At 42.9% G+C, this 72,089-nt stretch overlaps 1 protein-coding gene and 1 pseudogene across 1 annotated transcript; one reads left to right on the forward strand and one right to left on the reverse strand.

The window, feature by feature from the left end:
• Positions 1-15,573: 15,573 nt before the first annotated feature.
• On the reverse strand, positions 15,574-32,511 carry LOC118842700 (annotated as a pseudogene).
• Positions 32,512-57,098: 24,587 nt separating this feature from the next.
• LOC118842701 (interleukin-36 alpha-like) lies at positions 57,099-63,620 on the forward strand. The gene is made up of 4 exons (XM_036750091.1): positions 57,099-57,198; positions 59,216-59,302; positions 61,243-61,379; positions 63,411-63,620. The coding sequence occupies exons 1-4, from the start codon at positions 57,099-57,101 to the stop codon at positions 63,618-63,620; spliced, it is 534 nt and encodes a 177-aa protein (XP_036605986.1).
• The last annotated feature ends 8,469 nt before the right edge of the window (positions 63,621-72,089 follow it).

Raw genomic sequence — 72,089 nt, forward strand, 5'->3', positions numbered from 1 at the left:
TTTTCGCATGAAGTCCTTCCTAATCTCCCCAAACCTCTTGCACCCTCCTTCCCAAACCTCTTTGGATTTAACTACATTCTACTTTGTATCTTTGTGTGTGTGTATATATCTATGCATATCTATATCAACTTTCTATTTGTGTTTTACATATATCTATTTGTTGTCATCTTCATTGAAATGTAAGCTCATTTCCTGTTGGGCCTGCTTCATTCTTTGTATTTGTATCCCCAGTACCTAGTTTAATACATGGCCCATAAGAGTGCTTAATAAATGCTTATTGGTTGATTGAAGGTGTCAGGAGTTAGGTCAGGAGTCAAGTGTCAAGGAAATCCAGACCTGGAGGAAGAACACTGTAATGGACATTAGGGGACCAAATCAGGGTTTCAGGTCAAGAGCATCCAGAGAACGGAAAAGCAAATCAAAGAAGCATTTCTTAGGCACTTACTATGTGCCAGGTGGGCAGCTAGGTGGTGCAGTGGATAGAGTGCTGGGCCTGGGACTCCTCATTGTGAGTTCCAATCCAGCCTCAGACATTTACTATCTTTTAGACCCTGGGCAAGTCACTTAACCCTGTTTGCCTCAGTTTCCTCATCTGTAAAATGAGCTGGAAAAGGAAATGGCCAACCGCTCTGGTATTTTTGCCAAGAAAGCTTCAAATGAGGTCACAAAGTGTTGGACCTGACTGAAAAATGACTCATGTACCAGTCACTATTCTAAGCTGAATAGAAAACTGAAACAAGGCATTTTTTTGAGGGGGGAAGGCAGGGCAGTTGGGGTTAAGTGACTTGCCCAAGGTTACATAGCTAGTAAATGTGTCATCTGAGGCTGGATTTGAACTCAAGTCCTCCTGACTCCAGGGCTTGTGCTCTACTCACTGTGCCACCTAGCTGCCCCAAAACATGGCATTTTTGATGGGAGAACCCTTCCAGCAGGGTTCTAAATAACTAGGGGTCTGGAGTTGCTGGTGATCAGTCTGCACGCCAAGCTTTTCTTGGTCAATCTGTTCTTATAGTCCACTCCCCCTTCTTCCACCATTGCTTGGGGATTGCCAGCTGTGGAGAAGACATACCAAGAGCCCTGTTGAAATGACAGTGTTATCTGAATGAGAATAACACAATCCATCAGCAAACTTTTAACACCTAAATTCTGATTATGTGGAGCCAGAGGACAAGAAAGCTTGGTGAACAGTAGGGGGAGGGCCGGCCTGGGGGATCCTAGGCATCATGAAGGGATTGGGCAATGAGGGGAAGGAGAGGAGGGTGATGATGAAAAGAGGATGTAGGACTACCCCTTCGAGCCTCTCCCTCCTCCTATCATAAGAGCCTGACTCACAGCCTTCCCTGTGTCCTGGTTGGGAAGTCACCTTTCTGCCACAATTGCTGGAATTTCTCCCTCCCCACCCTTGCTGGCTGTACCAGAACTCTCCCTGCTACTTCCGTACTTCCATTCCCATTACTGTGAGTGAATACAGTTCTTATGGGAGTTTCTACTTTCTAGGTCACCTTGGAGATACCCTCCCTCTATCACCAAGAAATATGTCCTTGGAATAGTGAATTGAAACTTGGAAGGCATTTTCTCATGGAAACAGTTGGACCCATGTGGTTAATTCCTCAGCTACTTTCCTATGCTTTGGCTACTCTATGGGCTAAACAGACTTTTGAGGGATGGGATAGGCGCCTAACCAATGCTTAAAGCATTGTTTCTATGGAAAAATAATTTCAGGTTCCAAACCACTGATTTAACAAATGAACTGTTGGAACATAACCTTTTGGGAGGTTGAGGATTTACCTGCACATTTGGATATTCCCCAGGACCAACCCTACTGGTTAGTCAATGCTCTGCACGCGTAGGCAAGCAAAAATGGCAGATATGATCAGGGATAATACATTTTTGCTTAGGGCAAGTAACAATGCTTTACATTTCTAAGATACTTCTATTATTCCACACTCCTTTTCTTCCCCTTGCTAACAAAATTTAAAGCAATCCAGAGAGGTAAGTCAGGAAAACAATATTACTCCTATGATCCTAACTCCAGCTAACCCTGAGAGTCTTCCCCTCCCACTTTGATTTTTTTTCTTTTTTTCTGATTAAAGGGGCCATCCCTTGTTCGATTCACTTTTTAAAGAGGCCTATTCACTGAATGGGCATTACCTCACTCAAAGTGAGAACCTGAAAAAGCCTTAGCCTAAAAGGGCCAAGGTCTCTCATTGCATCCTGAGCCCTCTCCAGCTGCTCTGTTGAATATCAGGCCACTGGACCCAGATGACTCTAGAGAAGAAAGTGAGGCTGGTGAGCTTACACAGCCCTCCCTCACTCAAATCAAAGTCAACTGCAAGTCATGCCATCATTTTCCTGATGTCATGGTCCTCTTTTAAAATGAAGGACAAACACAACAACCATTGGAGCACCTATCTCTATCCTGACATCTTGCCAGTACTTCAAACTCAACATGTCAAAAACAGAACTCATTGACTAAATCTGCCCCTCCTCCAAACAGCCCTGTTTCTGTGGAGGGTCCAACCATTCTCCGAATGTCCCAGATTTGGAACTTAGGAGTTCTTTTTGACTTTTCCCTTTCCCTCTCTCCCTTCCCCATATTTAATCATCTGTCACGTCTCCCTTGTCTCCACTCATACAGCCACCTGCCTGATTCATATCCTCTTCACCATTGTAATAACATCCGGCTGATCTCTTTGCCTCCATTCTCCTCCCTGTCCAAATCCAACCTTCATAACAGCTGTCAACATAATTTTCCTAAGGCACAGATTTGATCACGTTACTCCCCTGGTCCAAGCCCATCCCTAGTTCCCTACTTATTTTATTATAAAATACAAACTCCTTAGCCTGGCATTCAATTCTTTCCAAACTGTGGCTCCAACTTGCCTTTGTAGGCTTATTTTATATTATTTCCCTCCATATATGTTATGCTTTATGACTCTACTACATTCAGACCCTTAGCTATTCCTTCAACTCAGCAGAATACTCTTGAGGCTTGTTATTTATTTATTTATGTTTATTTGTTCATTCACTTATTCATTCATTCATTGTTCCTTCATCACTTATTTATTTATTTAGGAAATGTGGGCTATGGATCACACCTGGAATGCCTTTTCTGCACATCTCTGCCTTTCAGATCCTATCTATTTCCTTCTAGTCTCACCTTTGTTGCCCTTCCTCTGTGATCCCCACCCCCAGCTGTCAATTCTCTTTCTCATTCCTCACTTTTTTTTTTAAAAAAACATGTGTTTGATTTTTTGGGGGGGAGGTTTCCCCAATTTGCATTAAAATAACACTTAGGATAGTGCCTGGCCCATAGTAGGTGCTTAATAAATTGAATATAAATATAAATAAAATAAAAATAAATTGAATATAAATAAATATAAATAAATAAAAATAAATTGAATATAAATAAATAGAAATAAATTGAACAAATGACTGACTGAATAAAAACAGGTATTAAGTGCTTTCTATGTATTGGGCAGAGGGCATACAAACATAAACAAGCTAGACTATACTTGTTCATACACATGCCATATTCCTCCAGTAGAAAATATTCCTTGAAGGTGGAACCTATTTCATTTTGACCTTCAGATTTCCAAGCACCTACCCCTGACTCACTCAGTAGACTTACTACAAATGCTTGTTGTCAGATTGAATTTCATGGATGAGGAAACTGAGGCACAGATAAGTAGCTCAAGTCAGGAACTGGACCAAGACCAGAATCTAGGGCTTAGCAGTGTCCTACAACTAACAGGTGCTTAATAAATAGCTTTTGAAGAATGAATGAATACAGTAATCAGTGAAAGCACTCTTGACTCCAACCATAACTGTTTCCACTGGATCAAGTAAGAAACACTTTCAGGATTTCTGAGAATTAACTACAGAGGGATCCTGACAGTTTGAGCTTGTATCTGTGACCCTACTTTGCATTCCAGACTTGTTTTCCCTATGCTGTTGTGCCCTCTACTGCTCAGAGGAGGCACTACATTGGTTTCCTAGTATGGTTTCCAGGAGATGGATGACATGATGCCACACCATAGAGAAGAAAGAGGGCCAGAAGGATTAGACTCTTAAGGGAGTTTTTGTTTTTCTTAATGCTAACAGCCTAGCCAGAGCTTCTGAGGTGATGCCATCAATCAAGACAAAAGAGGACAGTGAGATGTTGGAGGAGAGCAAAGGTATTTTTAAAATTGAATTTTACTGTCTAGTTGTTTCAGTCTTGTCTGACTCTCCGTGACCCCATTTGGGGTTTTCTTGACAGAGATACTTGAGTGGTTTGCCATTTCCTTCTCTAGCTCATTCAGATGAGGAAACTGATGCAGACAGGATTGAGTGACTTGTCCAGAGTCACATAGCTAGTAAGTGCCTGAGGCCAGATTTGAACTCAGGAAGATGAGTCTTCCTGACTTCAAGCCCAGTGCACTATCCACTCACTACCTAGCTGCCAAAAAAAAAGTTGAACAGGAGAGCTAAAAAAATTTAATCAGGCCAGAACCAGTCAACCTACCTGTCCAATCTCCTTTTTTTGGTAATGTTTCAATAGTGAGACTATACCTTCTTTTGTTATGAAACAATTCTAGGAACAAATGGTGGATTCAGTGAAACTGAGTTAGAAGCCGGTGGTACTTGGAGAGCAAAGCAAGATCATAGGGTTATAGAGGTCACAGGGCTCTAGAGCTGGCAGGGGGATCACAAGCCATCTAGTCTAACCCCTTCATCTTACAGATGAGGAACCAGAGTCCCAGTGACTAGCCCAAGATCCCAGAGGTAATGATAGTCAATCAATCAATCAATCAGCATTTCTTAAGCACCCACTCTGTTCCAGGCACTATAAAGACCAAGACAAGTGACTGACTGTCAGTGAGACTCCTCAGAGGCAACACTAGAATTTGGGCCCGCTGACTTAAGAGCTCTTGCTCTTTGTCCTGGACCAAGTAGAGCAGGGACCTGGAGAAGAGTGATGATCACTTGTACCAGACTGCCCTCATCCTTGTGAAAGACCAGCCAGCCTAGAGCTCTGAGATACTGTATTATAGGAAAAAGCCAAACTTTGAACTACCATGAGTGGAAATAGCCCCTGAAGGACAGGTCTGGAACAGCTGGTGGTGCAATTGAACTTAAATTTTCTTTAATTTTTTTTTCTAGTATTCTGCCCTATACAGAAGAATTGCTGCCTGGTCTGATGTTCTAATTTTATGGGCTGGGGGGAGAATGTCTCTATGGGTTGCATTGATGCTATTGCATTATTCAGTCAATCATTAAATATTTACAAAGTGCCTATTATGTGTCAGGCACTGTGCTAAGCTCTGGGGATACAAAGAAAGGCAAAAGACAGTCCTTGTCCTCAAGGAGCTCACAGTCTACTGGGGGGAGACAACATGCAAATACTAAGTAAAAACAAGATATATGCAGGATGCATGGAAAATAACCAGCAGAGGTAAGGCTTTAGCATTAAGTTGCTTCTAATCTCCTAGTTAAAGTTGTACGTACTGTATTTTGTGGGTGATTCAGTGGAGCACCCAGCCTGTGGTGGAAGAGTGATATGTATTTAGTTATGTATTAGCTACCATACTCAAGAGCTAACTGGAAAAGGCTAGTCTTGAGTTCCAACTGGATAAATCCACATATTCTAGATGAAAGAGAGGAAAGCTAAGGGGATAACAGGATCCAGTTGTCTGAGCCAGGGAGTTTGACAGTTACCTCCACCTCCACGTCTGAGGGCTCTCTGGTGTGTTGTTTAGTGTATGTGATGGTGGGGGGAATGAGAATTTGTTTGATGGATGGCACCTGGTCCTGGAAAATCTGAGACTAGTCTCCTAACTCCTAGTCTCTCATCTTGATGTCTCCTCACTGCCCTCCTTCATAAACTTATAGGCTCACAGGACTGGAAGGAAACTTGGAGATCACCTGGTTCAACTCTCTTATCCTATAGATGAGGAAACTGAATGCCAGAGAAGTCAAAAGGCTTTACCCATGTTCATATGGTCAGTGAATTTAGTGGCCAAGTCAGGAGACAATCTATGGTGAACAATTTACTGACTATTTAAAACAGAAAAACAAAAGTTCCAGAAAACCAGGACTGATGTTAATTTCTTCAAAAGGTATCCATCCTCCCAGGATGAGCTTTGATCCATTGGTTATGGCATGAAAGGGATTCTGACACAAGTGAAAGAGGCATCCCTTCTGTGAGGAAGACATCACTTCTGTGAGTCAGATCTCACTCACGTGAGACAATTCTTGGTAACAAGAAGAGATGAGAAGGTGGGCCAAGTAAACTGTATTTTTTTTTGGTTTGCTGGTGTATGGCCAGTAGAATGAGGGCTTAAATAGCTTAATAGGTGCTTATCAAATTTGTCAGAGGGCTTCTCTAATTTTGTTATCAGTAGTCTGTCCAACTTTATTCCTCTCTGCTTTGAGGAAGACAGAGTGATATAGCATTGGGCCTGGGGTCATAAAGATCTGAGTTTGAATTCTGCCTCAGGTACTTAATAGCTGTATGACCACTAGGACACTGCCCTAACCAGCTGGGTGACATGGGGAAAAGTCACAGTGTGGTAAGCACTTAATATATGTTTATTGACTTGTCTCCCAGCTCTAGGTTCCTCAACTATAAAATGGGGATAGTAGTAGTAACCCCTGCCTCACAGGGTTGTGGGGAAGATCTAATGAGATGGCATATGTAAAGTGCTTTGCCAACCTTGAAACACCATGTAAGTGGTAGCTGTCATTAATTGGCTCCTTACAGTCCCCTCTGCTGAAGTAAGAGAGATCCACATGGATGAACCACTGGGATAGCTGGGTAATTTTTAGTGGGACACTTTCACCATCCAGCCAGAAGTGACTGAGGAGGCAGGCACTGGCCAGAAGGTTAAAATGGAAAAGCAGAAAAAGAATGAGCAAGGTGAGGCTAACGGCTGCTCACTACCAGGCATGGCATGCCATGCCTTTTGTGAACATGGTGGGGGACTAGACTTCTCACACTTCTGGATTCTGGAAACCGTCTTCTACATTTTCCTCTCTTGCGATACAGGGAGGCTCGATGTGTAAGGCTCCATCTTTCTTTGAACTAGGGGAGTGGGCCACCTCAAGGGAGAATGGAGTTGTCAGGATCCTAGAGCAGGAGAGGACTGGTCAATCAACCAATCAATTAATAAACAAAAATTTATTAAGTACTGTTAAACCTGAAAGTTTGTTAAAGGAGGCAAACAAGCTAGGTGATAGAAAAATACATATTTTTTATTATTTTCCCTCAAAGCATAGTGGAGCTAGCTTACTTATACATACAAGGAGTCAGAGCATAAGTTCTGACTGTCTCAACAAAGAAATGAGACTTATATACATTATAACTTATATACGTTATAACTTATATACGTTATTATCAGAAGGCTCAGCAAGCCTGTTACCTCACTTTTATCATTCCCATGTATGTTTCACCATGATACAAGAAGAGGATTTTCCTTAATGGAATGGACAATATTCAGGATAGTTGACAAAGTGTCAATTGGAATTACAACCCAGGATCTCTGTGTTTAATTTGCCATTAACATTCCATAATATAGTATATGTCCATAAAATATTAAGATAAGAAAAAGTCACATATTTCAAGATAGTTCCTTGGGGCTAAAGGTCTCATCCTTAATGGCCATAGGCAGAAGAAGGAATGAATGCTCTTAAATCCCCCCCATCTGGGCTTGTTGACATAAGATAGAGATATTCTGAGTTTACTCAGAGAACAGAGAGACTGTTAGGATCAGGCTTTTCTTCTGGTTAATCAGTTCAGACTCTGAGTCTTATTGAAATTACAAAAATGATATGAAATGGTGTAAAATGTTCCACAGTACCCACCAAGGGTCAGGCACTGTAGAACAAAACAAAAAGAAAACACTCCATTCCTGCCCTCAGGGAACTCACAGTCCAATGGAGGGGAAGTGGGGGAGGGGGACACAACATATATAAATAGGGACATACAAGACATGTACAGAGTAGATGGCAGGTAACTTTGAAGGGAAGGCATCTGGTCTTCATGTCATGCTTGCCCAGAAGCTACAGCTTGGAGAATTATTTACCCTTCTTCCAGGTCCCCCAGACCTGCCCCCATCAAGGTATGTGCAGATCAGGCCTTTATATTAATCTACTGACTTCCTCTCCAACACAGATCAGGTTTCACCCTGGGCTTTCAGGACAGGGTGGGGATTTAGATCTGTTGTAGTTACTGTGAATGCTGTTACTATTTTGCTTTTATTAATTAAATAGTTTTGCTTTTGATTATAGCATGAAGCCTAGGTGATTTGTTAACTGGTTCCAAACACCAGTGGTTTGGGAGCTGAGGCATGAGTCACGAGTAACTCAGGAACTTGAGGGTAAAAGAAAGAGGCAGCGCTGAGAACAGGACACTGCCCTAACCAGCTAGGCAGGGTGGGAGCCTGTCCACACTTCGGGGCAGGCCCCTGTGATTTCTGTTAATATGCCTCCTTCTCTCCCAGTCCAGATCCTACCCACCCTTCAATGCCCCGCACGGAGCCTGGACTGACTCTCCTATAACCTCCCACAGCCCCTATTTTACGTGGGACCAAAGGATCACAGATTAGGAGGCCATCTGATCCTTTTATAGGTTGAGTAAATGGAGGCCTAGAGAGGTGCTTTTGTATGCCTGTGGGGCTAAGAATGATATTTACATTTTAAAATATTTTAAAATGCAAAGACCATTCTTAGATCGAGGGCTGTACAGAAACAGGTGTATGTGTGTGTGTGGGGGGGGAGGTGGGGAGGCATGGAGCTTTAGACTTGAGAAAGTAGTGGAGAAAATGTTAGTGATTTATACTTAAAAGTATGTTGCGTATAGACCCTTGCAGCACCCCAACCCTCCACCCCCTGCCAGTTCTTAAACACTTGTCTCTGTCCTACTGGTTCTACACATAGCTCTGACTAAGGGCATATTACTACTTTGAGCCCCAATTTCTTCCTCTATGGAATAAGGGAGTTAATTGGACCATATTCTGCGATCTTGTGAAATCAGCCAGAGGACAGGGCTGGGCTGCTGATGTCTGCATCTATTGAGTTCCATCTAGCTCTCTTTGGACCAACTTTCGATGATGCCATGGGCTTGGATTTCATCTTCCAGTTCCTTGGTGGCTGGTCAGGGATGGATTTAAATCAACATGAGTGAAATCACCTTTGTGCCAAAGGAAGTGTGAAGGTAGGAGGAGTTGCAGATAGATCTCCGGGGAAGTTGAGGTTTCTCAAGGGTGGAGCCCTACTGGGACATCTTGTTCTGAGATCTGATGTTTGCTCATGTCAATCCATGATGTTCTCCTAATCATAATCCTAACTCATATTTGTTTTGCAACTTCCAGAGTACTTCCTGGCAATAATCCTTTGGAGTAAACAGTGATATCCTTATTTTACAGGTAGAGAAAATGAGACAGAGAGGTATTGTAATTTGCCCATAGTCACATGGCTGGTAAAGGCTGGATCTGGGCTTTGAACCCATGCCTTCTGATTCTAAGACCAATGCCCTTTCCACTATAATACGCTCCAAATGAGAGGTTTGGATGAGATTATCTCTAAGGTGCTTTCTAGGTCTAACTTTTAAAAATTCTCTATGAAATGTTACAGAAATGAATGAAGTTCAATTTGGGAATGGAGGAATTTTGGCCATGAATGTGATAGAGTATTACTGTATTGTTAGAAACAAGGAGCATGAACTCAGAAAAGCATGACAAGACTTAGATGAGGTCATAGAGAAAGTTAAATAAGATGGGCAGTTTTTTTGTAGGTCATTTTATTAAGGTTTGATAGTCTTGGAAAAAGAAGAAAATAGGAGAGAAAAGGATATATATGTATACATACAGACATGAATAATACATTTATTCTATACTATATATATATATATATATATATATATATATATATAAAGGAAAGAGAAACTTACTAATTCACAGAAGAGGGGTGCACGAGATCAGAAATATGCAAATATGAAGAAAGGAGTGTGAGGATGAGGATGTTATGAACTCCATTTTCATCTGAATCAGACAAAGAAAGGTCGACTATATTCACTAACATGTGCACAGACAGATTCTGGTGTAAAAATACATTAAATAATAGGGGAATAGGTGGGGAGAGAGGAACCAGGGGTTTAAGAGGGAGGGCAGGACAGGACAACAAACTCCACTGTTGGAGAATGGAGTGAGTTGTTGTTGTTGAAGCTCTTGAAGAGGACCAATGATGCCAGGGGGTGATGTCTTTATTTGCCTGTGAATTAGATTTAAGTGAGGCAGAGACATGGAAAGTCATCAGCCTCACTCTCTCCTCCGGAATCATTGAAGTAGAGTGGTAGGAAAAAAGTCATGATGACTGGTGATGGCCTAGGATCTGAGCTGAGACTTGAAAGAAGACTGGTAAACCAGTAGGTGGACGTAAGGAGGGAGAGCATTCTAAGCCGGGGAAGGGTTATAGAACTTTTAGTAGACTGATGCTCCAAAGTACAAAAATATTTGTAGCAAAGAACTGGAAACTAAGGGTGTGCTCCTCAGTTTGGAGGATGGTGAAACAAATTATCCTATTTGAATGTAATTTAATATTATTGTGTCATAAGAAATGATCAAAGGGATGAATTCATAGAAACCTGGGAAGACTTATATTAACTTATTCAGAGTAAAATGAACAGAACCAGGAGAACAATTGATAAAATAAACATCATTTTAAAGATAAAAATCTTTGGCAGACTTATGAACTCTAATCAATGCAATAAAAAAACACAATTCTAGAAGACGATGATGAAGAATGTTACCCATCTCTTGAAAGAGAGGTGATAAGACTCAAGGTGCAGAGAGGCATACATTTTTGAATGTGGCCAATGTGGTAATATTTGATTTTACATATGGGTAATGAAGGTTTTGTTTTATTTTCATTTTTTAAGTTGAGAGAGAGTGAAGAAGCAGGGAGAAGGCAGAGATAAAGTTGCTTTAAAAAGAGAGAAAAAAGAAAGAAAGAAAAAAGAAATTGAAACACTATTTTTAAAATGCACAGAAGACCCTTTGGCCCACCAATACGACTTCTAGGTCTGTATCCAAAAGATATCATAAAACAGGAAAGGATCCATACGTATAAAAATATTTATAGCAGCTCTTTTTGTGGTGGCCAAGAATTGGAAATTGAGGGGATGCCCATTAATTGGGGAATGTCTGAACAAGTTGTGGTATATGATTGTAATGGAATACTATTGTGCTATAAGAAATGAGCAGAAAAACCTGGAAAGACTTATATGAACTGATCCTGAGTGAAGTGGCAGAACCGGGAGAACATTGTACACAGTAACAGCCACAGTGTGTGATGACTAACTTTTATAGACTTGGCTCTTCTCAGCAATATGAAAATCTAAGACAACTCCAGAAGGCTCATGATGGAAAATGCTGTTTATATCCAGAGAATGAACTATGGAGTCTGAATTCAGATCTAAGCATACGATTTGCTTTCTTTTTTGTTGTTATTTTGCTTTGTTTCTTCTTTCTTGTGGTTCCTCCCATTGATTCTAATTCTTTACAACATGACTAATGTGAAAATGTTTAATACGAATGTACATATAGAGCCTATATCACACTGCACACTATCTTGGGGAGGGTGGAAAGGTAGGAGGTAGAGGGGGAAAATTTAAAACTCAAAAGTTTATGAAAGTGAATGTTAAAAACTAAAAATAAATACTTTAAAAATGAAATTAAAATTAAAAATAAATAAATCATAAAATAAAACCATTAATGAAAATAAATCTATTCCACCCAGCCCTTTAAAATATACAGAAGAGAACAGAAAGACTACCAGAAGAAATCATAGATATTCAAGACAGCTTTAAAAAGTACATGTTGAATTTATTATATATTTTTTCCAGAGGAGGCAATCTTATTTTTGTTATTTATTTAATATTTTTAGTTTCCAAAATTGGTTTCCACAAGATTTTGAGTTACAAATTTTCTCCCCATCTCTACCATCCTGACACAGTAAGGCAATAATAACAACATAGATGATAATTGTCAAAATGCCTGTGTGGTTCTGTATCACAAAGTACACGAGACTCTACACATAGAAGGCAGAAGAAGTAAACCATTTATTCAGACACCAGAGAACCATATCCCAAACGAAATGCTCGGCTCCCACAGTCAGTCAGTGCACTTCATCATAACAGAAAGGAACCCCAAATATTCCATATAGAAAATCACAACATGGAGCCGCAACATTCCAAAACCTCTCTGACCCCCTGCCAGGGTCTTTCCAAAACAAACTCACAGGACGGCTAAGTCAGCCTGTTCAATTCTAACAATCATGAGGGCAACCCTTAGCAGCCACCAGCAGACATATTGCCTTTCTCTCTCTCTCTCAGAATTTTCTGTGACATAACTTGGTTTTCCTGTCAGGAAGCTCCTCCCACCATGTAACTTAGGCTTCCTGTGATGTAAGCAGGTCACATGGCCTATTAATGGGTGGGAAAGATCTTCAAATCAAAATTGCTAAAACACCTCCCTGCCACTCCAAGATGCCATATATTCTGACTGCCTCTTTCCTCATTCTGCCCTCCCTTTTGTCACCCCACTCCCCGCCATCCCCTTTCCCCTTACTTTCTTGTAGGGCAAGATAGCTTTCTATACCCCATTGCCTGTATATCTTATTTCCCAGTTGCATGTAAAAACAACTTTTTTTTTGAACATTTGTTTTTAGAACTTTGAGTTCCAGATTCTTTCCCTTCTTCCCTCCGTACCCACCCTCCTTAAGAGGGCAAGCAATTCAACATAGGGCACACATATATCATTATGCAAAACACTTCCATAATAGTCATGTTGTGAAAGACTAACTATATTTCCCTCCATCCTATCCTATCCTCCTTAATTTAATTTTTTTCCTTGACCCTGTCCCTTTTCAGAAGTATTTGCTTTTGATTATCTCCTCTCCCAATCTGCCCTCCCTTCTATCATCCCCCCTCTCTTATCCCCTTCCCCCTACTTTCCTGTGGGGTAAGGTACCCAACTGAGTGTGTATGTTATTCCTTTCTTAAGTCAAATCTGATGAGAACAAGATTCACTCATTACCCCTCACCTTCCCCCTCTTCCCTTCCAATAGAAATGCTTTTTCTTGACACTTTTATGTGAGATAATTTACTCCATTCTATCTCTCCCTTCCTACTTCTCCCAAAATATTCCTCTCTCCTCCTTAATTTTCTTTTTTTTAAGATATCATCCATTCATATTCAAGTCACCCTGGGCCCTCTGTCTATACATATGTATATTCCCTTCAACTACTCTAATACTAAGAAAGGTCTCACGAGTTACAAATATCATCTTTCTATGTAGGAATGTAAACAAAATGGTTCAACTTTAGTAAGTCCCTTATGATTTCTCTTTTCTGTTTACCTTTTCATGCTTCTCTTGATTCTTGTGTTTGAAAGTCAAATTTTCTATTCAGCTCTGGTCTTTTCACTGATAAAGCTTGAAAGTCCTCTATTTTATTGAAAATCCATATTTTGCCTTGGAGCATGATACTCAGTTTTGCTGGGTAGGTGATTCTAGGTTTTAATCCTAGCTCCATTGACCTCCGGAATATCGTATTCCAAGCCCTTTGCTCTCTTAATGTAGAAGCTGCCAGATCTTGGGTTATTCTGATTGTGTTTCCACAATACTGAAATTGTTTCTTTCTGGCTTCTTGCAGTATTTTCTCCTTGATCTGGGAGCTCTGGAATTTGGCGACAATATTCCTAGGAGATTTCTTTTTGGGATCTATTTGAGGAGGCGATTGGTGGATTCTTTCAATTTCTATTTTGCCCTGTGGCTCTAGAATATCAGGGCAGTTCTCCTTGATAATTTCTTGAAAGATGATATCCAGGCTCTTTCTTTGATCATGGCTTTCAGGTAGTCCAATAATTTTTAAATTATCTCTCCTGGATCTATTTTCCAAGTCAGTGGTTTTTCCCATTCACATTGTCTTCCATTTTTTCATTCCTTTGGTTCTGTTTGATAATATCTTGATTTCTCATAAAGTCACTAGCTTCCACTTGCTCCAATCTCATTTTTAAGGTAGTATTTTCTTCAGTGGTCTGTTGGACCTCCTTTTCCATTTGGCTAATTCTGCCTTTCAAGGCATTCTTCTACTCATTGGTTTTTTGGAGCTCTTTTCCCATTTGAGTTAGTCTATTTTTTAAGGTGTTGTTTTCTTCAGTGTATTTTTCCGTATTTTTTTGGGTCTCCTTTAGCAAGTCATTGACTTGTTTTACATAGTTTTCTCGCATTCTTCTTATTTCTCTTCCCAATTTTTCCTCTACTTCTCTAACTTGCTTTTCCAAATCCTTTTTGAGCTCTTCCATGGCCTCGGACCAGTTCATGTTTTTCTTGGAGGCTTTTGGTGTAGGCTCTTGTACTTTGTTGACTTCTTTACGCTGCATGTTTTGGTCTTCTTTGTCACCAAAGAAAGAATCCAAAGTCTGAGACTGAATCTGGGTGTGTTTTCACTGCCTGGATATATTCCCAACCAACTAATGTGATCCTTGAGTTTTTCAGCAGGGTATGACTGCTTGTAGACTAGAGAGTTCTATGTTCCACGTTTGGGGGGGATGCACCAGCTCTGCCACACCAGCACTCCTCCTTCCCCAAGAACCCGCAACCCGGACTGGGCTTAGATCTTCAGCAGGCTGTGCACTCCTGCTCTGATCCGCCACTTAATTCCTCCCACCAGGTGGGCCTGGGACCGGAAGCACCAGCAGCTGTAGCTGCCCCAGAGCGGTGGCTGAACTGTGAACTCCTTCCACTCCCGCAGCTTTTCCCACTAACCTTCTCCACTGTCTTTGGTGTTTGTGGGTTGAGAAGTCTGGTAACTGCCGCAGCTCACTGATTCAGGGCGCTAGGCCCCGCTCTGCCTGGCTCCTGGTCTGGTTGGTCTGAGCAGCTCACGCTGGGCTCTGCTCTGCTCTGCTCCCAGCTCCCAGCTCCCAGCTCCGTGTGGGATAGACCTCACCCAGAGACCATCCAGGCTGTCCTGGGCTGGAGCCCCGCTTCCCTCTGCTGTTTTGTGGGTTCTGCAGTTCTAGAATTGGATCAGAGGCATTTTTTATAGGTTTTTGGAGGGACTCGGCGGGGAGCTCACTGCTTTCCAGCTGCCATCTTGGCTCTGCCCCAATAAAATACTATTTAAAAAATAAAATATAGGATCCTATAACCAGAAAAAAAATTCTGCAAGTTTATTGCAAATGAAAATCTTCCCTGAAATCACCATGGAACAAAACAATGTTTTCTCCTGTCTTCTATGTTGACAAAAACATTAGCATGCCATAGAGGATGCCAAATCCAAAAGAGGATTCTTTGGTTGAGAGCAGGAAAGGTGGAGTCTTCCAAGACTCAGTATGATGTGTAGGCACACTTTAACCACAGAACATTGCCTAGCAAAAATGGAAGCCAACCCCTTTGTGGATTACAAAGGGTTAATCAGTCATATTTTTCTTTAGCCAGTTAGCGATCTGAGCAATCTTCCTGTTATTTTGCTGATTCTTCTTCATTTTTCCGTGAAGGTGTTTATGAAGCACATTTGTGATTTCCTCTCCTAAATGTTACCGAAAAATTGCTCTAATTCATGGACCTGTGAATTTGTGGATACAGGTTTTGCAAGAATATGTGCTAGAATGAATAAATATTCTTTTCCAAACTTTTCCATTACAGCTTTCCAGTTGTTGAGTAAAAAGTCCTTGGTTACAAGCCAGCCAACTTCAGTTGCTGCCACATTTTCAATGACCTTTGATGACTCAGAATCATTCCAAGACAATCTAAAGGCATCATCAAACAGCTTCATCCTGTTAGTGGCTGGAATAGCCTTCGGATTTTTTTTTCAAGCAATAAGCTTGTTTTCTTCCAACCCAATTGATCATAATTAATCATATAATATCCAGTTGTATTCAAATTTAAAGTCACCCAGTCATGTTCTGAATATGATAGTTGCATTTCAGGAAATATTTTGCTGCTTTCATCTAGCCAGACTAATGGTTGCACAATTCCAATTTTTTATCCAAGCAGTGGGGACAATCTATGTGTTATTGTGGAGGGGAGTCATCTGGTTTTTATCATTAGCAAGAAAAAATGGTTCCTGGTTGACCATGCCAGTAGACACATCTAATGTTATAACTGGAAATCCACTCTGATGTGTCCATATGTACATTATGCTTTTTACTGATGTTGGCAAGAGAATTTCAGTCTGGTTGTCTGGAACCATTCGAATATGATTCCACAGATCATCTTGCTCAGCATTAGAGAATGCAAATGTTTTCAAATATGATTCAATTCCTCTAAGGAGCAGATTCTCACCAAGAAAATTTGACATCATCTGGATTACACAACCTCCCTTTATATAAATATATAGGTCAAAGAGGTCACTTATTTCTTTTGTATATGTATAATTTTTCACTTCTGTGGATACAGTTCAGTGCATCATCACATGATCATCTTTGAAAACATCTTTCATATAAGAATAATAAAAGAATTCATTCTGAAATCTCAATATTTGAAAATCAAAATCTTTAGTCTAATACTCAAAATAGGTTGCAAATCCTTCATTGAGCCAAATATCATTCCCCCACTTTGTGGTAACTAAGTTTTCAAACCACTGATGTACAATTTCATGTGCCACAGTGTACAAAATGATGGTTTTTCTCTCTGGGTCGTCATCCTTCTCTTGCACCAACACAAAATCATCAAATGTTATTAGTCCCCAATTTTCCATTGCCTGTGTATTAAAAATAGGAAACCCGATGAGGTCTATTTTTGGAAGAGGATAACCGACATTAAGTAAATTTTCCAGCTTTGAGAAGATAGGGCCTGCAATACTCAAAGCAAAGTCTGCTTCCCCTTCAGCAACTCTATCTTTCCTAGCCCAAATCCGTATCTCCTTGCCCCTTTCAGTTTCCTTGACATAATTGTAGTCACACACAGCGAATGCAGTTATATATGTTGACATTAGGGGAGTAGTTTCAAAGCTGGTAACTATCCATTTGTTTCCATTTGCATCTTCTCTTTCAGACATGGCTAGGATTGGCATGTTGGAAAGAGACACATAAGTAGGATGGTGAACAATTTTGATACTGAAGGTTGCCTTCATAGCTGGCTCATTAAACGGGAAAATTCTCCTCGCTTATGTTGGTTCCAGTTGAGAAGCAGTCAGAGCCCTAGTCTCTCCCTGGTCAGTATATAAGTTTTTGAAGAACCCATCCTTGTGGGTCTGGTTCACTAAGCCGGAGAAGTCGAACTGCAGCACATAGTGGCGACCGGGCTTCAAGGTTTCACTCAGTTCCATCACCAGGTACCACATCTCCGGGAACTTCCACAAGTTGTTCACCGCCACCCGGCCCACTGCCCACTGCTCCCGGTCAGCCCCGGGGCCCTCAGGCAAGGGACCCAGCACCGTGGCGCCCTAGTAGTCTAGGTAGAAGCTGTGGATCAACACCCGTGTGGTCGGCGAGACGCATTTCACAGTGATGTTGAACCGCCCGCTGAAGGACTTCGAGGACTCGTCAATTTGTTCTGGCTGCAGGGGAACCCAGAGCTCCAGGTCGTAGTGCAGGGAAACTACGTCGGAGGGCAGGCGCAGATGCTTCCAGGGTTCGGAGGTGGGCTGGAGCTGGGGCCTGGAGGTGGACAGCGTTGGGTGGTCCAGGGGCCCGGAGGTGGTCAGGTTTGTGTTATCCAGGGCTCGGAAGTGAACAGAGTGGTCCTGGGTCCTAGAGGTGGACTGGCTCCTGTGGTTCAGGGGCCCGGAGGTAGTGAGATTTGTGTCGTCCAGGGACCCGGAGCTGGACAGCGTCAGGCGGTCTTGGGTCCCGGAGGTGGACTGGCTCCTGTGGTCCAGGGGCCAGGAGGTGTACTGACTCGGGTGGTCCCAGGACCAGGAGGGTCTCGTGACGCTCGGCCGAGTCCCGGGGGCGCGGATGTTGCTAGTCTTGCTTGCCTTTTTCTCTTCCTCGGCTTGCTGCTTGAGGGCCACCCCCTGGACAGCCGGTGCGGCTCTCGTCACGGTCCTGGACTTCTCCGACGGCTGCGAAGGTGTGTGACTGTAGCGGACGACGAAAGAGCTAAGCACCGCCACAGCCAGCAGTAGCTCACCCAGTACCACCACCGCAAGTACGACCACCTTGCGGCTCAGGTAGAAGCCGGAGTGAGACGTGACTCCCATGGTGCTGACTGAGTAGCCAGTGCCCCTGGTCACTGATGGAATTCTTATTTTCTTTTTTTTTAAATTTTAAGATTTATTTTTAGTTTTCAACATTCATTTCCACAAGATTTTGAGTTACAAATTTTCTCCCCATCTCTATCCTCCCCCACCCCAAAATGGCATGTATTCCGATTGCCCCTTTTCTCAGCCTGCCCTTCCTTCTATCACTCCACTCCCCCCATCCCCTTTACCCTTACTTTCTTGTAGGGCAAGATAGATTTCTATACCCCATTGCCTATATATCTTATTTCCCAGTTGCATGCAAAAACAATTTTTTTTAACATTTGTTTTTAGAACTTTAAGTTCTAAATTCTCTCCCTTCTTCCCTCCCCACCCCCTCTCCTTGAGAAGGCAAGCAATTCAATATCGGTTATACATGTATGGTTATGCAAAACACTTCCATAATAGTCATGTTGTGAAAGACTACCTATATCTCCCTCCATCCTATCTTTTACCCCTTTATTCAGTTTTCTCCTTTGACCCTGTCCCTTTTCAACAGTATTTGCTTTTGACTACCTCCTCCCCCAATCTGCCCTCCCTTCTATCATCCCCTCCTCTTATTCCCTTCCCCCCCTACTTTCCTGTAGGGTAAGATACCCAATTAAGTGTGTATGTTATTCCCTCCTTAAGATAAATCCCATGAGAGCAAGTTTCACTCATTCCCTTTCACCTACTCCCTCTTCCCTTCCATTGTAACAGCTTTTTCTTGCCACTTTTATGTGAGATAATTTACCCCATTCTATCTCTCCCCTTCTCCTTCTCCCATTATATTCCTCTCTCACCCCTTAATTTTATTTTTTTAGATATCATCCCTTTATATTCAACTCACCTGTTTGGGTCCTCTCACCCTTGGTGGTCCTTGACTGGCAAGGACCTGTCTCAGTAAGCAATGATAAGGCAGGAGTCAGGATGGAAGGGACTCCAATTTATTGGGAGAAATCATCCATTTTTATAGGGTTTGCACTATGTGAGCATAAGCAAGTGGCCAATGGGTATGAGGATGACAGTATGGGAAAGAGCAGAAATGTTGAAATGGGAAAGGACAGCAATGTTACAGTACGGGTATACTGTTGCACTTTGTTTCAGTATGGGTATTGGCATGGGCATGGAAAGGATCTGGATTGTTGCAATGTATGGTGCACTATGGTATCCACAAGGGTATGGGAAAGATCAGGACTGTCGCAAGGCGGTATCTGTAGGAGTATGGGAGCAAGGGGGAATGTTGCACTACAGTATCTACAAGGGCATGGGAATGCTTGGGCATGTTGCACGATAGTATCAGAGCCATACAAGCTATGTGAGACATGAGGCAGGATGTCCCCGTAAAGTATCAAAGATGTTCCAGTAAGTAAAGTAACAAAGCACTGCGTTAGACAACGGTTCAAGAGCATTAGGTGATGGCCAGCTGGGTCCCTCCTTCTAGGCTTGTGTGTCCCTCGTGGACAGGCTCTGCCTGCATGTGTAAGTAGACTACAGGGGCTTCTCAAGGGCAGAGGCCCTCCCTCTGGGTGCCTGCTGTTCCACTCCTACTAAGCCTGTCTGGTTTACCCAGGAAACAGGCCAAGTGCTAGGGGTCCTAACAGCCCTGGGGTCGGCACCAACCCCTTATACTTACCCTGTGCCCTCTGTCTCTCTATATACGTATATTCCCTTCAACTACCCTAATACTGAGAAAGGTCTCGTGAGTTACAAATATCATCTTTCCATGTAGGAATGTAAACAAAATTGTTCAACTTTAGTAAGTCCCTTATGATTTCTTTTTCTTGTTTGCCTTTTCATGCTTCTCTTGATTCTTGTATTTGAAAATCAAATTTTCTATTCAGCTAGGTTTTGTTCATCGAGAGTGCTTGAAAGTCCTGTATTTCATTAAAAATCCATATTTTGCCCTGAAGTATTATACTCAGTTATTTCACATTCTCTTCTATTTTTTCATTCTTTTGGTTCTGTTTTATAATTTCTTGATTTCTCATAAAGTCACTAGCTTCCACTTTCTCCATTCTAATTTTTAAGGCATTATTTTCTTCGGTGATCTTTTGGACCTCCTTTTCCATTTAGCTAATTTTGTTTTTTTAGGCATTCTTCTCATTGTCTTTTTGGAGCTCCTTTGTCATTTGAGTTAGTCTATTTTTTAAGGTGTTATTTTCTTCAGTATTTTTTTGGGTCTCCTTTAGCAAGCTGTTGACTTGTTATTCATGATTTTCTTGCATCACTCTCATTTCTCTTCCTAATTTTTCCTCTACTTCTCTTACCTGATTTTTCAAATCCTTTTTGAGCTCTTCCATGGTCTTGAGACCAATTTGTATTTTTTTGGAGGCTTTTGAGGTAGGATCTTTGACTTTGTTGACTTCTTCTGGCTGTATGTTTTGATCTTCTTTGTCACCAGTATGATTTAATAGTGTGAGATTTTTTCCACTGTCTTCTCATTTTGCCAGCCAATTACTTGACTTCTGAGCTGTTTGTCAGGGTATGACTTCTTCCAGAGTGGAGAGTGCTCTGTCCCAAGCTTCAGGGGTTTTGTGTTGCTGTTTTCAGAGCTACTTCTATTCTGAGGTAGTAGGATCCACTCCTCTCCTGGCCTGTGCTCTGGTCTGTGAGTGCAAGCACTCCTTTCTGCTATATAACTAAGGGAGGACTCCCTCTCCACAGCCACCACAAGCTCTGTCACACCATTGTTCCTCCTCCTGTAAGGACTACCAACCAGTACTGCGACCCAGATCGAAGGAGGGCAAAGTAAGAGAACCCTGCCTCAGCACCAGCAAAGAGATCTTTGCACTCCTCCTCTGATCAGCAGCTTTATTCCCCCCACCATCTGTGGGCCTGGAGCTCCAGAAGCAGCCACTGCTTCTGCCTCTGCTGTAGCCACCTCCACCGCCCCACGGCTGGGGCTGGACCACACCCTTTTCTCACCCAGGTCTAACAGTTTCCCCCTGACCTGGTGCATTGTGTTTGGAGTTTGTGGGTTGAGAAGTCTGGAAACTGCCACAGCTGCCAGTGATTCAGTGCCCTGGGGCCTGCTCCACCCAGCCTGGTCTGCTCCAGCCTAGTCTGTCCTGTCTCAGGAAACACTGGGCTGTGTTCTGCTCCCAGCATGGCACAATAGACCCTTCCCAGCGACCGTCCAGGCTGGAGACTTGTTTCACTCTGTCATTTCATGGGTTCTGTAGCTCTAAAATTTGTTTAGAGTCATTTTTACAGGTGTTTGGAGAGATTTGGGGGAGAGCTCAAGTGAGTCCATGTTTTCACATCACTATTTTGGCTACATCCCTATATTTTCTTTATACATGGTTATTTGTAAGTTGTCTCCCCATTAGACATTTTGAGGGCAGAGCCTGTCTTTTGTCTTTCCCTCTATCCCCAATGCTCAGCACAGTGCCTGGAACATAGTAGGTACTTAATAAGTACTATTAACTGACCTATAATAGGTACTTAATAAACTTTTGTTTGACTGATTGACTGATTATCCCACCTGTCCCTACAGGGACTACTAGAGAGAAAAAAGTCAGGGAGCTGGGCAAAGTCCAGAGAAAGCAGAGCTAAAGAAGTGTACAATCTCAGAGAAGAGCAAAAAGTCAGGGTACCTGGGCCTGTCATCGACAGGTTCCTAAGTCTCTGAGCACCTGGGCTGTGCCACCCTCAACTCTTGGAAGCTCCAGTAGGCTCCTCTGGGGTTCCCTGGCTTTTCCTCCAGCCGAATAATTGGGTGGTGTTAGCTCCTCACTCTGAGCTCTAGGACAAGGCTCTTTCCTGGCAGCAGAAGATACTGAGGCGTCTCCTGTGTGGAGACTGCTGCATCAGCAGAATCTTGGAAATCCCCGGATGCCTATGGCTGAATAATCAGTTTTTCTTAGTTCCCCTGGGGTGGGTGGGTGGAACAGGTTCTCTGGGACATATATGGAGTGTGAACAGTGTCCTGGCATGGGGAACAGGGGAGGGGGGTTCTTTCTGCAACACCTCCCTCCAATCCCACCATCAAATCCTCTCCTTCCATCCCAGGCAGAAGTTCCTAAATCCTCACAGGTTATCCCACATCTCAAAAACCTCCCAGGTTTTCCTACTACCAGCTGACCCCACATTCAAGCACTCCCACCACCTGGCTTGAACCTACCTTTTGGGTCTGATTTCATGCTATTTCCCCTCTCCCCCCAAACACTCCAGCCAAACCAGGCTTCTAGCTGACTCCTGAACATGCCCTGTGCTTTCCTGACTCAGAATCCTTGTTCATGCTATTTCCTGAGCCTGGAATGCCATCTCCCACCCCTCGACCTCCAACGTTTGGTATTCTACCCACCCTTGAAGGCCCACCTCAAACCCCTTGTTCCAAATAGCCTCCCTTCATCTCTGCTCCCTTAAGCAGTGTTCTGTCCCTCATTATCAACAATAAACATTTTAATAGTCTATTTTATATGCAAAGCAGGGTGAATCAAAGATAAACTTGTAGGCTCATAATTTCTAAGCTAGGAGAAACTTTAGAGGTCAGGGCAGCTAGGTGGCACAGTGGGTAGGGTACTGAGCCTGAAATCAAGAAGACTTACCTTCCTGGATTCAATTCTAGCCTTCGACACTTACTTTCTGTGTGACCCTGGGCAAGTCACTTAACCCTCTTTGCCTCAGTTTCCTCATCTATAAAATGAGCCAGAGAAGGAAATGGCAAACCACTCCAGTGTCTTTGCCAAGAAGACTCCAAATGGGGGGGCAGCTAGGTGGCAAAGTGAGTAAAGCACCTGCCCTGGAGTCAAGAGGAGCTGAGTTCAAATCCAGCCTTAGACACTTGACACACTTACTAGCTGTGTGACCTTGGGCAAGTCACTTAACCCTACTGCTTTGCCTTCTTCCCTCCCAAAAAAGACCCTGAAATAGGATCGTGAAGAGTCAGACATGACTGAACAATAACTTTAGAGCTCTCAGATGAGAAATCTAAAGATGGAAGGAACATTAGAGGGTATCCATGGATACCCTTATCCATCCAGCTTAATCCCGTCATTTTGCATTTCACATATAGGGAAACTGAGGTCCATAGAGATAAATTGACTTGCTCAATGTCACACAGATAGTAAGAAGTATCAGGTTTTACTAATTCCAAATCCATCATTATTTCCAGTAGATCTGAATGACTCCAGGCAAAATATAACCAATGACTTACAATGGAAGTTCTGCATTTGTATGGAGGCAGATTTAACTTCAGGGGGTTTTCAGTCATCATACGTTGGGGCTCATCCCCCCCAACATCTTCTCTGGGAACACCAGAATTTGGTTCATGCTTAGTTATTGTTCAGTTACGTCCAAATCTTCAGATTTGGGTTTTCTCGACAAAGATATTAGAATGGTTTGGAATTCCTTCTTCAGTTTATTTTATAGATGAAGAACTGAGGCAAACATGGTTAGGTGATTTGCCCAGGGAGCACAGCAAGAGTTTGAGGCCAGATCTGAACTCAGGAAGATAAGTCTTTCTGAGGTCAGGTCCAGCACTCTATGCACTGCACCACCTGGCTGCCTCTGGTATAATCAGGTAGGTCTCTCCCTAAATGGAAAAGGGGCCCCAGTTGCCTTACAGGGTGGGTAACGCCAGAAGGAAAGGAATCAGTGATGCAAGTTTTTGTTGAATGTCTACTATGTGCCAGCCACTGTGCTAAATTCTGGGGAGATAAAGAAAGGCAAAATATAGTCCTTGCCCTTGAGTCATTCAGATCTATTGGAAACAATGATAGATATGGAATTAGTAAAGCCTGATGCTTCTTATTACCTGTTACAAATCGACAAATAATCAACCAAGGTGAATTCATTAAACCCATACTATGTGCCAGAGGATGTGCTAGGTACTGGTGATACAAAGAAAATAAAAAAGAAACTTTCCCTGACCTCAGAGAGTTTACACTTTTCTCTCCACTGGTATTAAGAGGAAGGTACCTATCCAGAGCCACATCACAGCTTGGACTAGAATCTACGTCTTTTGGCTCTGAATCTTTCCATTGAGCTCTCCACCATCCCTGAGTTGTGTGAAATGTTGCACAAGAGGACATGGGAAGCTGTGCAGAGGCAGATGGCAGAGCTATGGGTGAGGACCATACAGACGACATTTCAATTCATCCTGGGTGCAACCAGACCATTGGCTAGTCCTGGGTCCAAGGCCTGCCTCCTCTGACATGGGGATAACTGTTATCTTAGTATCCTGGTACAAAAACCAAAATTCTATTCTGTTAGAATCAATTAAATTCACTTCAAATGCAGAAACATTTATTAAGTACTAAATTCAAAGCAGAGGCAGAGTGATGCAGTAAATAGAGAGCTGGCCTCAGTCAGGATGACCTGAGTTCAAGTCCTATCTCTGACACGTGATAGTAGGATCCTGGGCAAGGCACTTAGCCTGTCTATGATCTAGACAGCTCTCTAAGATTATACACAGCAAAGCATATGCTGACCTAGATTTGTTGAGAGAATTTCTTTTTCTTTCTGGGTAAAGGCCTTTTCTAGTCCTCCTTTATTGCTAGGGCCTTTCCCTTTGTGATCTCCTTCCATTTATGTATCTTTTATGAGTAGTGGTTTTACATCTTGTTTGCCCCATTAGATTGTAAGATGCTTGAAGGCAGAGATCCTGTGTTAGCCTTTCTTTGTATCCCTGGCACTTAGCACAGTGCCTGGTACACAGTAAATGCTTAATAAATGATTGTTCCCTGACTAATCCATTAAATTTCACAAGGGAGATTCAACAAAAAAGTACAAACCTTGTGTGCATATATAATTAATGAAAAAATATTAATCTCTTACTATATGCAGAACATTGTACTAGAGAATAGGGCTACAAATACAAAAGCAAAGACAGGCCATGCCCTCAAGGAGCTTACATTTTATTGGGGGAAGACAATACATAAAAGGGGAGGAGGTAAAGGAGGCATAGTTCAGAGAGTCAGAAGAACAACTGGGAGGGGAATGGATTATGGATGGCCTAGGTCCATTCCCAAAATGGAGGCTCTGGGTGGAAGAAGGGACCAGCATGGTAGAGGAGTCTCCCAGGGTCACAAGGCTCCAGGTATATCAGGATGAGAAGGAAGCTGAGTGCTGGTGTTGAAGTCCAGAGTCAGAAGCACCCTTAGTGTCTTTACCTCCACCCCAACTTGCTTGTGTGGAACACAACGCACAGGAATTCACCTTAGATTAGGTTCATCGTAAGTTTGAGTGGGGTCTCACCACCACTGAGGGGAAAGTTAGTTCAACCTTCAGAGACTAAGCTTTTGAAACGAGGACTTTAGAAAAAGGGGGAACTCTGGATTTCCCCAAATCATTGATTATTAATAATCATGTTCCTCAGATTGATTCTAAAGGAGAAGACAAAACACAGAAGAACATGGTGGGTAGGGAGGAACACCTTAGTCCAGAAAGTTACAGGGATGGTGAGTGAGTCCACAGGACAATACATGGACACATCTCATCCAGGAACAGTTGAGGAGTTGATATGATCATGGTTCATGGATCCATTCCCTAAAGATCTTATGTTCTAACTAGGCAATATAAAAGGTACTCAAATAAATATAAAAGAAAGTTAAACAAAGGAGATCATTCACAGCTGGGCGGATCTGGGCAGACTTGGGAAAGGAGATGACATCTGATTTGAGCTTAAAGGAAGTCAAGGGTTCAGACTGGTGGAGATGATGGTATTGAAAGTTACATTGACTCAGTGACCCATCATTCCCAGGCCTGCTTGTCAATCAGTATTGGAGAAGGTGACACTAAGTCTCCAGCTTTTTGCTTTACCTGCTCTTTGTTATATATCCATCTGTGATGTTTATACCCCTACCTGCAAATTGTCATGTACTCCTACCTTGGGGAGGAACTGAGATAGACACAAGAATCCAACCTCTTTTACTGACATGAACCTATTTGAATTGTCTCAATCTTATTATGAAAGTTGCCAATAAAAGGTATTTAAAAGGGAGGGACAAAGTCAATATTCTATCCTGTAGGCAAAGAAGGATCATAGATGGTTTTAGAGCATGATTAGAGATGTGACTTGGGCATAAGACAATGGCTTTCATATAGAGGGTGGTTTGGAGAGGAGACAGAGACTGAAAGCCGACAGGATGGTCTGAACTAGGACAATGGCTCTGTCAGATTGGAGAGAAGGTCTAGAGACAGACTTGAGATGACTTGGCTATTTGTTGGAAATTGTGGGTGAGGGAGAAGTCAGGGATAAACCTAAGAACATGGTGGAGCCAATAGGAACAGGAAATTTTAGAGGAAGGTGACTTTGGCGGGGGGGGGGGGGGAGGGTGTCAAAAAGTGGAAGGGGGAAGGGGCATGCTAGTAAATATTTAACTACCTGTCCAAAAAAATGTGGTCAGGACAAACGTGTGCATTTAATTTGCATTATTAACACTTTTGTAAGTCTAGAAATCAACAAAATAATAACTCAAGCCCCAAGTTGTGATTAGAAGCACCGATCAGCTCTGCCCACCCACAAGATACATTTAATCTTGAGATCCTGCAGAACAAGGGCTATTTTTTGCCTTTCTCTGTATCCCCAGAGTTAGCCACAGTACCTGGCACAGAGTAGGCATGCAATCGGCCCTTACTGATGTTGTGATAAGATGGAGTATGAACTTCCCTGGCCCTTTCTTCTGGGATGCTCTAAAAAATCAGTTCCATAAAGACAAATTCAAATGATGTCATTGTCTGATGAACCCTGGACTGGCTGGTGTCTGCTTGAATCTCTCATCTCTAGATCAGTGCTTTCTGGGCTGGGAGTCCAGGAATTCAGGGTTACAGAGTAGATGGGAGAGGGGATGTCATGGACAAAATCTATGAGGCAGGAAAGCTTAGGACTTGTTCAAGAGATAGCTAGAAGTCCATTTAGGATGGAGAGTAGCAGGGATGAGGGGAAAGGAGTAGGGGTGAAGTCAGACTGAACAAGTAGGTTGGTGACACATAGAGAGCCTCTAATGCCTGACTAAGCAGCCTGGATTTCATGGGGCAGGTAATGGGGAAGGCTGGCAGAGTTTTGAGCCATGGAGTGATATGCCCAGACCTATATGGAATCAGGAAACTCTATCCAGCATGGAAGGGTGGGATACATCGATGGGGATGGAGGGATGTGTGACAGAGATCTCCTAGAAGTTACAGCCCTTTCATGGTGAACTCATTGGTGATTTTCCTTCCACACTCCATGTATATCACAGGGAATTTGGTACCCCCCATATTATCAATTCCCAAGTCCATTTCAAACAGGATGTTCTGTCAGCATCTCAAACTTAACAGATCCAGAAGAGAGCTCATTATCTTTCCCAGCAGATGCACTCCCCCTCTGGACTCCCCTCTTTCTGTTGAGGGCTCCACTGTGTTTCCAGTCATGTTGGTTTACAATAGTGATATTATCCCTGACTCATCACTCCATAGCCTGTCACTTCCATGTCCAGGAAACCTCTTCCATCCACCCCCTTGTCCTCCGTCACTGGCTGACCCTTGGTAAGTCACACTTTCTGTCCACCTCCTTTTCCTCACCTGTTAAATAGGGATCATACCTAATATAACCTTCCTGGGGTGGGGTTTGGTGAGATCAAGTCAGGTAAGGTAGCTGTTACTATTGTGATCAGACTGCTTTGAGTTCTTGGATGGCCATTCAATGTTCAAAATAAAGCTTGTTTCTGACTCCACCCCATCTCTCACATGTCTTTCCTTTTCTCCCTCCACTCTCACAGCCGTTGATTGACTCCAGGTCCTCATCACCTCTCATCGGGTACAGTAAGAGCCTCCTAATTGGTCTCCTGGCCGAAAGTCTCTCCCTATCTTCCACACAGTGGCCAAAGTGATTGCCCTAAAGGGGAGGTCTGACCATGGGACTCCTTTACTCAATAAATGGCTGTGGATCCCTATTGCCTACAGGATCAAGCCTGTCTATAGCTTTCTTTTCTTTACATTTTTTTTAAAGACTGGTGCTTTTCACCAGGTTCCACTTAATGGGCACAAGAACTTCCACCTGTTACTTTTCTTGACCTGGGCTGATTCACCCATACTTTTTTCCCTTATAAATTTATTTATTTTTAGTTGACAACACTCAGTTCCATAAGTTTTTGAGGTCCAAATTTTCTCTCCCTACCTCTCTTCCTTCCAAGACGGCGTATAATCCAATATAGGTTCTACATGTACCTTCACATTAAACATGTTTTCACAGCAGTCAACTTGTAAAGGGGAATTATAACCAATGGAATGTGATTCACCGAGCCTTAGGCAGCCCCTATCCAGGAACTCATAATTTTATTTTAACAGTCAATTTATTCTGTTTTTTAAAAAGCCAGCAGTGTAGAATGGAGATCAGTGCTTTCAAATGCAATCCTCTTTTGTATTCTGCTGTGTACATAATAATGCCCAGTTTGTGTGTGTGAGTGTGGTGGGGATTGGAGGGGGAGTGTTAGGCTCAAACTAAAATTAAATGGTGATTTTCTTTGAGCCTTTGATTATGTACAATGTGGAATCATTCTCTTCTTCTGGGTTTGTTTGTTGGGCCTTCCTGACTCTTTAATATTCTTTTGACATCAATTGCCTTTTTCTGCTTACTTGTTTTTTCTGTTCTATGTGATATTGTCTGTCTTCAAGTTTTTTTCAAATCCATTATTAATAGAAGGTATCTAGCCTCTTATTTAAGATATGCAGAGAAGAGATTCCACAATCTCTGGCCTAAATTTTTCTAATACTATCTCTACAGCATTTTAAACCCTGTCATGAAGATGCTTGATGTATTTAAATCTTATAATTTCAGATACAAGGATACCAATGAGTGGATTGCTTTGTCAACTTATTTTCAGAGGCTCAGAGATTTCTCTCAGTGGTGGTGCTTAACAGGACTTAAAGGGATAAGAACAATTTAAGCGATTATTTTATTTTTGTCAGTGTGTTAGGTTCCTTCCACAGACTACCAACACAGTCCTCAGCCAGTAGGGAACTACGTGGGGATATGGGTGATATCAAAGAATCAACCTGGCTGTCAGGCTACATCTAACACTGCCATTGCAATGACATGCATTATTCCCCCAGAGTAATGAAGCTATAGTCACAAATAAATTATACAGAGACTATCATTTGGTTGATGAGTTATTGTGTATTCTTTTGCAATTCATCTGCCCTTCCAATGATTCCCAATATAGGACAATATTTGGATGCTTCAGGCTTGCCAACACTTTAGCTTCTCTCCTTGATTCTTGTCTTTCTTTACTGGACATCCTTGATAAAATATGGCTTCCAGTCTTCCCTAGACTGAACCAGAATGGCTTTTCCAAAGGATCCTTCCCCAATCTTTTGGAGTTTACAGTATCTACCCATGGCTCTTTTCTTAAGGCATCCTTATACATGTGCAAGGCAATAAAGGAATTCTGCTTCTTGGGCCAGGTCTCACTCACATCAGATAATGTGAGGCAAGCCAGCTTCCTGGAGCCTGCAGCGTCTGTCCCCCGTCTCTCTCCGAGTTACGGTTTCTCCAACTTCCTGGGTGTGAGGGGCGGCCTCTGGGCCAGAGTGAACTCTGGCCCGGCCGGGCCCAGCTGTTTTGCTGCCCTGGCTCCACGGAGTCTGGGCAGCGACAACGGCCACGGCACAATGTGTACCCACCTTGGGGCACCTCACTTGGACCCTACTGCACCCATAGCCAGCTGGCCTCCCGATGGAACTCACAATTTTAAAGCCATCATTAGTGTGGACTCCAATGGGCTTAGCCCATCGTAGTTTGGAACGCCTGAGCCTCCCAGGTAGCTGGGATTATAGGCATAAGCTATTAACACCTGGATTTCTATTTAGCTTTTAAAGCCCTTCGTATTTTGACCTAATGTAAATTTTTAGTCTTTTTTTTAAGAGCAGATATAGACAGGATCCAGATGAAAGTTCTGGATCTGAATATGTTGAATCAATGAGGTGAATGACACCCCCATCCACCCCCACCTCCCACCCCATCCACTCTTTTACTAAATAGAAATAAACACTCAGCAAAGTGATAGAAACATTCAGCAAAAATAGAGAGGATGTCTCAAAAGTCTTAGTGTCATTTTAAGCTTTAATAGATTTTCGGGGTATCCTGTCTAAGTGCAGATCTTGAGGTAGTGAGGCAACCAGGTCAATGACATCAGCCCTTAGGAGATTCGATAGACTGTCAGATCTGAAGAACTCCCCTCCCTTCTCCATACCCATGTGTCAAAGATTCTCTCTACTCATTTTTTTGTTCTCTTTGAGTTCCAAGTTCTCTTCTTGCCATCTCTCCCCTCTCCTTGAGAAGGCAAACACTTTGAATTTAGATTATACATTTGCAGTCATGCAAAACATGTTTCCATTTTATCCATATTGCGAAGGAGAACCAAAAGTGTGAAAAAGAGACAAAAAATTAACCAAGAAGGAGAAGTTGAAAAAGTAGACTTCAATCTGCATTCAGACTCCATCCATTTTTTCTCCAGAGGTGGATAATATTTTTCATCATGAGTCCTTCGGAATTTCCTTGGATCATTGTATTGTTGAGAAAAACTAAGTAATTCAGAGTTGATCATGGTATAAAGTGCTGTTACTGTGTACCAGGTTCTCCTGTCTCTGCTCACTTCACTCTGCATCAGTTCATGTAAGTTTTCCAGGTTTTCTGAAATCAACATTTCTTATAGCACAATAGTATTCCCTCACAATCATATACCATTACGTGTTCAGCCATTCCCCAATTGATGGACACCCTCTCAGTTTCTAATTCCTTGCCACTGCAAAAAGAGTTCCTATATATATTTTTCTACATATAGGAATTGTTTCTTTTCTTTTTTCCTTTTCTTTTCCTCTCTTCTCCTCTCTTCTCCTCTCTCCTCTCCTCTTCTTTCCTTCTTTCCTTCTTTCTTTCTTTCTTTCTTTCTTTCTTTCTTTCTTTCTTTCTTTCTTTCTTTCTTTCTTTTTTTCTCTTTCTTTCTTCCTCCCTTCTTTCCTTCCTTCCCTCCTTCCCTTCTTTCTTCCTTCCTTCCTTCCTTTCTTTCTTTCCTTCTTCCTTCCTTCCTTCCTTCCCTCCTTTCCTTCTTTCTTTCTTCCCTTCTTCCTTCCTTCCTTCCTTCTTTCTTTTCTTTTTTCCCTTCCCTTCCCTTCCTTTCCCTTCCTTTCCCTTCCCTTCCCTTCCCTTCCCTTCCCTTCCCTTCCCTTCCCTTCCCTTCCCTTCCCTTCCCTTCCCTTCCCTTCCTTCCCTTCCCTTCCCTTCCTTCCCTTCCCTTCCCTTCCCTTCCCTTCCCTTCCCTTCCCTTCCCTTCCCTTCCCTTCCCTTCCCTTTCCTGTTCCTTCCTTTTCTTTCCATTTCCTCTCTTCAGGATACAGACCTAGTAGTGGTATTGCTGGATCAAAGGATATACATATGGACATGGTCTGAAATTTCCCTCCAAAATGGCTGGACCCATTCACAACTCCACCAAGAGTACATCAGTGTCCCAATTTTTCCACATCCGTCCAATGCTTATCATTTTTCTTTTCTGTTGTGTTAGCTGACCAGATAGGTATGAGGTAGTACCTCAGAGTTGTTTTAATTTTCATTTCTCTAATCAATAGACATTTATAGCATTTTTAATATGACTCTAGATCACTTTGATTTCTTTATCTGAAAACTTCCTTTTTATATTCTTTGACCATTTATCAATTGGGAAATTACTCATGTTCTTGTAAATTTAACCCAGTTCTCTAAATATTTGAGAAATGAGGCCTTTATCAGAGAAACTTCCTATAAAATTTTTTTTATAGTTCTTCACCTGAATAAAAGACCTATCATCCCCATAAAATCTCATTGGTGCGTAATGAAACCATTGCAGCCCAGGAGCTCAGGAAAATTGGAAAGAGTGGTTGGACCAGGTACCCTTTGATCCTTCCTGCAGCTGAAAACCATCTGTCTTTGGATCTTCCTCTCACTGCTGTCCCCTGGGTTCCAAGGATGGGGGTGGATTTGAGCCTTAAGTATTTCTATTAGCAGGATATTTTGGTTTTTGCTCTAGGGTCCGTTATGGCCCATGGAAGTGGCAGATCCCTTCCCTGTGCATTGGGAATGGATGCTGATGGCTGATGAGCCAGGTTCAGTGAGAAAACTCTTAGGGACATGTTTGCCTAAGATGGGAAAACTGCAACACTGGCAGGATCGTTGAATGGGAGTATATTCTTGAGGGCTGGTCTGCTGTCCCACTTGTTGCTCTGGGGGATATTGGAGGTGATGCCTGTGGTCAGGGGAAGATCCCTGCTGAGGAAGCTGAACAGAATGCCCAGGGGTAGCAGGGCAGATGAGTCATCTGGGAATCTGTTTAGGCCAGTAGCCATGACCGGCTGATCCATGGCCCAGGGGGCTTCCTCACCCTAGCTCAGGTAAGTGGCACACTGGAGTGCTGTGCCTGGAGTCAAGAAGACCCAAGTTCTAATCTGACCTCAAACACTATTAACTATTTGATCTTGAGGAAGTCACTTACTCTCTATCTGCCTCAGCTTCCTCTACTGAAAAATGGGAATGATAACGACACTTACTTCTAAGGATTGTTATAAGGATCAAATGAGATAATATTTGTAAGAGGCTTAGCACAGTAACAGAGTCAGTGGGGAAGAGAGGACAGGGAGTAAGCATTGATTAGGTCTATTTGTTATGGTTCCTAATAAATGCTTGTTTCCTTCCTTCCTCACCCACACCTCTCTGGATAGAGGTGCTGAGGTAAAGGTAAGCAAGGGGCTATACCTGGGTCTAGCCCTGAAGAAAGTCCTAGCATTCAGTTTCCTTCAATCTCTGTTTACAGGAGCACAGAGAATCCTATCATGAATGAAATAAGCTTTGATCTGCGTGTAGCAGGTAAGCAACAACATGGCGGACAACATTGGCTCTGTGGCTTGTCAGCTGTGGGGCAATGCCAAGAACGCTCACTGGTTCTGAAGTTAGAGAACCTGAGTTTGGATCCTTCCTCAGGTGTGCACTGCTTGTGTGCTCTTGGGTGAGTCATTTAATATACCTGGGCCTCTGTTTCCTCATATGATAATAATGACGATGATGATGATGATGATGATGATGATGATGATGATGATGGTGATAATGATATACAGCAACAACTAGCATTTACATAGCACCTACTATGTGCCAGGCTCTGTGCTAAGCCCTTTACAAACATTATCCCATTTGATCCTCACAACAATTCTGGGAGGTAGGTGCTATCATTATCCTTATTTTATAACTGAGGAAACTGAGACAAAGAGAGGTTAAATGACTTGCCCAGGCTCCCACAGATGGTAAGTGTCTGAGGCTGGATTTTCCAGAATGGTTTGAACTTGACGGTCACCATGATCTTTTTCAGCTCTGTATGTATGATGTGTGTCCACCCTGGAGAGGAGAAGGCTAAAGGTCACTATGGGCTGATAAGTTTGCCCAGAGCAGTTTGAGAGAATCCACAAGTCATGCATATGGGAAGACATGAGAGCCCTCTAAATGCTAACCAGTGCATGGTGTCACATAACGTTTAATTTTCACCTATACCTGTGGTGGAGGCTTCCTTATTCCCCCTGGCTGCTGGTGTCTCTCCCTCCCCAAACTACCATAAATTAAGTTTGTATATATTCTGCATCTTCCTATACAGACAGTTCTCACTTTGTATAAATTGACTCATATTTGACTTTTCTTAAAGAATTCTGAAAGAAATCCTCATTTCCAAAAAACCACCTATGTTAACTTTACCACATAGTACTCAGCTATGTCTTTTACTATTCTTGCCTGTTGGCTTGGGTGCTCTGTAGCCTCTTCCCCTCTCTCCCCCATGGAAAACAAAATCTCCTTATGAATTAAACCCCCCAAGAGAAAGCAGAAGGTTGGAGTAAATAGAGACCCCCCACTACTATGGTGGGATGGCGGGCTTGGCTTGAGAGTTCCTGCACTGAGAGAGAAGAACCTTGCCCCACTTTGTCTGCCCACCCTCCTGTCTATCTGCCAGCTAGTACAATACACCTGTCCTCTCCTGTCTGTATCTGTCTGGTTCCTCCATGTCCCTACAGCACCTGCCCCTGTTCTTCCTCTAGGGTCTGGTACTTTTCCCTGCATGGTCCTCCTCTTGTTCTTGCTTCTCTGTCCCTGTCCTTGAACTGTGTGCTGGCCCCTTCCCTCCCTTGGAGTCAGCTGCCTTTCTGCCTCCATCCCTCACTTCCCCCGGTCTTAGGTAAATCCACATTACTGCTGAACAATCCTCTGACAGTTCTCTAAGAGAACTGTTTGTATGTGTCCATGTTATCTCCTCTGTTAGAATTTAAGCTGTTTGAGGGCCTGCATGGGGCCTATGACATGGTAGAACTATTTATTCATCCATTGATTGAAGTATATCATGCTTCCTTTAACCTGGAAATAATACAGTGCCTAGATTTTTATGTTTCTGCTTGTACCATTTCATTACATTTACAGAAATCACCACTCCGTAAAGGTGAGATATGGCTGTGCCCCCTCACCCTCTCCCAAGCATGCTTGTCTGGATTCCCTGGGTGGGGCAAGGGGAAGGCTGTCCTAGGCTCATGCAGTTCCCTGATGACACCAAGCCCCCACCAATGGAGACATGATAACTCCAATTGTCCATTTCTATCATCTTCTACTCCCCTCTGTTGTATATCTCTGCCGTCTCTTCGCACATTTCAGTCTTTTAATCTCAAAGGAGATGGCGTGTTTGCTTTTGTATTCCATTTTGGGATATTGTTTTAGGGTCTGTCAGTTCTACCTCTTTATTGATTGTGGCCTTGTTTATGGGATAGACCCTTGGCATATATTCTAGGTCTATTTGGCCTTGGAAAATCTTATGTCGAATGGGCCCTTTAGGGAATGTGTGGCATATCCCCAGCCCAGCAAAATCTTTCCCAAGGAACACCCATCTTGATCTTCCCAGCCCCCTGACCTTCCCCAATATCCAATTTTTTAAAAAAGGTCTATTGAGGAGGAACAGGCCAACCACGGCATGGGGAGGCTCACTGGCAAATGGGATAGTAACAGATAAGAGTCCCAGCGGCTCATCTCCTATTTTGTTTATTTGAAAGGACAATGACCTTTGCATTAGAAAAAAATAGAACAAAATGATTATTTGGGAGTGGGTAGCCAAGGTGAGCAAAGAGATGTAAAGGGGACTACTCTTGAGTTCAGTTTTCCTGGTCCAAGTGAACTCCCTCTTGGCAGATGTGGGGAAGGCACTGTCAGTGACACCAGAAAGAATGGCCAGGGTGCTGTGGGCCTGGAGAAAAGCAAGTGTCCTAATTTCTCTCAAAAGGAAAAGAATAGGATCTGCTTTGCCAACTACAGGCCAGTGAACGTGGCTTAGATTTCTAGAAAATTGTAGAAAGAACCATCCAAGCGATGCTGGATGAACAGCTAGAGAAAGAAGCACTGATCACAGATTGTCAGCATGCATTTACAAAAACAAAGTCATGTGATTCTAAATTTGTTTCCTGGTTTGCTGGAGTAACTGGACTGGAAGATCAAGGAGATTCCACATATAAAATTCAGGTGAATTTGCCAAAGCAATAAAGGATCTCATGTTATTCCTGTGGGGAAAGATAGAGAGGTGCTGCCTAAAGTATGGGATATTTAGGATGTAGATAGATTCAAGATTGGTTGGATGGTTGGACTGAAAAGAGGATTTATTAATGGTTAGGCAGTTAGTTGTCCAGGCCTGGAGTCCAGAAGACGAGTTCAAATCCAGCCTCAGACATTTACTAGTTGTGTGACACTGGGCAAGTCACTTCACCCTGTTTGCCTCAGTTTCCTCATCTGTAAAGTGAGCTAGATAAGGAAATGGCAAACCACTCTAGTATCTTTGCCAAGAAAACCTGAAATGGTGTCATGAGGAGTCAGAATATGATTGAATGACAACCAATAAAAAAAAGTGGACTTGGAAGGAGCTCTCTAGTGAAGTGCCCCAGTGGTCTGTTTTTGACCTTGGGCTGTTTTACAATTTTATGAATGACAGGGATGCTTCTCAAGCCTGCAGATGATAACAGAACCATGGGGAACAGTCAATACCCGGAAGCATAAAATCAGGTTTCAAATTAATCTTGGCAGGCTAGAACCTTGGTCTCATGCAATATATAGGGATAAATGCAAAGTCCTATACTTGGGTTTAAAAAATTTACTTAACCAGCTCTAGATGGTGTGGACACATAGCAGTTTGCCTGAAAAAGACCTGGGGTTTTTGTTCAGTAAGGACTTTAATGTATGGGAGAATAGTCAGGAAGGGCAGCCCAATTCAGTGCCTTGATGTTGATAGCAGTGAGATTATGACAGGCAAATATGAAGACACACAGACATGCACACACACATGCGCACACACACACCACACCCCTGATGTGATTTGGGGAGGTGATTATGACTGTGTGCTCACACTTAGAATGTTGCATTCCTTTTGAGGCTTGAAGGAGGACATTGAAAACTTGGAAGCAGCCAGATAGGGGCAGCTTGATGAGGGACAGGCCTCAAGTCCATCCCACATGAGCACAGTTTGCAGAAATGGGGGAGGTTTAGCTTAGAGAAAAGAAGACAGTGTCAAAGTGATCGCCATCTTTAAGTATTTAAACCAACTCTGGGGGCAGAGATTAGACTCATGTTTGCCCCTGAAGACAAAAAGAAGGGTAATGGGTACAATTGACAAAGAGGTAAATTTGGACTCAATGGCAGAAAAAACATTCCAACAATTAAAATTGTCCCAAAGTGAAATTGGGCTGTCTCCTGATGTGGTGGCTTCCTGCACATGAAAGGTCTCCCTAAAAAAAGAATGGATATTTGCTAGATGTGCTCAGTGGGTTGGATTAGATGGACCCTAAGTTCCCTTCCATTTCTGAAATTCTGTAGTTCCCTCATTCATAATCACAACTCTTTGTTGGTCACAGTAGGGATTTATATACAGAGAGAAAGTGATTGTGTAGAGACTCAGTTGGGGCTGTATTCCATCAACATCAGTCCATCCATCTCGATGTGCTGACAGAGAATTAGCAATTTCCTGGAAACAAACCCATTAAATCAGCTTTAATCCTAATCAGCAAATGACATTTCCATTGTAACAATTTTCATTTAGGAGACACAGATCTGCCTTACATCAGAACTATTCGTGACACATCTGATCAACTCTTAGTCTTGAAAGGGAAGACCCTCGTAGCAGTGCCTTATTTTGACGGATATCGTCAGCGACGTGAGTACAAAACCTGGTCCTATTTTCTCTTTCTCTGAGGCAAGCTCATGCTTTGGGTGACCCTCTTTTAATAGCGTTTCCCAGGACAGATTCCTGTAGCTTAACCAATTCCAGGGATGACTTGGGCAATTACTAGGCATAAAGGGTGGGGGAAGGGGAAGTCTTATACCAGGCAGTGAAGATGGTAAGGGAAAGGGCAGTCTGGCCTTTGTTACATTTAAACCATACTGTTCCATGAGGATAGAAACAGAGGAGCAGTAGAACAATGCTTAGGGAGGATGGAGGAGAGAGGGGACATTCAGGTTGATTGATCTTCTGCAATCCAACCTTGGAGGGTTCTAATGCCAGGCAATTGTGGGAAGAATGGAGCTGGGGGGAGGGGACAATGGGAAGAGAGAAACAGAATGGATGATGCCCTCCTCCATCACCATCCCCTTTGTCAGAAATAGACTCTTGATTCTTTTATATGTACACAATTTTTCACCTTGTGTGGTCACTGATTCTTGTATTCCCAGTTAATGTATTGGTTACACCATGCCAAGATCAGTCTCTTCAAAAAGGCTTTAGCAAAGGCATTCCTATTTACCTGGGATTAGCATACCATAACCTGTGTCTGTGCTGTGAAGAGAGTGAAGGGAGGCCCACACTGAAGCTGGTGGTGAGTTTCATAGCATCTCATAGAATTTCAGAATGGGAAAGGATTTCAGAGGTCACCTAATCCAACCAATATTTGAATTAGAATCTCCTAGAAAGTATGACCAAGTAGTAGTCATCCAGGTTCTAATGAAAGCTATTGGGTTCTGATAAATGAACTTTTTCTCTGTCTTGCTCAAACTAGACCATCATGCCATGTTCTGGCCATTTCCAAACCTCACCTCCTCTCCATATGCTTTCTAGCTTTGTTTTATGTGTTGTCTTCTCCCACTTAAATGTATGCCCCTTGAGGTCAGGGAATGCCTTACTTGCTGACATTTGTAACCCCAATGCTTTGCACAGTGTTTGGCATATGATAAAACTTTAATAAATGCATTTCTCTTCCTTCTTTCCTTCCCTCCATTCCTTCCTTCTTTCCTTCCTTCCTTCTTTCCTTCCTTCCTTCCTTCCTTCCTTTCTCCTATTCTCCCTCCATTCCTTCCTTCTTTCCTTCCTTCCTTCTTTCCTTCCTTCCTTCCTTCCTTCCTTCCTTCCTTCCTTCCTTCCTCCCTCCTGCCCTCCCTCCATTCCTTCCTTCCCTCATTCCTTCCTTCCTCCTATTCTCCCTCCATTCCTTCCTTCCTTCCTCCCTCCTACTCTCCCTCCATTCCTTCCTTCCTACCTCCTGCCCTCCCTCCATTCCTTCCTTCCTTCCTGTCATTGCCTTTCAAAGTGTCTGATTCCACTTTGGATAGCTTTAATCATTAGGTTGTTTTGCCTTACATTAATCCTGAATCTTTGCTGCAACAGTCACACTTTCTTCCTAGATCATCATCCTGATCTCCCTTCTTTGGATACTCTCCAGTTTTTAAAGTTCTTACTGAAATGTGGTGCTCACAATTGAATGAATGAAAAACATTAATTGGGTATTTACTATGAGTCAAACTCTTTAAAGCACTGTGAATGCAAATAGAAAAGCCCCTGCCCTTAAGGAGCTTACAGTCTAATTGAGAAGATGCCATACATAAGGGAGTGGTGGCCAGCAATGGAGTTATGTTCTGGGAAGTCACAGGTAGGAGTTTAACAAGAGAGGAGTCCAATGACATGCCCCTTGAGAGGCAATGGTAATGGCTAATAATAGGTAGCATTGGTCTAGCACTTTAAGGTTTGGGCAGCACTTTATGGATGACATCTCATTTGATCCTGACAACAACCCTGTGAAGTAGGTGCTATTTTCACCCCCATTGTACAGATGTGAAGTTTGAGGTGACCAGAGATTATATGACTTGCCTAGTGTCCCCTAGCTATCAAGTATCTGAGGAGGGATTTGAATTCAGGCTTTCCTGATCTGAGTTCAGCAGAATTTAGTGGCCAGTGGTCGGGTTAATTTGATTAAAATTCTCAGGAAAAGAAGAAACACCCTCCAAAACCAAAACCAAAAACTAATGCAACCTTTGGCTGCATTTAAAAGGGATCCTTTCCAGGAAGAGCTGGATGACAGTCTAATTGTACTCTGCTCTTGTCCCACTGGAGTATTTTATTCTATTTTCAGCACCAAAGTTTAAAAAGGACATTGACAAGATGTAAAGTGTCCAGAGGAGGGCAACCAAAATGGTGGAGGGTCTTGATTCCTTGTCATTTGAGGCTTTGTTGATGGAACCTGGCATGCTCAGTCTGGATAAGAAAAGACTTGAGGATGTCAGAGGAGGCATTATATCTGTCTTCAAGTATCTAAATGGCTACCTCATGGAAGAGGGATTTGACATTCCATTTGGCCTCAGTGGGCAGAACTGGGATCAAGCAATAGAAGCTGCAAAGAGGCAGATTTGGGCTTAATATCAGGAAACCCATCCCAACAATTAGAGTTTTCTCAGAGTGGGATGGACAGTTCCAAGAGGGGCTGGATTCACAGTCTTTGGAGGTTTTCAAGTGGACATTGGATGAATACTGAGATATATATTATAATGGGGATATCTTTTGTGTATGGGTTGGACTGGATGGCCATTGAGATCCCTTCCCATTCTCAAATTATGAAATTCTATAACCCCATCTGATGGGCTTTTTCTTCTTGCTTTTCAGGAGAGGGACATAATGGAATTATATCATGCCAAGAAAGCAGAGATACATTTTGTATTTTACTTACAGCGAGGTCATCAGAGTTTTTCTTATTTTGAGTCAGCAGCCTATCCTGAATGGTACATCAGTTCTTCATTTATGAATATAGGACCTGTCAAAATGTGCAAAGTATCAGAGGAGAGGGAGGATTATGATTCATGCTTCTATTTAAACCCGCGTGCACATATTCACTGAACCATCCGAGTAGCCCTAGTTCAACAAAAGTCTGCCCTGCTTGCATGGTATATCACATGTTCCAAAACACTTTCATGGATATTAATCTTGTGTTTGTGTTGGGAGATATGAAATATAACTAGGATGTGTTCCTGCCTTCTAGGGCCTTAGCATTTAAATCCACTGAGTTAAATAAACCCATATGCCAACTATTGCTGTCATTAATGTAGATGTCCTTTGTGACTGAGGCTTTTAGTATCTCAGCTCCTGAATTCCCCATCCAGCCAATTTCCCTCACATTCCCCCAGGGAGCAGTCACTCATCCAAGCAGGGGGAAAGGCTGACAGCAGACATAGGTGCCTTGGCTGGGTGGCACTTGGGAATGTTTGTCTTCTGGAATGGCTCTGGGGAAGATGCTTTCCAGGCAAGACCTGTCCCAGGTGCTGAAGTTTTGTGGCTGATTCACAAATGTAAGCATTAGCACCAAGGATCATAAAGAATAAAGAAAGGGGGTGGGTGGGTGGAGCCAAGATGGCGGCTGGAAAGCAGGGACTTGCTTAAGCTCTCCCCCAAAATCCCTCCAAACATCTGTAAAAAATGGCTCTGAACAAATTCTAGAGCTGTGGAACCCATGAAATATCAGAGGCAAACAGGCCTTCAGCTCAGGAGAGCCTGGATGGTTGCCCAGAAGGGTTTATCGCATCATGGTGCTGGGAGCAGAGCACAGCACAGCGTGGGTCATGCCAGAACAGACCAGACCAGGAGTCAGCCAGTCCAAACAGTCCTTAGGGTGATGAATCACTGAGCTGTGGCATTTACCAGACTTCTCAACCCACAAACGCCAAAGAGCAGGTTAGGGGGAAACTGTGGGATCAAGTTCAGAGCAGTCTGGCCGCCAGCCCTGTGGGCGGCAGAGGTGGTGTGGAGGTGGTGGTGGCAGCAGCAGGAAGTTTCTCAGGCCGCTTCCAGAGCTCCAGTGTTAGCTGCTTCCCGAGTCCCTGGCTCACATGGTGGGAGGTATCTAGCAGCAGATCAGAGCAGGAGTGCAAGGAGCACTTTGTGGGCGCAAAGGCAGGTTCCCTTGCTGTGCCCTGGTTGGATTTGCACTGCGGTCCTGGTTGGTGGTTCTTGGGGGAGGAGGAGCGCTACTGTGACAGAGCCTGGGCTGATAGTGGAGTAGAAGTAGCTCTGAAAACAGCAGTGCTTGGACCCTAAAGCTTGGGACAAAGTACTCTCTACTCTACAAGCAGTCATACCCTGATGAAAAGCTCAAGGGTTAAGTAGTTGGCTGGGAACATGAATAGGTAGTGAAAATGAACTCAGACTCAAACTCAAACTCTGGATTCCTTTTTTGGTGACAAAGAAGATCAAAACATACAGCCAGAATAAGTCAACAAAGTCAAAGAGCCTACAGCAAAAGCCTCCAAGAGAAATACGATTTGGTCTCAGGCCATGGAAGAGCTCAAAAAGGATTTGGAAAAGCAAGTAAGAGAAGTAGAGGAAAAATTGGGGATGAGAAATGAGAGTGATGCAAGAAAACCATGAAAAACAAGTCAATGACTTGCTAAAGGAGAACCAAAAAAATACTGAACAAAATAACACCTTAACAAGAAAGGAAGGGAAAAGGGGATGGGAGGGGAGTGGGGTGACAGAGGGGAGAGCTGACTGGGGAACAGGGCAACCAGAATATACGCCATCTTGGAGTGGGGGGGAGGGTAGAAATGGGGAGAAAATTTGTAATCCAAACTCTTGTGAAAATCAATGCTGAAAACTAAATATGTTAAATAAATTAAAAAAAAAAGAATTGCAACTCAAAAAAAAAAAGAATAGACTAACCCAAATGTCAAAAGAGCTCCAAAAAGCCAATGAGGAGAAGAATGCATTGGAAGGCAGAATTAGCCAAATGGAAAAGGAGGTCCAAAAGACCACTGAAGAAAATACTACCTTAAAAATCAGATTGGAGCAAGTGAAAGCTAGTGACTTTATGAGAAATCAAGATATTATAAAACAGAACCAAAGGAATGAAAAAAATGGAAGACAATGTGAAATATCTCATTGGAAACACTACGGAAAATAGATTCAGGAGAGATAATTTAAAAATTATTGGACTACCTGAAAGCCATGATCAAAAAAAGAGCCTAGGTATCATCTTTCAAGAAATTTTCAAGGAAAACTGCCCTGATATTCTAGAACCAGAGGATAAAGTAGAGATTGAAAGAATCCACTGATCACCTCTTGAAAAAGATCCCCCCCAAAAAACCTCCTAGGAATATTGTCACCAAATTCCAGAGTTTCCAGATGAAGGAGAAAATACTGCAAGCAGCCAGAAAGAAACAATTTGAATACTGTGGAAACATAATCAGAATAACACATGATCTAGTAGCTTCTACATTAAGGAATCGAAGGGCCTGGAATATGATAATCTGGAGCTAGGATTAAAACCAAGAATCACCTACCCAGCAAAACTGAGTATAATACTCCAAGGCAAAATATGGATTTTCAATAAAATAGAGGACTTTCAAGCTTTCTCAACGAAAAGACCAGAGCTGCATAGAAAATTTGACTTTCAAATACAAGAATCAAGAGAAGCATGAAAAGATAAACAAGAAAGGGAATTCATAAGGCACTTACTAAAGTTGAACTGTTTTGTTTGCATTCCTACATGGAAAGATGATGTGTGTAATTCGTAAGACCTTTCTCAGTATTAGGGTAATTGAAGGGAATATACATATATATAGACAGAGGGCACAGGGAGAGTTGAATATGAAGGAATGATATCTAAAAAAAATGAAATAAATTTAAGGGGTGAGAGAGGAATATATTGAGAGAGGGAGAAAGGGAGAGATAGAATGGGGTAAATTCTCTCATGAAAAAGCAGTTCTGTTGGAAGGGAAGAGGGGGAAGGTGAGGGGGAATGAGTGAATCTTACTCTCGTCGGATTCAACCTGAGGACTGAATAACATATACACTCAAATGGGTAACTTACTCTACAGGTTACTCTACAGGAAAGTAAGGGGAAGGGGATAAAAAGGGGGATGATAGAAGGGAGAGCAGATGGGGGAGGAGGTAGTCAAAAGCAAACACTTTTGAAAAGAGACAGGGTCAAGGGATAAAATTGAGTAAAGGGGGACAGGACAGGATGGAAGGAAATATAGTTAGCTTTTCACAACATGAGGATTGTGGAAGTGTTTTACATAATGATACAGGTGTGATCTGTGTTGAATTGCTTGCCTTCCTAAGGAGGGTGGGTGGGAAGGGAAGAGGTGAGAGAATTTGGAACTCAAAGTCTTGAAAGCATATGCTCAAAAAAGTTGCTTTTTGCATGCAGCTAGGAAACAAGATACTTAGGGAATGGGGCATAGAAATCTATCCTGCCCTACAAGAAAGTAAGGGGAAAGGGGATGGGGGCAGGAGTGGGGTGATAGTAGGGAGGGATGACTGGGGAACGAGGCAATCAAAATATATGCCATCTTGGAATGAGGGGGAGGGTAGAAATGGGGAGAAAATTTGTAACTCAAAATCTTGTGGAAATCAATATTGAAAACTAAAATATTAAATAAAAATGATTAAACCTAGAAAAAAAGAATAAAGAAAGGGAAGGACCTCCAAACCTCCCAATTTTTACTTACTAGAATCTCCCACAATTCTGACTCTGACAAATACTGGTGATGTGACCTTGGGCAAACAATTAAGTGCCCTAAGACTATATATGGCAGAGCAGTTGTTGATCTTTGTAGATACAAAGGGTTTTATTCCCGGGAGTTCTCTGTACCAATGAAATCCAAAGTCCAGTGCACAACCCAAACTCTCCCAGAAAGTGGACTTCTGAAATCTGATGCGTGATAGGAAGAGTTGAGTGAATCCATATGGGAGGGAGGGACTTGGTCATCCCTAAGTTGTGTGACCTTCAATAAGTGTGGTAGAGTTGGGGGGAGGGATGCAGAAACAACACACCTTTTAAAGATAGAGTACTTGGGTTCAAATCCCACCTCTGAGACATTTTGTGTGACCTTGGGCCAGTCATTTCCTCTCAGTGGGCTTCACTACCCTCATGATAGGCTTGGACTAGGTGGCCTCTGAAGAACCTTTTAGTTCTAGATCTTTGATCCCAGCAAGGTCAACCTTCCTCAGTTTTGATTTTCTCATCGGTCCAATGGGGCTTGGGAAACAGCTCTGCTGACCTCACAGGAGTGGTGGAAGGTTGCAATGAGATACTCTAAATGTGCTTGGAAAAGTTAAAGAAAACTCTATGGATATCTGGTAGTTTTCTTACCAACCCACCCACCCTGAGCTCATTCATACCCTCTACTTTATATCTATTACCATAATGTCTGTGCCAGTATGTGGCAGTCCTGTTGTGGGATGTGTCAGAGGTGGGATTTGAACTCAGGTTTTCCTGATTCCAGGCCAGCTCTCTACCTGCCCTGCCATGGTGCTTCTCTGAGGAAAGGTGTCTACAGATGATGGCACTGAGAAGGATTGGTAGATAATAAGCCTGAAATTTGTTTTCAGTAAGTTTGGGGGATTGAGCTTGGGGAAAGCATAAATAGGCGAAGTTTTAGGGGGGTATCTGTAGCCTTCTTTTTCTGTGCCCTTTCCCAAGAGGTGACTTCTTTAGCCTCACAGAGTAGCTGGATATGGAATCAGGAAAACCTAGATCATTATCCTGCCTTATCACCAAGAATTCACTTAACCTCTCCAACTCATTTTCTTCAAATGTGAAATGGGCACCTATCTCAAAAGGTCCTTATGAATATTAAATCAGTTAGTGTATGTAAAGTGCTTTGTGAAGCTTAAAGCACTATAGAAATGTGAGTTGTTTTTGCTATTCTAATTATGATTCCGTCCCTAGTGTAAACCTTCTCTGAGGAAATAGGGATAGACAGGAAGTGGGATTTCTTTGGGATTGATAACTTTTGGGACCTTCTCAGCAACTCAGAGTCTTAGACAGTTGTCTGGGAGACCTAAGAAGTTGTATCACTTACACAAGGTGACATGGACACTATGGGTCAGAGGTGGGATTTGAATTCAGGTCTTCCTGACTGCAAGGCCAACTCTCTATCTATCATGCTAGCACTATGATGCTGCTCTGAGGAAAGGAGTCTTTAAATGCACACACTGAGAAAGTTTGACATGTAATGAGAAGTCACAAATATGACTTCAGTGAGCTTGGAGACATATCCTGGAATGAAGGTAGAAGGGAAGACTTCCCCCAGTGCCCCTCTGGGCCTATTGCCCTTGACGATAGTATGACCTTATAGCTGTATAACTGTCAAGGCACTGGGTTTTGTCAGTATAACACATTCCTCATTCTTCCCCATTGCGGGAAGGGTAGAAGAAGGGAGGGAGCCCAGTTCATGAGCCAATAGCCTCAGAGCCAAGACAATATAGAGTCAAAGAGCAGAGGTGGGCTGACCCAGGGGAAATAACATAGGAAGGACAGAGATCAACCAAGACAGAGATTAGATAAGGAAATGGGGGTACTGGGACAGTGGTAGAGCTCTTTCTGATTGTAGTAGATAGAATGAGACTGAGAGATCTGGGCTGATCACCGTTCGGAGAGCATTCATCCCTTGCATTTAATCAGGAAATACCTAGAATATACCAAGCACTGGACTGGACACCAGGAAAACAAGGACAACAAATGATAAAATCTCTACCCTGATTGAATGAACATTCCACTGGAGAGAGCGCAGTTAAATAAATATACAAATACATACATATATACATATTATATATATATGTATATATATACATATATAAAACATACACAAAGTTATTTCTTGGAGGTGGATAGTGGGGTCAAACTTCCTGGAGAAAGGGGCACCTGATATATGATGGAGAGCGAAGAACACCCATGGGCTCAGACCTTGTCAGTATCAGGGTGGTAAGTGCTGAAGAGCAGACGGGTCATGACTTGGGGCTAGAGCCCATGTAGACCTCTAGTTGGGATTCTTAGCTTGCTGAGCCCTTGATGCACAAGAATTGAGAGGCTTGAATTTGAGACCCCCCACCATGTTCCTTGAACCCCTGTTTTTTTTTAAACTTGCCTGCATACAATGGGGAGGTATGAATATGAATTGCATTCCTTGAACTTGGGTTGTAGATTGTCTATGATTCCAAGGGGGTATAACCCAAAGGCTGCAGGAATCACAGGAATCTAGACCATGCAGTGGTTGTTAAATATATTTGTTTTCATTCCTTTTATCCAGTGATTATAAATAAAGAAATGCATTCAGTTGTAAAATAGAGTAGGAAAGAGAAAAGGACTGTGTTTTCTAGAGGATGGGTCCAATAAGATACAACCATTAGTCCATAGGCTAATGCTAATGGGATGAGCATGACCACCTAGAAAAAGGGACAGAGCAGAGGAAAGATATCTAAGAACCATATAGACATTGGTGTTACCCCAAAACACCCCCTTATATTGGTTGGGTGAGGCAGAAAGAGGTTAAATGGCTTGCCCATGTCACACAGCTAGGAAGTAGCTGAGACTGGATTTGAACTCAGTTCTTCCTGACTCCAAGCCTAACACTCTATCCACAATTCTACTTAGCTGCCCACGTTGACAAAAGGGATACATACTATAAGCAGGCTATCAATTACACGGCACTCTGCCCTGCTCTTACCTCCCGGGTGCTGACCAGGAATTACTAGCCCACTATTACTCATCAAGCACTGAGACATACCTCCAACCCATGCATCTCAAACTGGTGGATCCAGGGATTTAGGCTGTTAATATTCACTTTGAGCTCAGGTACATAGGTAAATAGTCATTTATTTAGAAAATCAAGAAGCATTATATGCATGCGCCATAGACTCCAACATTCCAAACATTCCTCAGTCTCATCTCTCTCCAGAGAAAAGCTCTCTTGAAGGTTGAAATATGTTTTCTACCCTTTCAGCCTGCAAAAAGTTGTGGGTGAGCCAACACAAAGGTTCGTTATCTTACCTTAAAGCTCCTTTATCCCAGTGAAGAGGGATTGAGTTCTAGACTGTTTCAAGGTCAACAAGCATTTATCATCCATCTACTATGTGCAAGGTCATGTTCTAGGGACAGAAAGACAAAAGTGAAAGCCTTTTCATTCAGGGAGCTTAAGGCAAGTCGACATAAGAGATAGGAGGCCTTCAGTGCTTCTCAGTCACAGCTACATGGGCAACCAAGGCAGAATAGAGTCGAGGGGAAGGGGGAGAGAGGAAAATGAGGGGGAGGAGGAAGTGGAGAAGAAAGAGAGAGAGGGGGGGGGGGGAAACATGCAACCTTGTACAAGGTTTCATCTGCCACTGAATATCAGAGTTAGAAGTGCCCCCAGAATCCATGCAGTCCAGCCTTCCTGATTCCCCCTTAATCCTGGTGCTTTCCCTCTGTTGGTGATTGCCAATTTTTCCAATATCTGTACCTTATTTGTATACAGCTTTTTGCATATTGTTTCTTCTATTAGACTGGGAGCTCCTTAGAGATCAGGGACTGAATTTTGCCCCTCTTTGTATCTCCTACACTTATCAGTGCCTGGGACATAAGTGAGTGCTTAATAAATGTTTCTTGATTGACTGACTAATAACATGCCCTCACAGTTGCCTGAAGGCTGCCCATGAGAAGAGCCCACTGCTTCCTGAGTCTGTCCATTCTACTTTGGGGCCTGTTTTTGAGAAAGAAGGACAAACCACAACACAACCGCTTTTGGGAAGCTCTCAAAATTACATTTTCCCTTGGCATGTCAATTTCCCTTCTTGTGACTTGTCTCCATTTTTCTCATTTCTTCCATCAAGGCCAAGCAGAATGTTCTTCTGGGTCACGGCACTTTATGACCCTGTGAGTCAAGCTCTCCCAAGTTTTCATGTGTCTGCCTGGATCTTCTCCAGTCTAATCAGCTGCATCCATTCTTTTGGTAGATGCTGTCCCCATTCTGGCTGGCCTCCTCCAAATGCTCTTCTCAAACCGTGCCACTGAGGGCTGAACACCATACTGGAGCTATGGTCTGAATCTGTGTCCTGTGGGGACCCAGGAGAAGATTTAGCCTGGAGACTTGGAGAGGACATGATCAGTATCTTTACATATTTGAAATCTGGCCATGAGGAATGATTGGGTTGCCTTCCATGATTGAGAAGATCACAGATTTAGAGATGGGACTTTGGAGTCATCAAATCCACCCTCCCCATTTTACTGAGGCATGAGATGAGTCACCCAAAGTCACACATGGGATAAGCATTGAAGGTGGGCTTGAACTTCTGTTCTCTGACTCAAGCAGCCAGGTGGAGCAGTGGCTAGAGCACTGAATTTGGACTCAGAAAGACTGCTCTTTCCTAGTCCACATCTGTCCTGAGACACTTACTAGCTCTGTGACCCTGGGCAAGTCACTCAACCCTGTCTGCCTGATTCCTCACCTGTAAGATGAGCTGGAGAAGGAAATGGCAAACTATTCCAGTATCCTTGCCAAGAAAACTCCTTGGACAGTGTGGTCCATGGAGTCACAAAGAGCTGGACACGATTAGGAACATCACATAACATACACAAGAAATAAACACAAAGGAAATTTGGGTGTGTGGACACTTCTACCTCCTTCTGTGTCGTCTCCTCCATTAGAATGTGAGCTTCTTGAGGACAGGGATTGCCTTGCTTTTCTATTTGTATCTTTTGCATTTACTCCAGTGCTTTGTATGTGATAAAGACTTAATAAATACTTCATTCACTCATGCATTCATTCACAACTATTTCAGTGACAGATGCTGGGTTTTATCTCTGGTGTTCCCTGCCTTTTCCTCTTTTGCCCTTTGGGATGCCAAGGCTGCCTGTCCTTGCACACATCACCCTTTTCTGCCATCTGCCCTGTCCAAACCCCTCTTAGCTCACTTGGCCTGAGTTCAAGCCCTCTGACTCCATGGGGACATGGCAAGGTCGGCAGCAGAATCTGTGGAAGTGTGCTCTCTATGGGGCATGGGGAATCAATCAGGAAAGGCTGGACCCACCCAGAGGTGGGTCCAAGAGGGAGATGAAGCGTGTCCGTAATAAAGTCAGGTATACCTCTGAGAGATGAACCAAAAAGATGTTCTGTCTTCCTCACACAGGGCATGCCTGCACTGCTATCCCCATTTAACAGATGAGAACAATGAAGTTCAGAGGGATGAAGTGACTTGCTCAGGGTCACATAACTACTAAGCCTCAGTTATGGGATTTGTACTGCAGTTTTCATGACTCCCAAGTCCAATTCTCTATCTGCTATTCCCTGTAGCCTCTCTGATGAGAGTAATTGGGGTGGCTACGTGGTACAGTGGATAGGGCACTGGTCATGGACTCAGGAGGACCTGAGTTTGAATATGCTTCAGACACTTACCAGCTGTGTGACCATGGGCAAGTCACTTAACATCAATTGACTCCTAAAAGAGAGAAGTAGAGAGTAATTGAGGCTGAAGGACAGAGGAAACACTCCCGTTTAAACATATCCAGGGAGTTAGCTCTGGGAACCACAGACTATGGAGAGACAAAGGTAGAGGGATGAGAAAGGGAGTCCTTTGTAGCCTTCCATGGAAAGAAGGAAGCAAGCATTTATGAAGCACCTACTGTGTAACAAGTACTGTGCTAGGTGCTTTACAAATATCTCATTTCATCCCCAAAATAACCCTGGGAGGAAGGTGTAATTATCCCCATTTTCCAGTTGAGGAAACTGAGGAAATCAGAGTTTGAATGACTTGCCCAGGGTCTTGCATTTTGTAAGTATTCAAGGCTGGCCTTGAACTCGGGTCTTCCTGACTTAAGTTTGTCCTGTGTCAGGCCTAGAGCTCAATGTGCTACATAACTGCCGTGCTGTAAAGGTCTAAAACCCCCTTTACTGGAGGGGGAGGGCTAACGTTCCTATGAAAGGCTATCTCTTCTCTACACCTTCTCCTCCTTCCTGACTGGTAGCCCTTCTGTTTTCTGGAACTTCTGTGCCCCAAACTCCCATCTTCCATGCTCTCTTGTACATTGTGATCGGGGTCTCCCTTCCTATAACTTCAGAAGTGGGAAACAAGCGGTTGTACTTGTCAGAGAGGTGTCAGCTCCACCCAGTTCAGTTCCACCAGCATTTAATAGGCTCCTGCTGTGTTCTGAGTACTGCACTTGGTGCTGGGCCTGCAGAGGCAGAAGGTGAAACACACCTGTCTTTAGGTGCCTAGGTTCTCCTGAGGGGAACAATGTGCTTTTAACCACAGCAACTGGGTCACAGGTGGCCCAGGAGTACCATCACTATAGAAAGATTGGTTGGAGCTGGAGGCTTATCCTAAAACACCTTCTTCCCATCTGAATTCTTCACCTTGGTGGGAAGAGAGGAGAGACAACCTAGATGAGGACATCAGCTAATAGAACTGGCTCATTTTCCTGGCTTGGAGGTAGGGATGACCTGGTGCAGAGCTTGAAGGGTCTCATCCCCCATCCCTTCCAGGTCTCAGTAGTCTCTCTGGGTCCTCAAAGCTCTGATCAGTCCATCCATAGTTCACTGAAGTCTTAGAAGGTGGGGGCAGGGCAAAGGCATCCTGAGATCAGAAGCACCAATCAGCTCTGCCCACCCACAAGATACATTTTATCTTGAGATCCTGCAGGCCGATGGCTGGTTTTGCCTTTCTCTGTATCCCCAGAGTTAGCCACAGTACCTGGCACAGAGCAGGCATGTGATCAGCCCTTATTGATGGTATGATAAGATGGAGTATGAACTTCCCTGGCCCCTTTCTTCTGGGATGCTCTAAAAAAAATCAGTTCCATAAAGACAAATTCAAATGATGTCATTATCTGATGAACCCTGGACTGGCTGGTGTCTGCTTGAATCTCTCATCTCTAGATCAGTGCTTTCTGGGCTGGGAGTCCAGGACTTCAGGGTTACAGAGCAGATGGGAGAGGAGATGGCGTGGACAAAAACTATGAGGCAGGAAAGCTTCAGACTTGTTCAAGAGATAGCTAGAAGTCCATTTAGGATGGAGAGTAGCAGGGATGAGGGGGAGGGAGTAGGGCGAAGTCAGACTGAACAAGTAGGTTGGTGACACATAGAGAGCCTCCAATGCCTGACTAAGCAGTCTGGATTTCATGGGGCAGGTAATGGGGAAGGCTGGCAGAGTTTTGAGCCATGGAGTGATGTGCCCAGACCTATATGGAATTAGGAAACTCTATCCATCATGGAAGGGTGGGATGCACCGATGGGGATGGAGGGATGTGTGACAGAGATCTCCTAGAAGGTACTGCCCTTTCATAGTGAGCTCATTGGTGATTTTCCTTCCACACTCCATGTACATCACTGGGAACTTGGTTCCCCCTGCTAGACCCATATTATCAATTCCCAAGTCCATTTCAAACAGGATGTTCTGTCAGCATCTCAAATTTAACAGATCCAGAAGAGAGCTCATCATCTTTCCCAGCAGATGCACTCCCCCTCTGGACTTCTGTTTTTTTGTTGAGGGTTCCACTGTTTCCAGTCATGTTGGTTTGCAATAGTGATATTATCTCTGACTCCTCACTCTTAGTCACTCCATAGCCTGTCACTTCCATGTCCAGGAAACCTCTTCCATCCACCCCTTTGTCCTCAGTCACTGGCTGACCCTTGGTAAGTCACACTTTCTGTCCACCTCCTTTTTCTCACCTGTTAAATAGGGATCATACCTAATATAACCTACCTGAGGTGGGGTTTGGTGAGATCAAGTCAGGTAAGGTAGCTGTTACTATTGTGATCAGACTGCTTTGAGTTCTTGGATGGCCATTCAATGTTCAAAATAAAGCTTGTTTCTGACTCCACCCTATCTCTCACATGTCTTTCCTTTTCTCCCTCCACTCTCACAGCCATTGATTGACTCCAGGTCCTCATCACTTCTCATCAGGTACAGTGAGATCCTCCTAATTGGTCTCCTGGCCCAAAGTCTCTCCCTATCTTCCACACAGTGGCCAAAGTGATTGCCCTAAAGGGGAGGTCTGACCATGGGACTCCTTTACTCAATAAACGGCCGTGGATCCCTATTGCCTACAGGATCAAGCCTGTCTATAGCTTTCTTTTCTTTACATTTTTTAAAGGACTGGGCCTCCCTATCTCTCCTGCAATGGAAGTAGAGGGGCTTTTCACCAGGTTCCACTTAATGAATTTAGGAACTTCCATCTGTTTTCTTTAGCTGGGATCCTTCACCATCCTTAGGCAGCCCCTGTATGCAGGAACTCACAATTTTAAAGCCATAATTAGGGTGGACTCCAGTTGGCCTAAGCCATTGTAGTTCAGAACTCCTGAGCCTCCCAGGTAGCTGGGATTATAGGCATGTGCTATAACACCTGGCTTTCTATTGGTCTTTTAAAGCCCTTCATATCTTGGCCTAATCTAAATTTCTAGCCTTTTTTAAGATCAGGTATAGACTGGATCCAAATGAACATTCTGGATCTGAATATGTGGAAAAATGAGGTAAATAACATCCCCTCTCACCCTCCCATACACCTTTTACTAAATAGAAATAAATACTAAACAAAGTCATGGAAACATTTAGCAAGAATACACAGGATGTCTCAGTATCATTTTAAGCTTTAATAGATTTTTAGGATATCCTGTATAAGGGCAGCTCTTGAGATAGTGTGGCAGTGAGGTCCATGACATCAGCCCACAGGACATTCAACAGCTCGTCAGGTCTGAAGAGCTCCCCTCCCTTCTTAATACCAGGTTATATGAGATTCTCTCCCTCCCTCCAAAACACTCCAAAGTGGTTGTTAGCGCTCTTCATACATCCCTGTTCTGGTTCTCCATGTGATCGACACAACTCATGTCTTTCATTCATTCAATCATTTAGTCATTTTTGCTTCCAAAGAGACTTATTTTTTTCCTTGCAGAAGATGATTTTTAACATTAATTTTTTTACAATTTTTGAATTCCAAGTTCTCTCTGTCCTTTCCTAGCCCCTTCCTTGAGAAGGCAAGCACTTTGATACAGATTTTTATATAGATTTACAGTCATGCAAAACATATTTCCATATAAGCCCCACTGCAAAAGAGAACACAGACCAGAAAAAGAAAAAAAGAAAAAAAGTTAAAAAGTATATTTCAATCTGCATTCAGACTCCATCAGTTCTTTCTCTGGAATGGATAGAATTTGCACCAAGAATTGTCCTGTGCATCATTGTATTGTTAAGAATAGCTAAGTCATTCATAGTTTATTATTGTACAATGTTGCTGTTACTGTGTACAGTGTTCTCCTGGCTCTGCTCATTTTACTCTGCATCAGTTCAGGTAAGTTTTCCAGGTTTTTCTGAAATCATCCTGCTTGTCATTTCTTATAGCACAACTCTTTCATAACAATCATCCACCATAACTTGTTCAGCCATTCCTGGATTGATGGACATCGCCTCAGTTTCCAATTCCTTGCCACCACAAAAGGGCTGCTATATATATTTTTCTGCATATAAGACTCTTTTCTTTCCTTTTCTTCTCTTTGGGAAACAGGCCTACCAGTGGTATTGCTGGATCAAAGGTCATACACCTGGGCACATTTCCAAATTGCTCTCCCGAATCATTGGATCAGTTCCCAACTCCACCAATAATGCATTAGTATTCCAATTCCTCTGCCCACCCCATCTTCTCCAACAGTTATCATTTTCCTTTTTTTCATACTAGGCAACCCAACAGGTGTGAGTTGGGAGCTCAGAGTTGTTTTAGTTCACATTTCTCTAATCAATAGTGACTCAGAGCATTTTTTCATACAATTATAGATAGCTTTGATTTCTTCATCTGAAAATTGCCTGTTTATATACCCCTTGACCCTTTATCAATTGGGAAATTATGCATGTTCTTATAAACGTGACCTAGTTCTTTATATATTTGAGAAATGAGGCCTTTATCAGAGAAATTGCTTTAAAAATTTCCCCACTTTCCTGTAAGGAAAAGAGCTCCTTGATTATAATATAGGTATCTAAGGGGTTTTCAAAGTTAAAGTAAGGAAGAACTTTCAGTGCCCAGCCCCTTTCCTTGAACTGCTGCTGGCCCAGCCCTCCCTTTCAGCCACTTCTTCAACATTCTCTGACCTCACTGGGAGTGGCCTCAGATCCTTCTCCTTAAGCTCCAAGTTAGGAGGTATCCCCACCCAAGCTACAGAATCACCCAGTTTTTCAGCTGAATAAAAGACCAAGCAGCCCCAGAAAATCTCACTGGAACTTAAAGAAACCATCGCAGCCTAGGAGCTCAGGAAAATTGGAAAGAGCAGTTGGATCAGGTACCTTTGATCCTTCCTATAGCTGAAAACCATCTGTTTCTGAATCTTTCTCTCATTGCTGTCTCTTGGGTTCCAAAGATGGGTGTGGATCTGAGTTTAAGTATTTCTATTACCAGGATATTTTGATTTTTGCTATAGGGTCCATTATGGCCCATGGGGTTGGCAGATCCCTTCCTGGTCACTGGCAGTGGATGCTGATGGCTGATGTGCTGGGTTCAGTGTGGAAACTCTTAGTGACAGGTTGGCCTAACATGGGAAAGATGCAATATTGGCAGGATGGGAGCATATTTCGGCCTGCTGACCCACCTGTTGTTCTGAAGTGTATGGGAGATGATGCCTATGGGCAGGGGAGATCCCTGCTGAGGAAGCTGAGCAGAATGCCCAGGGGTGCCAGGGCAGATGAGCCTTCTGGGAATCTTTTTAGTCTAGTAGCCATGACCCACTGAACCATGGCCCAGGGGGCTGTCTCACCCTAGCACAGCAAAGTGGCACACTGGAGTGCTGTGCCTGAAGTCAAGAAGACCCAAGTTCAAATCTGACCTCAAACACTATTAGTTAATCTCTATCTGCCTCAGTTTCCTCAACTGAAAAATGGGGATAACAGCACTTACTTCAATGGTTGTTACAAGGATCAAATGAGATAATATTTGTAAGAGGCTTAGCACAGTAACATTTGTAATGTGCATAGCCTGGCTCACAGCACGTATGGAAGAGAGGGTAGGGAATGAGCATTTATTAAGCTCTACTTTTTAAGGTTGCTAATAAATGATTGTTTCCTTCTTTCCTCACCCACACCTCTCTGGATAGAGGTGCTGATGTAAAGTATGGGGCTATACCTGGGTCTAGCCCTGAAGAAAGTCCCACAAATCAATTACCTTCAATCTCTCTTTACAGGAGCACAGAGAATCTTATCATGAACAGAAGGAACCACAATCCACATGGGCCAGGTAAGCAACAACAATATGGCGGACAACATTGGCTCTGCTGCTAGTTAGCTGTGGGGCAATGCCAAGAATGCTCACTGGTTCTGAAGTTAGACAACCTGGGTTCAGATTCTTCCTCAGATGCTCACTGCTTGTGTGCTCTCAGGTGAGTCATTTAATATACCTGGGCCTCTGTTTCCTCATATGATAATAATGATGATGACGATGATGATAATGATATACAACAAATAGCATTTACATAGCACCTACTATGTGCCAGGCTCTGTGCTAAGTGCTTGCAAACGTTATCTCATTTGAACCCCACAACAATTCTGGGAGGTAGGTGCTATCATTATCCTTATTTTATAACTGAGGAAACTGAGACAAAGAGGGGTTCAGTGACTTGCCCAGGCTCCCACAGCTGGTAAGTGTCTGAGGCTGGATTTTCCAGCATGGTTTGGACTTGATGCTCACTATGATCTTTCGCAGCCCTGTTTGTATGATCTGTATCTACCCTGGAGAGGGGAAGGCTAAAGGTCACTGTGGGCTAATAAGTTTGCCCAGACCAGTTTGAGAGAATCCAGTAGTCATGTATATAGGAAGACATGAGAGCCCCCTAAATTCTAACTAGTGTGTGGAAGACACATATATCATAACATTTAATTTTCACCTACACCTGTGGTGGAGGCTTTATAACTCCCCCTATCTGTTGGCCTCTCTCTCTCCCCAAACTACCATAAATTAACTTTGTATATATTCTGTACCTTCCTATATAGACAGTTCTCACTTTACAGAAATTTAGAGAAATTTGACTTTTCTTAAAGATTTCTGAAAGAAATCTGCATTCAAAAAAACCCAACAACATTGTTAACTTTGCTGTACAGTGCCCTGCTCTCTCTCCCCCTCCTTCCTGTTGGTGTGGGTGCTCTGTGGCCTCTCAATGTCCTTCTCCCACCAAAAAGAAACAACACCTCCCTAAAAATGAAAGCCCGAAGAGAAAGCAAGTAGAGATACCCATTGCGATGGTGGAATGGCAGGCTTGGATTGAGACCTCCTGCACTGAGAGAGAAGACCTTTGCCCCACTTTGTCTGCCCACCCTCCTGTCTGTCCTCCCTCCAGTACAGCACATCTGTCCTCTCCTGTCTGTGTCCATCTGACCCCTACATGTTCCCCCAGCCCCTGTCCCTGTTCTTCCTCTAGGTGCTGACCCTCCTCCCTTCATGCTCCTCCTTTTGTTCTTGCTTCTCTGTCCCTGTCCTTGAACTGTGTGCTGGCCCCTTCCCTCCACAGGAGGCAGCCCCCTTTCTGTCTCCGTCCCTCCCTTTCCCAAGTCTGAGGTAAAGTCACGTTACTGCTGAACAATCCTCTGACATTAAGGGAACTGTTTGTATGTGTCCATGTTATCGCCTCTGTTAGAATTTAAGCTGTTTGAGGGCCAACATGGGGCCTATGACATAGTAGAACTCCTTACTGATCCATTGATGGAAGAATATCATGCCCCCTTTAACTGGGAAATAATACAGTGTCTAGATTTCAACATTTCTATTCTATTCTATTTTTCAGGTTTAACAAGACCAGTAAAACCACAAGGTGAGACATAGCTGTGCCCCGTCCTATCTCCCCATGCAGGCTTGTCTGGGTTCCCAGGGTGGGGCAAAGGGAAGCCTGTCCTAGGCTCATGAAGTTCTCTGCTGACAGCAAGCCCTCCAGGAATGGAGACATGATAGATCCAATTGTCCATTTCTATTGCAATGGTTACTTGGGAGTGGATAGCCAAGGTGAGCAAAGAGATGTAAAGGGGGCTACTCTTGAGTTCAGTTTTCCTGGTCCAAGTGGGCTCCCTCTGGGCAGATGTGGGGAAGGCACTGTCAGTGACACCAGAAAGAATGGTCATGGTGTTGTGGGCCTGGAGAAAGGCAAGTGTCCTAATTTCCCTCAAAAGGAAAAGAATAGGTTATGCTCTGCCAACTACGGGCCAGAAAACTTGGCTTGGATTTCTAGAAAATTGTAGACAGAACCCTAGAAGCAATTCTGGATGAACAGCTAGAGAAAGACGCACTGATCACAGATTGCTAGCATGGCTTTAACCAAAACAAGCCATGTGAGACGTAATTTATTTCCTAGTTTGCTGGAGTAACTGGACTGGAAGATCAGGGAGATGTCACAGATGAAATTCAGCTGAATTTGGCAAAGCAATAAAGGATCTAATGCTATTCCTGTGGGGAAAGATAGAGAGATGCTGCCTTTAATATACAACAATTAGAATTCAGATGGATTCAGAATTGGTTGGATGGCTAGACTCAAAAGAGGATTCATTAATGGTTAGCTGGATAGAGGCTCAGTCCTAGAATCAGGAAGACCTGAGTTCAAATGCTGCCTCAGATATTTACTAGATGTATGACCCTGGGCAAGTCAGTTAACCCCATTTGCCTCAGTTTCTCCTCTGTAAAATGAGATGGAGAAGGAAATGACAAACCACTCTAGTATCTTTGTCAAGAAAACCTCAAATAGGGCCATACATAATCAAACATAACTTGGGTAACAAAAAATCCAAAATTAAAAAACAGGGAGACTTGGAAGGAGCTCTCTAATGGAGCGCCCCAGGGATCTGTTCTTGACCCTGGTCTGTTCAGTGTTTGTATCAATGCCAGATGGGATGTTTCTTGAGCTTTCAGATGATAATAGAGCCAACGCAGAAATATAAAATCAGGTGTCAAATAGATCCTGGCAGGGTAGAAAACTGGTCTCATGCTATTAATAATCGTTATATTAGGGATAACTGTAAAGTCCTACACTTAGCTTTAAAAAATTGACTTAAAAAGTACTAGTTTGTATTGTTATATAGGAGTTTGCCTGAAAAAGACCTGAGGCTTTCACTCAGTAAGATCTTTAATAAATTGGAGAATACGCAGAGAATGGAGGCCCAATTCCCTGTCTCAATATTGACAGTAGTGAGATAATGACAGGCAAACACACACCCACACCCACACAATACACACCCCTGATGTGATATGGAGATGCTTAAGAGAATCAATCACAGATTTCTGGGATAAGGAGGTGATTATGACTCTGCCCTCACTCCTGAAAGGTTGTGTTCCTTTTGAGGCTTGAGGGAGGACATTGAGAAGCTGGAAGCAGCCAGATGGAGGCAGCTTATTGAGGGACAAGCCACAAGTCCATCCCACATGAGGACAGTTTGCAGAAATGGGGGATGTTTAGCTTAGGGAAAAGAAGTCTCAGTGGGGAAATAACTGTCTTTAAGTATTTAAAGGCCAACCAGGGAGGGAGAGGTTAGCCCCATCTTGTTTGCCCCTGAAGACAAAAAGAAGAGTAAAGGGTACAGTATACAAAGAGGTAAATTTAGAGTCAGTGCCAGGAAAAACCTTCCAACAATTAGAGCTGTCCCCAAGTGGAAGTGGGCTGTCTCCTGGTGTGGTGGGTCCCTCATCATTAAAGGTTTGTTTGTTTTTAAAGAAAGGATATTTGCTAGATGTACTCAGTGTTTGAGAGTGGGTTGGATTAGTTCCATTCCATCTCTGCAATTCTGCAGTTCCCTCCTTCACCATCACAGCTCTTTGGCCATCACAGTAGGGATTCATATATGGAGAGGTGGCCATGTGTAGATTGTGTTGCAGGCTGTATTCCATCACCATCAGTTCATCCTTCTCCATGGGCTGACAGAGAATTGGCAATTTTCTGAAAATCAACCCATTAAGGCAGCTTTAATCCTAATAAGCCAATGATGTTTGCATTGCAATAATTTTCCTTTGAAAGTTTTAAGGGATCCTTACTTAGTGGAAGTTCATGACACCAATCAGCAAGTCCTGGTCCTTCAAGGGAAGACCCTCATAGCAGTTCCTCATGATGGAAAGCTATACCCAAGTGAGTAGAGAACCTGGCCCTCTTTTCTCTTTCTCTGATGCAGTCTCATGCTTTGGGTGACCCTCTATTTATAGTGTCCCCCAGGACAGATTCCTGCACCTCAAAAATTCCAGCGATGACAGGACAGTTATTAGGCATAAAGGGTGGGAGAAGGGGAAATTCTTATACCAGGCAGTGAAAGATGGTAAGGGAAGGGGCATCCTGGCCTTTGTTGGAGATAAACTGTGCTGAAGACAGAGACAAAAGAGCAGTAGGGAGGATGCTTAGGGAGGATGGAGGAAGGAGGGGAAATTCAGGTTGATTGATCTTTTGCAGTCCAACCTGAAAGGGTTCTACTCCTAGGAATTATGGGAAGCATGGGGCTGAGAGGATGGGGTAATGGGAGGAGAGTAATAGAATAGAGCACAAGGATAGAGCAAATGGATTTGGCCTAAGTTTCTGACAGCCAGGAGAGAGAAGGATTTCCATGTGGCATTCCTTTGCAGGCAAACTTTGGTGTCACAGTGAATAGATCAATGAATTTGGCATTAGGGAGACCTGTGTCAGACTCCTCCCCTAGACACTTAATACTTTTGGCACCTTGGGCAGTCATTAGACATCAAGGAGGCTCCGTGAGTCTCATTCTCTTCATCTATAAAATGAGGGGGTTGAATTTGATGACCCCTAAAGTCCTTTCTAGATCTAAGTCTATAGCTTTATTGTAGCAAGTTGAGCTTGACCCAAGGTCCCAGCGAATGTGTGTCAGTGATTGGATCTGGGGTATGGAATGCCCCACTCCACATCTCCTAGGAACAATGCCACTTTTGCCTTTTCTGCATGTACAGGGATGCTTGTGAATGGGTGATTACTCCCTAGCTCCCCAATCTGCAGGAGGAGGGTCCACGATTTTATGTATCTCTTGTACATCAGATATTTGCCCCCCAGAAGTACAATATGTTCTTGATGTTTAGGATAAAAGCCACTTTTGCTAGTCACTCTGGGAGTAAGTAGTCCTTCCCTAGAATGAGAGGGTAACAGTTGATGGAACCTCAGCCAGCTTATATCCCATTCCACAAAATGGTAATTACATCAAAGATGATCATGTATAATGAACAAACATGACTATCAAAGTAAAACAGTAATTAGGGGAATTATACCAATTAGTTTGTTTAGAAGAATACATATGAGTCAGGGTTCTGTGGGATTTGGAAGGGAGGTGAAATCTCAGCTCAACCAGGGGAGGAACAATCTTACCCAAGAGGTCTGCTCTTAGTAGACTTTGGGAATGCAGGTTCTGGGAATCAATGAATACATTTGCTGGGGTGCTAGCTCCTCCTGGTCATCTCCTGTTTGCCAAAAACCAATCCCTTCTCTCTCATTCGACCTCTTTCTTTGGCCATTTTCCTGCTTCTCTGTCAGAAGTTTTTCAGCTATTCACGAGTCATATCTCCATCATGTATACCATACAAAGCATCACAGGACTATCTTTCAGGACACTGCCAAGCCTGCCTGTTTAGGGTGTTACCTGAAGGGAAATCAGAGAAGGCAAATTGCAGGCATGGCTGAAGCAATAGTCTGGAAGATTGTTCTTTTGTGAGGTCAATGAGTCCCTCCCTCTGTGATAATTCCTGTGGGGACTGTATTCTAGAGTTCAGGAGCTAGAATTCCTATCAGGGATTCCAAAGTCCAAAGGAGAAATTGAATTAATAGGAGGACTAGACCACTGAGCTGATGACCTCTCCATCCAGGAATGAATGGAAATTTCCCATAGACCTTGGTCCTTCAGTTTCCCTCCCTTCCCTATGCACTTAGAAATCAGTATCCCTCAAATTCAAGTCCAGCTGTGGCTTTCCCTTGCTCTTTTCTTTAGATATATGATTCCTTCCTGCATTAACTTCCTCTTTGTCCGAAATGGATTTTTGATCTTCACCTTTTGTGGTCACTGATTCATGTATTCCCAGACATACTGACAAGCACACCATGCCGAGATGAGTCTCTTGAAAAAGGCAAAGGCAATCCTATTTACCTGGGGGTAGCTAACCATAAACTGTGTCTGTGCTGTGCAGAGAGTGAAGGCAAGCCCAAACTGAAGCTGGAGGTGAGTTTCATAGCATCTCATAGAATCTCAGAATGGAAAAAGATTTCAGAGGTCACCTAGTGCAACCAATACTTGAATTAGAATCCCCTAGAAAGGGTCACCAAGTAGCGGTCATCCAGATATCAATGAAAGCTCTTGGGTTCTGATAAATGAGCTTGTGCCCTGTCTTGCTCAAAGCAGACCCTCATACCATGCCCTGGCCATTTCTAATCCTTATCTACTCTCCATATGTTTTCCAGCTTTGTTTTCCGTGTTGGCATCCTATCATTTAATGTAAGCTCCTTGGGGGCAGTGACTACCTTACTGGCTGATATTTGTAATGCTAGTACTTTGCACAGTGTCTGGCATGTGATAATCCCTTAATAAATGCATTTCCTTCCTTTCTGTCTTCTTTCTCCATTTCTTCCACCCCCTTTCCTTCTTTCCTTTGTCTTTCTTTCCCTTTTTCTTTTTCTTTCTTTCTTTCTTTCTTTCTTTCTTCTTTCTTTCTTTCTTTCTTTCTTTCTTTCTTTCTTCCTTCCTTCCTTCCTTTCTTTCCTTTCTTCGTGCCTGCCTGCCTGACTGACTGCTTTCTTTTCTGCCTTTCTTCCTGCCATTGCCTTTCAAAGCAGCTGATTCCTCTTTAATTATTCATATCTAATCTTAAATCATTAGGTTGTTTTGCCTTATATCAATCCTGAATCTTTGCTGCAATCTTCACACTTTCTTTCTAGTTTTGCCCTGTTGTACCAAGCAGAGAATATTTAAATCATTCTTCTACATTAAAGATGTAGACTCTTGAAAAGATACCATGTCCTCCATAGAGCTGTTCTCCTTCAAGCTAAATACCACCTATTTCTTCTCTCTTTTATATGACATGATCTTAACACTTTCCTCATTCTGGTCTCCCTTCTCTGGATACTCCCAGTTTTAAAGTTCTTACTGAAATGTGGTGCTCACAATTGATTGAATGGAAAACACTGAGTATTTGCTATGAGTCAAACACTCTTCAAAGCACTGAGAATGCAAATAGAAATGCCCCTGCCCATAAGGAGCTTAGAATCTAATTGAGAAGACGCCATACATAAGGGAGTGGTGGCCAGCAATGGAGTTATGTTCTGGGAAGTCACAGGTAGGAGTTTAACAATAGAGTAGTCCAATGACATGCCCTTTGAGATGCAACGGCAATGGCTAATAATTGGTAGCATTGATCTAGCACTTTAAGTTTGCAAAGCACTTTATGGATGTCATCTCATTTGATCCTGACAACAACCCTTTGAGGTAGGTACTATTATCATCTCCATCGTACAGATGTGGAATTTGAGGTGACCAGAGGTTTAGTGACTTGCCTAGTATCCCCTAGCTTTCAAGTATCTGAGGCAGGATTTGAATTCAGGCCTTCCTGACAGTGGGAGGGTTAATTTGATTAAAACCTCAGGAGAAGAAGCAGCCAGCCCCACCCCTGCCCAACCAACCTTTGGTTGCATTTAAAAGGGATGCTTTCCAGGAAGGGCTGGTTGACAGTCTAATTGCACTCTGCTCTTGTCTCTCTTCATCTGGAGCATTGTATTCAACTTTGGGCACCATGTTGATAAAGTGGAGAGTGTCCAGAGGAGGACAACCAAGATGGTGGAGGGTCTGGATTCCTTGTCATTTGAGGATTTATTGACAGAACCTGGCCTGCTTAGACTGGATAGGAAAAGACTTGGGTGTGTAGGAGGGGGACATTATATCTGTCTTCAAGTATTTGAATGGCTATCTCATGGAAGAGGGACTTGACATTCCATTTGGTCTCAATGGGCAGAACTGGGATCAAGCAGTGGAAGTTGCAAACAGGCAGATTTGGGCTTAACATAAGCATACCCTTCCTAACATTGAAGTTGTCTCAGAGTTAGATGGATAGCCTCAGGTGATGGGATCCTAGTCCTTGGGGGTCATAGTAGGGATTTTTTTGTATATGTGTTGAACTTGATGACCATTGAGACTTCTTCCATCCCTAAGTTATGAAATTCTATAACAACATCTGATGGGCTTTTTCTTCTTGTTTTTCAGGAGAGGGACATAATGGAATTATATGGTACCCAGAAAGCAGAGAAGTCTTTTGTATTTTTCCAAAACGGAAATGGCAATACTTCTACCTTTGAGTCAGCTGCCTATCCTGGCTGGTTCATCTCTAGTTCAGAGGAGAATGGGAAACCCATCACAATGACCAAGGATGTAGGAAAAGATAATATACATTTCTATTTCAATAACAAGAATTGAGCCTGGCCTGGACCAAGTAGCCTTAGTTCAACAAAAGCCTGCCCTGCTTGTACCACAGGTTCCAAAACACTTTCATATATATAAAACTAGTGCCTGTGGTGGGACACATGAAATATAATTAGGATGTGTTCCTGCCTTCTAGGGGCTTAACATTTAATACCACTGAGTTAAATAAACCTATATGTCAACCATTAGAGTCATTGATATAGCTGTCCTGAGTGACTGAGGCTTTTAGTGTCTCAGTTGTGGAACTCCCCATCAAGCCAATTTCCCTCACATTCCCCAAGGGGACAGCCAACCATCCAAGATGGAGGAAAGGCTGACAGAGACAAGGTGGCAAGGTGGCAAATGGGAATGTTTGTCTTTTAGAATTGCTCTGAAGAGGATGCTTTCCAGGCAAGACCTGTCCAGGTGCTGAAGTTTTTGACTGTTTCTCAGACCTTAAGCATTGATAACAAGGATCACGAAGTATTTAAAAACATATTAAACATAGTGTCACTACTGGTCTCTGGATAGGAACTGATTGAGTTGGTCAGAATGTTAGGGTTATTGGAAGAAAAAAGGTTTGCATAGACTTAAGCATGAAATAATCTGACTAAATTTATATATATATATCCTATATAAATTAATATATATATAAAAATTCATATTTGTACATTTAATTCATCATTATATCTGTTTGTGATATGTTTTATAATTATTTCATACATAAAACATGCATTTAATGGGTTACACACAACACAAACATGCACACACACACAAGGATTTAAGCAATATCCTGACCAGCTTGCAGAGTATAGTTAATAAAGACACTGAATGGGATTCAGAGGACCTAGATTCAAATTCTAATTGTGCCTCTTATTACCTATATAACTGTGGCCAAATCACTTAATCTCCCCAGGCCTCAGTCTCCTCACCTGTAAAATGAAAGGATTGGACTAGATGGCCTCTGAGTTCCCTTCTATCCTAAATCCAGGGTCCTTTCAACTTCAGGCTGAATAACTGTTAGCAGTGGCTCATAGGAAATAGGTGGAGGGATGGCTGCTCAGCCTCGCTGAAGGAGAGAATGGGGAGGGACCTCTCGCTTTGGAGATGAAGATACAGGGATGTAGTGTCTCTCCTTAGCTCACACAGTTTGTTGTGAAAGAGCAACTCCAAATTCCCCACACCTCCACACCAGCACTTCCCTGCCTCCCTGAGTAATGAGTGGTTTAAAACAGGATTCAACAGGTCATGAAAGATTGTGCAGAGTCTCATGACAAAGGTGTTGGTGAGGCATCCAGGTCACATCTATATTTCTATCTAATTGTCATAATCAGAGCAACCAATAGCCCTGAGCCAAGAGCACATCTGGGTAGATCTTTTGTTACCCGGATGTGAGAACTGATATTCACCATCTGCCATCTCTGTGAAGCCAAGTGTTTGAATGAATGGACGGGTAGGTGTATAAGAGATATTTAGCTCCTTGTGCAAAATTATGTCACTGCTATACATGTTGTTGTTCGGTTGGGTCTAATTCTCCACAATTCTGTATGGGGTTTTCTCGGCACACACAGTGGTGGAGTTTTCCATTTCCTTCTCCAGTGAATTATGGTGAAAAGAGATTATGGGAGTTGCCCAGGGTCACACAGCTAGTGAGTGTTTGAGTCTAGATTTGAACTCAGGTCTTCCTGACTCCAGGCCCAGCACTCTATCTACAATTCCACTTGGCTGCCCAAGTTGACAAAAGGGATACATACTACAGGCAGGCTGTCAATTGCACAGAACTCTGCCTGACTTTTGCCTCCTGGGCCCTGTCTAAGAATTACCAGTTGATCGTCACTTTTCAGGCACTGAGACATACCTTCATCCTGTGAATCTCAAAGTGGTGGATCCAGGGATCCAGGCTGTTAATATTCACTTTACCCTCAGGTACAGAGTTAAACAGTCGCTTAATTTGGTTAGCAAATATCAAGAAGCATTATATGCATGTACCATAGACTCCAACATTCCAAACATTCCTCAGTCTCATCTCTCTCCAAAGAAAAACTCTCTTGTCAGTTGAAATAAGTTTTCTCCCCTTTCAGCCTGCTGCAGTTGTGGGGGAGCCAACACAAAAATTCGTCAACTTACCATAAAGCTCTCTTATCCCAGTGAAGAGGGACTGAGACCTAGACTGTTTCAAGGACAACAAGCATGTATTAACGACCTACTATGTGCAAGGTCCTGTTCTAGTTGCAGTGAGAAAGACAAAATTGAATTAGTCTTCTCCTTCAGGGAACTTATAGCAAGTGTACCTAAGGGGCAGGGGACTTTGGGAATACATTTCAGTGATTCTCAGCTACAGCTACATGTGCAAACAGGGCTGCATAGAGTGGGAGGGGGAACAGGGAGAAAGGGAGAGAGGAATAAAAAGAAGGGAAAGAGAGAAAGAGGAAAGGAGGAAGGAGAGAGATGGATAGACAGAGAGAGAGAGAGATAGAGAGAGAGAGAGAGAGAGAGAGAGAGAGAGAGAGATGGATAGACAGAAACAGAGAGAGGCAGACAGAAAGAGAGACAGGGACCAACAGAGTGATAAAGACAGAAGGAGAGAGAGAGGGGTGGGAGACAACCACACCCACACCCACACCCACACACACACCCAGAGAGAGAGAGAGAGAGAGAGAGAGAGAGAGAGAGAGAGAGAGAGAGAGAGAGATGGAGGAAGAGGGGGGGGAAGGAAGGAGGGGCAAAGGGAGGGAGAGTGAGGAAGGGCAAGAGATGAAGAGAGAGACTTGCTTAATTTGCCCTAGGTTAGATCCAAACCTTAAACCTTCAGAGAGACACTAGTACCTTCCATTTGTAAGAGTAGAGAGTTCACATAATCATAATGGGAGAGTTGGAAAGTCCTTGGTAGTTATTCAATCCATACCCCAAAAGAATTCCCACTGTAACAGCCCTGACAAGTGATTATTCAGCCTCTATCTGAAAACCTTGATGACTCCAAATCTCAGGAAGTCTTTCTGTACTCCAATGAAAAATCCCTTCTAACTCTTAGCCCATGATTCTTTTTAGGATCTCTGCCTCTCAGAATCCTTGGCTTCCTTCAAAGTTCAGGTGAAATATCACTTCCCACATGATCCTCCAGCACAAACACTTTACTATGTGTCATGATCACCTCTGGCAGTCTCAAAAGGCCTATGAACTCCTCACAATCATGCTTTTAAATGCATAAAGTATGAACAATCAATAGATAAACCTTTCTTAAGTGCCTACCAGGTGGCAGGCACTGTGCTAAGCTCTGAGAGTACAAAAAGAGGCAAAAGACATTCCCTGCCCTCAAGGAGGTTATAATCTAATACGGGAGACAACATGCAAACAAATATATACAAAACAAGCTATAGAGGAGAAATAGGAAATAATAAAGGAAAGACATGGGAATTAAGAAATGTCTAAAATTTCATAAAAATATGGAAATGTATAAAATTACAAAGGAGAGCAATTGCATTGAAATGTCATTATCAAAATATGATAAAGGAAAAACAATCTCATCTTATCCCCAGGTTAAGAACCCCAGCACCCAGAAGCTTGTCCCTCCTCCTCCCATTGCCTCATGGGGCCTTTGTACATATTTTCTATATACTTATATGCCTCTATGTATCCCCTGATACAGGGTAGCTTCCCTGAAAGCAAGAATCAGTTCCTTTTAGTCTTTGTACCCCTAGCACATGGGCGGTGTCTGATATAGTAAAGTTTTCATAAATTCATTTTGAATGCCATGGCATATTTGGGGTGGTGTTCTGGCAGGGACTGGTATCCCAGGCAGAGACCTACCTGACCACTTCATGTGGTCACACCCTGTATGGAGGAAAGAAAGTCAAGTATAAGTTGATATAATGTAATCAGGGTGAGACCATTAATGGGATATTATTGGACTTAATTAGCGGGGACTACTGTTTTTTCACTGGCTGTGGGATGGGGTGGAGAAAGAATCAACTTGGAGTTACTGGAGGATAAACAGGTCTGGGGGGTGGTATGTATTGTTTTTTAAACTTTTATCCCTAATGCAACCTTGGAGAATTTAGAATATTTTAAGGGAAAAAAAGAGCTGTCCTTTGAGGGAAAGACAGAGAGGAGAAGAAATGCAAATGTTGATGTAACCATTCCATTCAGAAGTGAAATTAGAACCCAGGTGGAATCACAGGATTGTAGAATCAGAGCTGGAAGGGACCTAAGAGTCATCTGGTACACCATCCTACCCCCACCCCCAACCCCATTTTACTGATGTAGAGACTGAAGCCCACAAAGGTAAGTGACTTGCTTAAGGTCTCACTACTAGTAACCATCGGAGATGGGCATTGTACCTTGGCCCTTAGACTGCAGGCGCTGTACTTTACCTGCTCCCCTAATTCATCTTGGTCATTGGTCGTGGCAGCATGGTTAGGGAATGAGGCTTTTGGGAAGAAGGGGTGGATGAGAGGTTGCCAGCAGAGATCATAGTTTGCATTATGCTTACTCAATATTTGTGGGAGAGAGCCTCTCGCAGGCAAGAACATAGGCTGCAAGGTTAGAAGCCTTATAATGAGAAGTTGATTGTTTGTTCAAAATGTAACTACTCACAGGGAAGGGGTATTTTCCAAATTCCTGAATGGAGGTGAGTCTAAAAATGTGTTAATTCTACACCAACCTAAGTAGAAATTATTTTGTACTTTCTAAATATATTTTTCTTTATTTTTATATGAGTTGTATTATTCTAGCAGACTTTGGTACTGCTTATTTTTATCCATGTATTCCCAGCCCCAAGTTAAGTATCTGGGCTTAATCAATTATTGTCCAGTGAATTGAATACTTTACCTCTCCCTTCCAGGACTTGTACGTATAAGGAAAGTGTGACTTTTAGCAAAGTCCTGGAATCCTTTGAGTGAGAAATTTAGACAGAATGAAAAGAACCAAGAACAAGCTCTCTCCATTCAGCCTTTGGTTCTACATTCCTTCAATGACATATTTAGATATGACCCTGAAACACTATCTTCTATTTCCACTGATTTGCAACTTGATTGAGTTTTTGTCCTAATTTATGTCTAATCTTTAGATGGCAGTGGCTTCAAAGGTTGTTTGTTCTTTACTTTGAAGAAGACCAATGACATCAAGGCATGATGACTTGCACACGAATTGGATTTAAGTGAGGCAGAGTTCCATAAAGTAGTCAACCTCACTGTCTTCCAGAGTCATCCAGTGGCAAGACAAAAGTCAGACAATGGAATTCATGGCACAGGTGAAGAGAATTCTTGAGTGGAGTCATGCGATGATTTTGGCATCTTTGATGTCTGACCAAGCTCTAAGCTCTCCACTGCCTTCATGGTCATTGGAACAAATTGTTTTCATTTAGACATTTTCCCAGGGGAAGTCTTCACTTGCTTGGGGTAGACCCCACTCTAACTCATGAACTGATTTGAGGTTGCACATAATTTGGAAACAAAAGTCAAGTCAAATGTTGGGGAGGTAGAGAGAAAAGGGGAGCTAAGCAAGTTCCATCATGGCCATGGGCCTCATTTTCCCCTGATGTAACATGAACACTTGGAGTAGGTTACCATGTAAGGAGGGAGAGCAGTGTATTAGTGAGAATAATGTTGGATTCAGAGTCTGAAGACTTCAATTAAAAATCTTATCTCAGCAATTTATTATTTGTGTGATTTTGGAAAATCATACAACTTCTCTGTGTCTTGTCTTCCTTATGGATAAAATGAAGGGACCTCAATTAGATGGTTTCTAATGTGCCTTCCTGCTCTGAATCTATGATCCTATGATCCTTTCTAGGTCTTGATCTCACCTACTTTGGTACTATAACCAGATAATGAGCTTCTTTGTGATTCGGTATTATGTTATTTCACAGGTTTGGGCTCCCAAGTCAAGCCCTATGATTCCTCGTAGATACTATGTCTCTGTGACTCACCAAAATACCCATACAATGATCTGCCACACACATGAATCATAGAATCATGGAATGAGAACAGATTGATTTTCATTAGACACTAGCTACAACTGACCACTAGGTGGCAATCTTGGGGATTTATTCCTCCAAGAAAGTACAGAGCATTTATTACACTGATAAAACTCAATATTCTTTTAAACAAACCAAACTTTTGATATGAAACACACCTCACTTCTTAACAAATCCTTACTATACAGAACTGTGGAATAAGAGCAACTATTATTGTCACGCTTGTTAACCTAGACTATTGCTTGATACATAGCATACAAGAAAATGTAGAAAATACAACAGTCAGGACAAGTGACAAAAATTTAGCTCCTAATGAATACCTAGTATAGCAAGTGTCGAGAAACTTCACTTGCAGGTCACTTCATGGTATGCTACTTGATTTGTTGCCGTGTTCATTTTTATTGTCCTGAACTCTAGGACAATCCGGTTTTGAGTATTTCCTTATTAATTAGAAAGTTGAAACATCTCTAACTAAGTAGTCAGTTAGTTCAGAGGCCTAGTCCAGTTTTTAAAGGAGCAGTTGTGCTTATTTCTTATATCAAAACCCCTTATTTTCTAGGCCTAACTCAGTTTTAAAGGGCAAAAACATAGCCAGAATCACCTCAAGTCATCACTGTGATGCAAAACACTTTTACTTCCTTCTGGAAACACAGTTCCATCATTCATTTTACTAAGTAAACCAAGCAAAATCTCCACTCAAGAATTTTCTTCACCTGTTCCACAAATTAAAGGTTAAGACATCAAGAGTTAATTTCTGTCTTCCTCAGCTTCTTTCTAACCATGATAGGAAAACAGTTTCTTCAGGTTCTCTTAAGTTATTACTCTCAACATTTTCTTCAAATTGACTCATCAAAAACTACAGGTAGCACTTCATAATAACAATTAAAACTCTCCAATTCATTGTTGTTGTTTAATCATAGCTAACTCTTCATGACCCCATTTGGGGTTTTCTTGGCAAAGATACTGGAATGGTTTGCCATTTGCCATTTGCCATCTTCTCCAGCCAGGGACGTGGTATCTTCTGGACAGAGCCAGGTTTCAGTGAGTGTCAAAAAATGGAAGGGGGGAGAGAGAGAGAGAGAGAGAGAGAGAGAGAGAGAGAGAGAGAGAGAGAGGAGAGAGAGGGAGAGGAGAGGAGAGGGAGAGGGAGAGGGAGAGGAGAGGAGAGAGGGAGAGGGAAGAGGGAGAGGGAGAGGGAGAGGGAGAGGGCAGATTGGGAGGGACCTGACTGGGCATTGGCAGAGGACTGAGGAGTTCTGGGTGAGAAGTCCAAATGTGCCTAACAGGTCTCAGTAACAGAATTCAATGGGGAATGTGGAGTACATGGCAACTGCCCATGCCTACATCAGGTCTCTTTTCTTCCCTGACTTCAACTGCTCAAAGCTAAATGGTGATAGTAGGACAGGGGTTCTGAGACAGTTTGCCTTGGGAAATTTGTAGGGGAAATGCCTAGGAGAATATAGGAATGGTCAGAGATGAAGCACTGGGATGCCTTTTCTCCCTCTAGAACCTAACCTGGGGATGAGGAAATCATGAGGGCTTAGGCTCAGATTTAGGGCTGGAAGGGACCAGGTTATTGAAACCAATACTCTCATTGTCCAGATGTGGAATCTGAGACCCAGAGAGGTTACTGACTTACAGGGAGACACATAGTTTTTCCATAGGGAATGGGACCGGATTTGAACCTTATTCCATGTTCAGTGCTCCACTCATCATGTCACTTTCACCATGCCATCTTCTCAGTCCCTAGATTCAGGATCTGCTGGGAATTTCCCAGCGTTTTCACCTTTGCTTCCAGTTTTAGCCTTTAGCGCTCATGTGTTTTGGGCATAGAGTTTCTTAGTGGTATGAGATTCCTTGTTCAACCACATTTCTCAGACTGATACTGATCCAACAAGATCCTATTCACATTGATCTTTTCCTAGACATTTCAGAGATTTTTGATTCTCTTCTTTCTCCTAGCCTGATTATTTTCCTCCTTCAGGGTGACAAGCAGAACAGTGTAAATTTCTTTGCCTGGTGCTTGTGGAAAGTGGAGTAAAGAGTGTGGAAAGAAGTCCAGGAAATGGAGACAGGTTGAGCCATCCTTAGTTCTGTATGTCTCAACCCATCCTTCCCCACATGCCTAGTTTCAGGTTGGTCACTTTCTCAGACATCAGTCCAAGAAGTCAAATCTTCCTAGATTAACTGGATTTTCATTTTACATATTTCTTATAGTCCTCAAACACCTTTTTGTAAAGTGAAAATTCAGGACACTCAACAGCAAATCTGGGTCTTTTGGCATCATAGTATCATTGTGATACCCAAGAATGAGACTGTAATACCATATGACATTTGAGGGCCCTTCGAAACCTGCAGTTCTATGAAATTCATCACCAGCTGCAGTGTAGACTACCCTCCACTCTACACAGGACAGACAGATATTGTGGTCCTTTATTCTGAAGTTAGCATTTTCCCCAAGAGGATACTCATTTCTGCATTTTCTGACACACAAAGTGATTGGGAATAAG

This window comes from Trichosurus vulpecula, chromosome 3 (assembly GCF_011100635.1).
Source record: "Trichosurus vulpecula isolate mTriVul1 chromosome 3, mTriVul1.pri, whole genome shotgun sequence".
NCBI classification, from domain to species: domain Eukaryota; kingdom Metazoa; phylum Chordata; class Mammalia; order Diprotodontia; family Phalangeridae; genus Trichosurus; species Trichosurus vulpecula.

Excerpts from the sequence above, each read along its gene's own strand:
- LOC118842701 (XM_036750091.1), top strand. The coding sequence starts at position 57,099 with ATGAAGTTCTCTGCTGACAGCAAGCCCTCCAGGAATGGAGACATGATA. Across the intron at positions 59,303-61,242 it reads TGATGGAAAGCTATACCCAA|ACATACTGACAAGCACACCA; the intron begins GTGAGTAGAGAA and ends ATGTATTCCCAG. Across the intron at positions 61,380-63,410 it reads AGCCCAAACTGAAGCTGGAG|GAGAGGGACATAATGGAATT; the intron begins GTGAGTTTCATA and ends CTTGTTTTTCAG.